The sequence below is a fragment of the Rhincodon typus genome, chromosome 13 (assembly GCF_021869965.1).
Source record: "Rhincodon typus isolate 14 chromosome 13, sRhiTyp1.1, whole genome shotgun sequence".
Taxonomy (NCBI): Eukaryota; Metazoa; Chordata; class Chondrichthyes; order Orectolobiformes; family Rhincodontidae; genus Rhincodon; species Rhincodon typus.
In genome coordinates, this window is record NC_063344.1 from 15,144,283 (window position 1) to 15,216,371 (window position 72,089).

Consider the following 72,089-nt stretch of genomic DNA (forward strand, 5'->3'; position numbering starts at 1 on the left):
ATCTGGGTCTACTGGATTAGCAGTCCTGCAATAATACCACCAGGCTATTGACTCCTCAAATACTGGCAATTTTTTTTCTAAACTTATATAGGCTATCTGGTTGGCATGAACGAGGTGGACCAAAGGGTCTGTTCCCGTGCTGTATATTTGTATGACTACGAACTATTTGATTTTATTTCTGACAGTACCTATTTCTTTTTCAGTAATAGATGAGGCAACTCCATGGACACATCATGAATGCTATAATGTGAATCTGAATTTGTTGAAATGTTTTGCTTCTGTAAACAGCAAACCTATTCCAAGCACTTTCAAGTGTCTTTAAACTGGATATGAAGCAGTCACAATCTGTAAAATTACTTTTAAAAGTACTGTCCTAATAAATGTAATACGAATAGCATTTGCCCTGTAAACCAGACTGAATGCTGTACTTTTGCTCTGTGGGATTATTAATATTTCTTCTCCATTCTATGCATGTTCCTAATTAGGTTCCTAAAGCTGTTTGCTCTGAAAGCTGCCATCGAGGAACAAGGAAAGCCGGAAGAAAAGGACAACCTATTTGCTGTTTTGATTGCATACAATGTGCACAAGGAGAAATAAGTAACACGACTGGTAAGAAAGCATCAATACCTATACCAAAGGCATGAAGCATAAATTTGATTTCTGAATTGCAGCGAGGGTTTTACGATTCTTCCTATAATGACCAAGTCCTTCTTTTTTAGATTCCGTTCATTGTACAAAATGTCCATTGGAATTTAAATCTAATGAAAGACAGGATCAGTGCATCCCAAAGGAAATCGAGTTTCTTTCCTTTTTCGAGACAATGGGAATCATTCTCGTGGCCCTGTCGTTGTTGGGAGCTGGCACCACTGTTGGTGTGTTCACAATATTCTATGTCTATAGACAAACTCCGATAGTTAAAGCTAATAACTCTGAGTTAAGCTTCCTTCTTCTTTTTGCCTTGACACTTTGCTTTCTGTGTGCAATTACATTCATTGGTGAACCTTTAGTTTGGTCTTGTATGCTCTGCCACGTAGCGTTTGGTATTAGTTTTGTTCTTTGCATATCTTGTGTCTTAAGTAAAACAATAGTCGTGGTGATGGCATTCAAAGCAACGTTTCCTAACAAGAATATGATGAAGTGGTTTGGACCAAGACAACAACGGCTGATGGTTTACATCCTTACCCTGGTACAATGTGCAATATGTACTGCCTGGTTAATTCTATTGCCACCTTATCCTTTGAAAAACACTCGTCACTTTAATGAGATCATCGTTTTTGAATGCAATGTAGGATCGCCGTTCGCCTTTTATTGTGTACTCGGTTATATTGGATTTCTGTCTTGCGTATGTTTTGTGGTAGCTTTTTTAGCTCGCCAACTTCCAGATAACTTCAATGAAGCTAAACACATAACGTTTAGCATGCTTATCTTTTGTGCAGTTTGGATAACTTTCATTCCAGCTTACATAAGTTCGCCAGGGAAATATACTGTGGCAGTTGAAGTATTTGCTATTTTGGCCTCCAGTTTTGGTCTGCTTATTTGCATTTTTGCCCCAAAATGTTATATTATTCTTCTGAAGAAAGAAAAGAATACAAAGAGGAATATGATAGGCCCAGTGACTTCAAAAAAAACCTTGAAAACTTTCGTCAGTAAGGACCAGATATTTTAGTACGTATTACTTTCTGCTAATGATGGTGAATGACAATTCCATTCAGAGAGCTGTAAAAAAAGAGTTTTACCAGCACCTATTTTACACAATCAAATCAAGTCACAATAATCAGCAGGAACAGGAATTTTATATTTGATGTTTTGGACCATTTTATACATCTCCCTTGACTTTCATTTCATGGGAATTGAACATCATAAGTGCTCCATATTTATTTAAATCAAAGTTATCACTAGTTCCTTTCTCGTTCCTTGGCTTCCTTCATTGTGTGGAGTTTCAATTTGAAAATTGCATAACCTAACAAAAAAAAATCAGTGCTGAAACTTAGCGTCATGACTCACATCAATTTACTCACATTACTCACATCAATTTCGCAAAACACATGCCAAACAATGTGCTACTTCAACATTGAGGGGATTTGTGGAGAGAAGGTGGGGTGATGGCAGTGCTTGGAATAGAGGATGGTTTGGAATCTTTGAGTTCATCGTTTTGGTGGCAGTATGGAAAATAGGTCATTGGCCTGTTTCAAAATAGGTTTTATATTCTTCTTCCGAGGGAGTATACAATTAATTTTCTTTTTCCTTTTTTTTGTGGTGACATTGTTTTCATATAAACTCACTTAAACAGCAGGCCTTGCATGCTTATTTAATTAATATAAAATATGCTTTCGCTAAAATATATTGCATGTCTTCTCTCAATGATTTGCCGTAATTTACAGTCGTAAGTTCCACATTTCCGTCATCTAATTTACCAAGTCATTCCTGAAATTATTATTTTTTATATAGACTGTTATACACTGCACATATGTTTTTCTACCTTGATTGAAACCACCAGAGATTAGAAGTTTGTGTTTCAACACACTTTTTTAATTATTCCTGCACTTTCGCAAAAATATGTCCATAAATCTGCATTCTTTCGTTTCTAAATAAAGGTGATAGAAGTGTTGGTGTTTATTGAGGCAAAATTACAGAAAGAATTATTTAACATGAGATAATTAAGCATTTCACCAGGAATAAAAATCTTCTATGGAGTAAATGAAAGTGCTTGATTGAGAAACCTTATTTATCAAACTTAGTTCCTTTGATCTGAATTCTGAGTGGGAGAAGTCAACAATCCTGGATGAGAAGACATTTATAGAATATTTTATATCACAATCTTGGAGGAGGTGAGTGGCCCAGGAGAAGAATTCAACAGTCCTTGATGATTGCCAAACCTGGGATCAAGGGGTGTTACGCTGCAAGGGCATACTCCTCTTTCATATGATCCATAAGCAAAGAAATAAATTTACGTCTTACATGTAGCAGTCATTGTCTCCTTTCAGCTGTCGGTTTCTGAGGCAGCAGAGGAAACCCTGAAACCAATGGTACGCAGATAAATTGTAGGGAATAAGCTTTATCACAATATTTGAGTTTCAATCCACCTCCTGGGCAGTTTGGTTGCCACACATTTCCAACACCAAATTTTGTTTGATGAATTTACCAGAATTCATTTAGAATGAAACATCAGGGCAGATAAAGGGAAGTTATTGGATGTGATGTATGTGGATTTTCAAACAGCATTGATTACGGGGACATATCATATGTTACTGCACAAGATATGAGATCATTTCGTTTGGAGTGATGGTAACCTGAATATAAGATTGGCTAATTCACAGGAAACCAAGAGTCATAACAGACAGGTCATCTCCAGCTTAGAAAATTGTAACTAAAGGGATGCAGCAGTGAATATGATATAGCTATTTACAGTATTTCCACCTAACTTGTTTGATGGGATGGAGTGTGCTGCAAGCAAATTTGCTGATGATAGCAGGACAGGAAAGCATTATTTGAGGGGTAACGTGTCTGGGCAAAATATCTGCAAAGGAATCTAATTAGGTCAGATGAGATTGGCAAAATGTCAAATGGAGTCTGTTGTGGAATAATTTAATCTCAATAACTTCAGTAAGAAGGCTAGGAAAACAAAGCATCATTTCATTGAGAATGTCTACTAAATTTTATGGTATAGAGAACTTGGTTATGACTTATAATGACTCACAAAAGATAGCATGCTGTCGTAGCAAGCCATTAGTAATCAAAATAAAATGCTGGGTTTTTTTTTGCAATTGGAATGGAGTAAAAAAGTACAGGAGTTTTATAACAGGAAGAACTGCCAATGCTGGAGTCAGAGATAACACAGTGTGGGGCTGGAGGAACACAGCACCAGGCAGCATCAGAGGAGTAGGAAAGCTGACGTTTTGCATCGGGGCCCTTCTTTAGAAATGGAGAGGGGGAAGGGAGATCTGAAATAAATAGGGAGAGGAGGAGTGGGGCTGGGGAAAGTAGGTGGGATGGTGATAGGTGAGTACAGGTAGACAGTGGTGGGGACTGGTCAGTGAGGTGGGAGGAGCGGATAGATGGGAGAGAAGATGGATAGGTCAAGGAGGCAGAGATGAGAGGGAGATAGGTAGGAGAGAAGATGGACGGGTCAAAGGGGCAGGGATGAGAGGGGCTGGGGAAGGTAGGTGGATGCATCTATACAGCACATTAGTCAACTAGTGCCGAGACAGTTCTGAGCTCCTTATTCCTGTGAAACTGATTTGCAATCAACTGCAACTTAACAACTTTTAATGGCTATCTTCTTTTTTTTCCAAGACTGTTCTTCACATTTTTTCATCCAGCAAATTTTAATGTATCTTTGTGTTCTGTCTGGACTCAGCACCAATCCTCACTGCCACTTTCACCCAAAGATAGCCAACAGCTTGAATTCCAGAAATGTGTTAAGAGTGCTACCCCTTGAATGAGGCATCATTTGACGGAGGGCAGCCTTAAGAAATGCAAATAAATTTGAAACCAATGGAAAAACGGTCCATTATGCTACACTTAGCACAAGTTTCTTGGAGGCAAAACATAGTAGCATCGGTGCCTCAAAGCACTGATCACAGTCCAACAATTTTCAACGACATTAACAACGAAATTTCCCCATCAGCAGAACAGAAGTGGAATGATCACAGTTTTCAGTCCGATTTTCAACAGCTAATTAATTGGTGCAGTTTATGCCCGTGTGCAGAAAAAACGTGGACAGTTTTCAGGCTTGGGATGAGCAGGGGAACAGATTTAAGGTAAGGGGTGAAAAGTTGCAAGGAAATGTGAAAAAAAAACATTTTTATCCAGACGGTAGTGAGATTCTGGAATTCTCTGCCAGTAAGGGTAATAGAGGCAGAAAGTCTTCTAATATTCAAGAAATATTCATATTTGCAATACCAAAGCATACAAGGTTGTGGACCACATGCTGGAAAATAGGATTAGAAATTCTGGTGCTTGTTTTTATCTGTTGTGGGTGTGATGGGCTGAATAGCATTTTTCCTTGCTGTTGTTCTCTCCATCTCTTTCACCATATATACACTGCAGCTATAAGAGCATATCAAAAGCTAGGAATACTGCAGGAAGTAACTGATCTCCTGACTCTCTAAGATGTTTTACCATCAACAAGGTACAAGTCAGGAGTGTGATTGAATTCTCACCACTTCTCAAGATGAGTGAAGCCCCAACAACACTCAAGAAACATGACATCATTCAGGACAAAGCAGCCGACTTGATTCACACTGCTTCCACAAACATTCATTCCCTCCTCTATGAACGGACAGAAACAGCACTATGTACGATCTTCAAGCTGTACTGCATAAATTCACCAAGGCTCATTTAATAGCAAATTGTCGCCCTGCTGTAGGAAAGATGTTGTAAATTGTGAAAGGGTTCACAAAAAAATTACAAAGATGTTGCCAGAGTTGGAGGGTTTGAATTCTAGGGAGAGGCTGCATAGGCTGTGGTTATTTTTCATGGAGCATTAGAGGCTGAGGGGTGATGTTGTTAGCGTTTATAAAATCATGAACAGCATGAATAGTGTGAACAGCCAACGTACTTTTCCCAGGGTAGGGCATCCAAAGCTAGAGGGCATAGGTTTAAGGTGAGAGGGGAAAGATTTCAAAGGGAATTAAGGGACAAATTTTTCACATAGACAGTGATACACGTATGGAATAAACTGCCAGACATTGGTCTGGTGCAATTACATTTGAAAGGCATCTGGATGGATATATGAATAGGAAGGGTTTAGAGGGATATGGGCCAAATGCTTGCAAATGGGACTAGATTAATTGAGGATATCTAGTCGCATGAAATGGACTGAAGGGTTTGTTTCCCTGCTGTAAATCTGTATAAATCTATGACTCAATGACATCTGGCACAAACACAGTCACAATGGGCTGAATGATTTATTACAACAATATCACTTTATGGCTCTATTATGAAATGATCATGCAAGAATGACGCAACAGGTTTTCTGGACTTTACGCTGTCAGCTGTGACTCAAAAGCTTGTGAGTTTACATTCAAGTCCAGATTATTTAACACTTTTTCGGACTGCAATTTCAGTGCACCATATTTCCAATGAAACACTGTTGTTTCACCAATTAAACCACAAGGTCCTATTGTAGCCCTTGAAGAAATGTGTAGGGATGTGGGGTGGTTGCAGTGGGAGGTGCTTCAGTCTCCTATGCATCAACTCTTGCTGGCAGGAACTCCCAACTGTCCACACTGCGATCCCCTGCCACTGGACCTTGATACTATGATTCCACTGAAGCCTCCCAGCCATCCAGTTAAGTGTCTAAGTTGCAGAAAATATGATGGGCCAGTATGAAAGCCCCATGGCCTCCTTCAAATTCTGATGTGGGATAATGCCTATTCAAGGTCTCATCAATCTGATCAGGTACTCACCCTATCGGGGTGTCTTGCAGGTTTCTGGGGGGAGTTAATTTTCGTGCACTCAATAAGTAATTGATGGACTGAATATCAGGAACAGGGAGTCTACAGAGATGCACACCCCTCCACTCTCCCACCCCATCCTCCTCCTTCACACTTGGTGTTGATCTTAACTCTTCTCTCCCCCACTATCTCTACATTCCAGACCATCACTCATATATTTAAACACATGGCAATCCTGGCTCTGTGCTGGGTGTAATATTGGCATCAGCCACTCAGCCCTGGTGGGCTTCTGTTTGATGAAGAACTACCCGCCTACCTCTGTTTCGCTGACAGCTCTCTGCTGGAGAGAGGGATCTGTTTCCTGTTCTGCTTTTATCGTGGGAGAGGTCATTTTGGTGACTGCGAGTTAATATGCAGTCTTTCCCAAAACGAACCAATCTCCAGCATCTTTGTAGCAGTCAGGTTAAAAGCACCATTGCGTCCATGAAATACAGCCCTAACTGTGGGGTAGTCTTCCTCACATGTGGATAAAATACCGTCTTGATAAAACATATCATGTTTGCTTTCAGTGTTGTCCGCTGTTCAATTTAATGCATTGGTCAGTTTTTTATTATTATTTGTGTTTGTTTACTGTTTATATGTTTGCTTTTTTTTTGGAAAACATGCTTTTGGCTGTGAGCCATTTGTAATTAAGTCATTCAGCCCATTGAGTCTGCGCTCCCATTCAACAGATCATGGCTGATTTTATAATCCTCAACTCACATTTCTGCCTTTCCTCCAAAGCCTTTGATTCTCTCATTGTTGAGAAATATATTTATCTTAGTCTTGAATATGATAAATGACCCAGCCTCAACAGCCTTCTATGGTTAAAAAAAAATGAAAAATCCACATATTCAAAACATTCTGAGAAGAAATTTATCCTCTTGTCTGTCTTAAATGTGCGATCCCTTATTTTGAGAATATTTCCTCTGGGCCTAAAATGTCCCACAAAGGGAAGCAACCTTCTGCAGCACTCTGTTAAATCTCTAAGAATCTTATATGTTTCATTAATGCTTCTTGTTCTCCTCTTAAATCCCAATGAGTTTTGTTTTTATTATTGTTGATTTGCGGAATGTGGGCTTCGCTGGCTGGCCAGTCAGTATTTATTGACCATCCCTAGTCGCCTTGAACTGACTGGCCTGCTAGGCCATTTCAGAGGGCAGTTGTGAATCAACCATATTGCTGTGGATCTGCATTCACATGGGCTAGACCAGGTGAGGAAGGCAGATTTCCTTTCCTGAAGGAAGAACATGATTGAGCAAGATGGCTTTTTCTGATGATCAGTGATAGTTTGATAGTCAACAGTTGATTGTTTGATTCCAGATTTTTAAAGAATTGCATCCGTATTTCCACAATCTTCCAGTTCTGATGAAGTGTCACTGGACCCGAAACATTAACTCTGATTTTTACTTCATAGCTGCTGCTAGACCTGCTGAGCTTTTCCAGCAATTTCTATTTTTATTCCTGATTTACAGCATCTGCAGTTCTTTTGGTTTACCCAGAAACTTAGCTGAGTTTCTGGATGAATAGCTTATAATTAAACCATTAGGCCAACCCCTCTATAGCCCTAATCTGTTGAACTTGTTCTCAGATGAAAGCCTTTCATACCTCATATCACCTGATGAGCCTTCTCTGGAATGCCTACAATGTTACTCCACGTTTCCTACGAAAAGGGGCAGAAAACTATTCACAGAATTCCAGCTGTCATCTGATTAATGTTTTGTATATATTTTGTTAAATTCTCTCTACATTTGTTTTCCATTCCCTTTGAAATAAAAGTCAACATTCCCTTTGCCAGCTGTACTACCCAATGAACTTGGATTCTAGCTTTTTTGTGATTCATGAACAAGAATTCCCACTGCTTCTGTTTTGTAGTCTTCTGCAATCTTCTCCCATTTAAAAATAGACAGCTCCCGAATTCTTCCTGCCAATTTGCATATAGCTACATTTCCCTATATAACATTCATCTGCAAAATTTTTGCCCAATCACTTCACCTGTCCATATCCCTCTGCACACTCTGTGTCATCTTCACCATTTGCTGTTCCACGTATATTTTTCTGTCATCCACAAACTTGGCTTTAGTAATTCACTTTCCTCATACAAATCATTAATACATTGCAAACAATTCTGGCCTGAGTAATGATCCCTTTTACACACCAAGAGTCACAGGTTGCCATCCTGAAAATGCCCACTTTTTCAGAATCTCTCTTAAATTTGCTCTCAAATCCTCTATCCTTGCTGATATCACCAGCATTATGGGCTCTTATTTCATTAAGTAGTCTAATGTATGATGCCTCAGCAAATACCTTCTGAAAATCCAAATGTATTACACTCACTGCTTCCCTTTATGAGTCCTTCTTATTATCTTTTCAGATATTTTTTGTCAAGTTATCAGGCATGATTTCAATTTCATGCAGCCACATTGACTCTACTTGATCATATGACACATTTATAAATGCTCTGATGATTTGATTACTGGGCTAGATATATGAGAATATAATTTGCAATTTGGCAATTTGAGTTCACAGCTTTTTACAGGGATAACTATAGAATCATAAAATGACAGAATTTTACGGGATGGAAAGAGGCCATTTGGCCCATTGTGTCTGTACCAACTCCCAAAAGAGGTACGTAGCTAGTCCCATACTCCAGTCTCTGTAGCCCTCAAATTTCACCCCTTTCAAATACATATCCAGTTCTCAAGAACCTTCCTCCTCTGTTCCCCCGGGCAGTGTATTCCTGAGTCCAACAATGCTCTTAGCAAACAAGTTTTCCCCATTACACTCCTGTTCTCTTACAGTTATAGAGTCATGGAGATGTACAGCAGAGAAAAAACAAACCTTCGGTCCAATCCGTCCATAAGCCTAGATATCCTAAATTAATCTAGTCCCATTTACTAGCACTTGGCCAGCAACTCTCCAAGTCCTTTATATTCATATACCCGCCCAGATGCCTTACAAATGTTGTAACTATACCTGCCCCTACTACTTCCTCTGGCAGCTCATTCCATGCATGCACACACTCTGCATAAAAAAGTTGTCCCTTAGGTCTCTTTTAAATCTTTACCCTCTCACCTTAAACCTATGCCTTCTAGTTCTGGATTCCCCTAACATGGGGAAACTTCCTTGACTATTCATCCTATCCATGCTCCCCATGATTTTATAATCTTCCATAAGGTCACCCCTCAGCCTTTTCCTGACAATCTTGAAATTGTTAACCTTCCTTCTTTTATTTGTTCTTGGGATGAGGGCATTACTGACCAGTATTTGTATCCTTAATTCTTGTGAGCTAAATATACCTGCAATTTCACCTCAGAACGCAGGTGTGAACCACTTTGCTGTGGGTCTGCATGGAGGCCACACAAGGTAAAAATGGTAGATTTACTCCCTTTAAGGGCATTGCTGGAACAAATGAGTACTTATGATGATCAGCAATGGTTTAACAGGGACAGTTCGACTGGTTTTAATTCCAGAGTTTGTGGAATTCGAGCCCATTGCTTTGGAACATTAGTCTGACTTCTAAGATGTATACAAATAGAGAAGTGTGAGTATAGTTGTTCAATGTGTCAATTTAAGATCATGTTTCTAGAGTTGGAGAAACGTTTGTATTGTATTATATGTAATAGAGAATGACAGGAGTGTTTCACAGATCTCAAGATTTGGTGAGCAGATCCCTCTTATCCTTCTGCTGTAAGTGTTGAAGATTTTGTTTCATTTTGAAATATTCACTTACATTCAGTATTTTTACAGTCATTTGGAAAAGTATCTAAAAATAACAAAACTAATTATGCTTTTTTTCTGTCAGTGTGTACTAGTTTATTTTATTGTTCTAATGTTGTATTTAGTTTGGAGATTGCTTGTTTTCCATTAAATTGGAAAAACTGATGTTAACTTCCCAAGTTAATCCAGTTATTTCTAATATAAAGGAATTCTTCTTAAGTGCAGAAATCTGGTTCTAAAGTGATAGCTAACTTGGGGACACAAATAAGAGTAAAATACTGCATACGTGTACCACTGAAATAAAAATCAAGTGCTGGAGAAATTCAGCAGCATCAGTCGAGAAGAAATAGAGTCAATTTTTAAAGTGCATGACCACTCATTTTGAACTCCAGTTTTTCCAGCATTCTCTCTGTTTGAAATTATCAATACAATTGCTTTACTCACTATGGAAAGAGAGAGACGGAGAGAGAGAGATGAAAGATTTTCAAAGCTTAATGAAACTGCAATAAGCTTCAATGTTAAGGTGAAACAGAAGTTTTGCGAAATCCAAACTGCTGTAGTTCCCACTATATACTTCTGAAGTGAAGTTATTCCTGCTATGGTGATGAATATCCATGAATGCCTATGACAGCATGACAACAAGTGACAAGAGCACAGTCGTTGTGGAGAAAAATACCTGTCTACGCATTACTGATATTCTCCATCATGTCATGCCAATTGGAATAGATTTCAAACAAATCTTTACATTTAAAAGCCATATATCCATGAGGCACTGTGGGCTACCAGTAGCAGTGGAATTGTATGTAACCACAGCTTCTAATTTCATGCCCTGGCAAATCTCCACTCTACCACTGCCACCAAGCCAGGCACTAACTCTGTTTCAAACAAGAATGTTTGAGGTCATGTTCGAAGCAGCAGCCAGGTATATCTAATTATGAAATGCTAACCTACAAACTATGACTTGCAAGCCAGTCAATAGAAGTAACATGCATTCAAACAAGCTAAGTGAGCCACAACCAATGGTTCACATACAAGATATTTAGCACTGTCACATAACCAGTGTACAATTAAACAACAAAAATATGGAGAAGAGTATTCCAATCCACAATGATGGAAAAATCCAGAACATCAGTGCAGAAGTCAGGTAAGTTGCAAGCTTCCTCAAACTGTCCAATTGTCACTTCACCAATGTAGTCTTTATCATGACTAAAGAGTTTGAAATTGTTGTTGATAGTGTCATCAACAGACATCTCCTCATTAATAATCTCGTCATGCTTAGTTTGGATTTCACCACAACCACTCAGCTTCTGACTTCATTAAAACCTTGTTCCAAGCATGGTCAGAAGAGCTAAACTGACCTTGATGACTAGGCAACAACCGTACAGGTGTGGTATCAATGAGCCCTGACAAAAATAAATCTATGTGAATCAGGAGGTTGAATCCCCATGGTTGAAGTCATATCTAGCACAAAGGAAGATGGTTGTGGTGTTGGATGTTAACCATCTTAATGCTAGGTGATCACTGCAGGAAACATATAAAGTAGTGTCTTAGGCCCAACCACCTTCATATACTTTATGATTGACTTTCTCTCCATCAGAAGTGGGAGTTTTCTCTGAACATTGTGCATTGCAGATCACCAACTCATCAGATACTCAAACAATTGAAATCCAAATGCATCAAGTCCTGAACTACATGAAGTCTGTGCTGATAAATCTCAAGTAACATTGGTGCCATATAAGTGCAAGAAAACAACAGTCTCCAAGAGGAAATAATTCATTTAGCTCTCTGTGACAGTCATTGCTGAAAATCCTGATTCAAAACAATGACCAGAAACCAGAATTTGCCAGACATCTAAGTATTGTGACAACACGAGCAGGTCAGAGGCTTTGAATTCAGCTGGAAGTAACTCACCACCGCTGTAAAACAGCTGTCCACTATCTACAAGTCACAAATCATTTCTGTGATGTCACATTCTCCACTTTCCTGGATATTTATAATTCCAGGAACACTCCACTTCTTAACACTATCCAGGACAAAGCAGCCTGCTTGAACTCAATTGACAAGAATAGAGCAGGAACCATATAGGGTATTTTCTGGCAACTGAAGTATCAATCTGCAAGTGGGAACAGCGTTGCAATGCATTATAGTGGGTTGGATAAAGTGAAGATTTCAGCCCTGGCTGTTTTTGAAACAACATTGCTGACTTATTTTATAATAGAGAGAGACAGTAAAAGCAGGAAGGGTGAGAACTGCAGTCAGCAGGGGTTGATTCTATGTAGGAACATACCAAATAATTTCTCATCTATCACATTCACCACTCGGCCCAGATCACAGATCAGCAGCCAACCTGACTGGTACCCCACCCACCACTTTCAACATGCACTTTGTTCACCAATGATGCACAATAGCCACAGAAAACACCTTCTACAAGATACACCTTGGCATCATTGCTCCTTTGACAACATCTCCTAGTCTCTACAGTCCACAAGGGCAAGAATGGCAGATGCATGGAAATACCAGCACACACATATTTCCTTTCATTAGTGCTGACTGGTTGGCCAATCAATTCTGATTATCAGATGTGTTGTGAGCATAAAAGGAACTATGGCTGGATTTAACGTATTTCCTTAGCATGCAGCCCCTGCCTAAGCGGATCTGAAGCCTTTAGCAAGTTGAAATGTGTTTTTTCTGTCGTGCATTGGTGGTGTCCCAACATCTAATACAAGGGCCTTACTTCAAGTTTCATCTGCTCCACAGGTTTATAATAACATCTCTAGATGACTAGAGAGCTAAGTGAGCACTTTATCAGTTCAACTAATGATCTTGATTTGGTTATTAGGTTATTATATTAGTTATTAGGGTGCACTCAGAGTTCTTCAGCAATTGCTAACTGATAACCAAATCACAAATTATCTTACAGATAGTAGGAACTGCAGATGCTGGAGAATCTGAGATAACAAGGTGTAGAGCTGGATGAACACAGCAGGCCAAGCAGCATCAGAGAAGCAGGTCATTGGTCACTGAAGCTAAAACATGATATTGAGCTGTGTCAAGGAAATATTTAAACGCTGAAAGCTGCATACTGTCAGTGAAACATGGCACTCACAAAGCCACTACATTGTAGCAGAATTAATGTTTCAGATATTTTGTCCTTCTAAATAATTTGAAATACAGCAAACAGTAGTCAAATCCAGAAATGGCAGCTTTGGCACATTTGTGAATTTGCGTGATGCACAATGAACGATGATCTGACCAGAATTAACATTGTCCCGTGCAATATGGGATACCTAAAATTAGATCATAAAACTCTTGCTAGGAAATGCATGTGCTAGGCCTCTGTTTGCTCCAGATATTGCGGTGCTTCTTCAAAGTTTATACTGGAAGACCATTTCAGAATTTCTAACAATGCATTGACCTGAAAGATGTTCCTCTGCCCATAGATACTCGCTGGTATTCCACAGGTTTCCAGCGCTTTCACGCTGTAATTGGATTAATGGTACACAGGTGGTTACGTTTGCAATTATTTCCTTCATCTGTCTCACGTTGACTGAAATGGTGATGTGTTAATTTGTTGATGTTCAACAGAGACTGAAACCGATTGGACACACATGAACGGAATATTCACGAAAATAGCAAAAACTTATAAACATCAGTCACCCTACTATCAGGCGAGTACAGTTACTTACTCTGTCAAAGAGGCATTATTGGTTCCTTTTAGTGGTAAATTCGGCTGTTGCCCTGACATGGCCCTGTAATGAGCAGTCTTGCGAACGTTGGGCTAAGTTTGACTTACTGGGCTTTTCGAAGGATGGAGGTATCACGTGGGTGAATTTTTTCTGCTACATTTTTATTACTTTGAGCATCGGCACCTCTCGTTCAGCAATCATCCGGCGCCGGCAAAATGCCTCAGGGTTGTTGTTGCTATTGCTCCATTTAGTTCAGTAATTTTGAAAACATTTATCCTCATGCTGCTTCACATGTTCATACGATCACACTATGAATTAATTCGTGAAGTTAAGAAAAAAAATGTTCGTTAACTTTATTTATGCAGTCTCGCGCCAAAGGACTTAATAACAAATCAGGTACTATTGAAATGTAGTCATCGTTGTAACATTAGTAAAACAGCTATCATTGTAGTCACCACACGTTCCCACAATCTCTCTTGGTGCCAAAACTCAGAAATCGCTTTTAGCATTTTCGAATGAGGGATAATTATTTGTCAAGGCAGTGTGAGAGCTTTCCTCATCATCTTCGAAATACTTCTACTGCACCTAAGAAGGAAGGCTGGGAATACCCTTACGTCGTATTTGAAATTGGGCGCGTTATGTCTTTGTATAATGACATTTATGCCTTTGTGCTCAAGGCTCTGCGTTGGGGCATAGATCTACCAACTTTCAGTTTAGAGACAGTGGTGTCACTGTTGAATTCTCGTCTATAATAGCTACGCGGTGGTCCCCGCTGACATAACTGTGATCGTTATTTTCTGTGTCCTTTTAAAGATCTTGTTTTTATCCTTTTACTGCACCTTTCAGTTCAGACCTTTCCGTTTTGCATTGGCGATGATTTTTGCAATCGATAAAATAAACAACGATACAGCTCTGCTTCCCGGCGTCACGTTGGGGAACCGCATATATGATTCTTGTAATTTGCAGTCATTGTTGTTAAAAACTGCTATGGCATTTCTCAACAAATCTGAGGCAAACGCGTCCTCTAACTGTAGAAGCTCCTCCACTATTTCTGCGATTGTCGCTGTTTCGGATCCACGAAGTCTTTAGCAATAGCATCTTCCATCAGTACCTTCAGAATCCCTATGATAGGAGATGGCATTAAAAAACTCGGTTGTGCAGTGTGAATTTGGATCGACAGTATATGATGTTATATGTGTCATTTAATCCATTGTCTATTCAAAATTTAGAACTTTTGTTGTTGATCGAAAAGAACCAAAGTTTTTAGTTACATCCCCAGTAACTTTATTTATGCAGTCTCGCGCCAAAGGACTTAATAACAAATCAGGTACTATTGAAATGTAGTCATCGTTGTAACATTGGTAAGACAGCATTCAGGATGATGAGAAAGTCCGATATAATTACTGTTGATTGCTCGTTGGCTTGGTGTAGCCAAAGCTTTATAACGATGCTATTATTCCTCTTCTTCGATGATACTGCATCGAAAGTCTCATTTCCGAGACTTGATGATGAATGCAAGGCGACAAGAGAAACAAAATGTTCAAAAATTATTTTAAAAAATTAGTAATTTTATCTCATTTTATTCTTTTCGAAGATGCTGCTAGGGCTGGCAAATTCAATATTTGTTTTCAGTGTCCAGTTACACTTCAGCTGAATAGTTTCCTAGATCATCTGCGAGCGAGGTTAAGACTGAATCACATTACATAGAACAAAAACAGAAATTGCTGGATAGTCTGCCAGTGCTGGTAGTATTTGTGGATAGAAATCAGACTGAAAATTTCGAGTCCAGTGACCTGTTGTCCAGAGCCCGGGAACACCGGGTCCAGTAATCAGCTCGTACAGAGAGGAGAAGGGTCAATTCTGGTAACCCCACAAATTATTAAATAAAAACCGAAAGAACTGTGGATGCTGTAAATCAGGAACAACACAAAGTTGCTGGAAAACTCAGCAGGTCTGGCAGCATCTGTGCAGGAAAAAAAAAGTTAACGTTTCGGGTGCGGTGACCCTTCCTCAGAACTGAGTTTTTATATTTTTCCCACAAACTGAACTAGGACCTACTTATACACCCACTAGAGTCCTCTGACACTTCCCCCAGTAGTCACAGGATTTTTTTTTTTTTTTTTTTTTTTGCTTTATTCATTAACGGGATGAGGACGTCGCTGGCTAGGCAGCATTTATTGTCCAGCCCTATTTGCCCAGGGGGCAGTTCAGAGTCAACCATGTAGATCTGGAGTCACATGTAGGTCAGACCAGGTAAAGACAGCCGTTTCCTTCCCTAAAGGACATTAGTCATACAACAGCTAATGCCCGATCAGGATAGCTGCTGCTTCTGACGAGGGCTGACACTGGCAGGGCGCTTCACTCGATGTCGTCACCACGTCTTTTACCGAGGGTATGCTTCTGCGATGGTTGGTCTCAGGAATTTTGGCCGGCTGCTTGGCCCGAGGGTCGTCTTTTTATTCTTTCTCTTATCTCTTTCAAGTCTGCTGTCTTCTTCCCTTTGGCTCAGGTTGATTCACTTAATCGCATATCTTTAACTCAGTGGCCCTAGCCCAAAGCATTCGGTAGCATCACCTCCATTGCTCCTTGCCTGAATAAGGCTTTTGCGTTACCTCATCTTTCTTACTGTTTGCAGAGCTTGGTTGGTAGTAAGTGGTTCTGAAGGCTCAGGCCATTCTCAGTTCACAAGCTGTTTTTGTGTGTTAGCAGTTTCACACTGAGCATTCCCAGCAGCATTTATAGGTTGGTATCCACTCACTCTCTCTCTGCAACTTCCTGCTAGCATCCCTGAGGCAGCAGCAATGACAGCAGCTTGTATCTCCTCTGTATACCTCTCCACAGCCTCTGGCTAACGTCTTGCCCCTTCTGATCCAAAGATACTTATCTTAGGATCGTTCTCTGTCTTTTTTTTCCCTATGGGCCACTCTAAGAATTGTCAGTTTTCCCCAATAGGTGTATCACATTTACAGTGTTATATCATTATAATATGTATAAAAACGTACATTTAAAAAGTGTGTATATAAACGTGCACATGGAAAAAAAAGTATATGAAAAACGTGTACATAACTTAAAGCACACACTGTTTCCCTGAAGTTCCTTCTGTTTCATTATCGCCTCCAATTACAATCTTCGTACAATTTCACTTTTCCATCTTCTAAGGCGACATACATTAACTATGACAATTACTAATGCACATAGAATCACTACCATAGCAGCATGTAACAGATTTCTGACCCATGCATGTATGTGAGCATTGGTTCCCCAATTCGAGAACTTATCCCACAACCCAAATCCCGCAACAACATCTTTGCTTTTTCAGCATGAGTTCTAATTAATTTAGTGCATTTTGTCCATTGATGAATCATTTCTTTTGTCTCTCCCACTATACATGTCCAATCTGTTGTCAGGTGCAGGATGAGTGGTGGTTCAATGGGAACAAACCTCCGTACCTTGGTCTGTATCGGTACGTTGGATCGTGGGGTTTTCTCCTATCACCACCCTGGTTAGTGGCTGGGGCAACACTTGTCTACCAAGCATCAAATCAGAGGTCACGTTATTAATAGCTACATTGTGTCCTTCCAGAGGGCATTGTCTCCATCCCTTGGTATCGTTCATGGTTGCTGTGGCTATGTAATACTTTTCCCCCACAAGGGCATGTTGTAGAAAAGACTAGTTATTAACAGGCAGAATGGATAATGAACAGTATTCATAGCTACTGAAATCGCAGTCTGTTAGTCTCTATCTTGTTTTCTCGTCAGGACAGGCCCAGTGATCCCCTCCTTGATGACATTTTGACAAATCTACCCCTTTCTCAGCACCATTCATTACAATAGCATGACATGGTGGGTTACTTAAACATATCCAAGTACCATGAAGTACATTATGAACTCTTTTTTAAAAGGTAGGTCAGATGAGTTCCATGTTGGGGAATATGAAACACTGTCTCAACATAATATTTCCCTTTATCATTGTCACAAGTACCCAACACCCTATTAGTTAAGGTCAAATTTCTGAGATGACACAGGGGTTCCTTTTCTCCAACCCACTTTATCAATTTTTTATCAGACAGCCAGTCTGCGACTTGGTGAGCATGCAGCTGTAACAAGTTAGTCCCGATCGTAGTCAACATCTAATTAGTGTATATGCCACACACCTCCAGCTTTATGGGCTTGTTCAGAAGTATTGGCCATAAGATCAATGATTAAATTTGTTATATCCTGTAAAGGGTTTATAAATTTAACTGCGTCCAGGGTCACTTATGACGCATCCTGGCCCATCTGGTTGGTCTGTATCTTGTCTAAGTAACCTTTCCCTGTAAAAACCTGCATTTTCTGCTGAAGGGATCATATCTGAATTTCTAATTCTGCTATATCCAAGGTGTTGACAGTTGCCACTTCTCATGCATATCCTGCCCCTGCCAACTCCAATAGTCCTCTTTTCTTTCTATTCTTATTGGAATTAAGCTCAATCCTACTCAATTGTTCGTCCACAAGGCGGACAAATAATTGTTTTGTGACGGTCAGGTACCATTCTGGAACAGTCATTCTAGTTAAATTAATGACTTCCTAGACATGCTGACATCCTGGTGCCAAAGTGAGAGATTGTCCTGTGTCCTCTAGCACCAGACCCACGCAAAGAACAAAGAAAATTACAGCACAGGAACAGGCCCTTCAGCCCTCCAAGCCTGCGCCAATCCAGATCCTCTATCTAAACCTATCATCTATTTTCCAAGGATCTGTATCCCTCTGCTCCCTACCCATTCATGTACCTGTCTAGATATATCTAAATGACGCTATCGTGCCTGCCTCTAACACCTCTGCTGGCAACGCGTTCCAGGCACCCGCCACCCTCTGCGTAAAGAACTTTCCACACATATCTCCCTTAAGCTTTTCCCCCCTCACCTTGAAATCGTGACCCCTCGTAATTGAGTCCCCCACTCTGGGAAAAAGCTTCTTGCTATCCACCCTGTCTATACCTGTCATGATTTTGTAGACCTCAATCAGGTCCCCCCTCAACCTCCGTCTTTCTAATGTAAATAATCCTAATCTACTCAACCTCTCTTCATAGCTAGCGCCCTCCATACCAGGAAACATCCTGGTGAACCTCCTCTGCACCCTCTCCAAAGCATCTACATCCTTTTGGTAATGTGGCGACCAGAACTGTACACAATATTCCAAATGTGGTCGAACCAAAGTCCTATACAACTGTAACATGACCTGCCAACTCTTGTACTCAATACCCCGTCTGATGAATGAAAGCATGCCCTATGCCTTCTTGACCACTCTACCGACCTGCGTTGCCACCTTCAGGGTACAATGGACCTGAACACCCAGATCTCTCTGTGCATCAATTTCCCCCAGCGCTTTTCCATCTACCATATAGTTCGCTCTTGAATTGGATCTTCCAAAATGCATCACCTCGCATTTGCCTGGATTGAACTTCATCTGCCATTTCTCTGCCCATCTCTCCAATCTATCTATATTCTGCTGCATTCTCCGACAGTCCCCTTCACTATCTGCTACTCCACCAATCTTAGTGTTATCTGCAAACTTGCTAATCAGACCATCTATACCTTCCTCCAGATCATTTCTATGTATCACAAACAACAGTGGTCCCAACACGGATCCCTGTGGAACACCACTGGTCACAGTTCTCCACTTTGAGAAACTCCCTTCCACTCTCTGTCTCCTGTCTCCTGTTGCCCAGCCAGTTCTCTATCCATCTAGCTAGTACACCCTGGACCTCATGCGACTTCACTTTCTCCATCAGCCTACCATGGGGAACCTTATCAAACGCCTTACTGAAGTCCATGTATATGACATCTACAGCCCTTCCCTCATCTATCATCCACACCTTCTATCCTGTGCTAAGCTTCTCCACACTGAGGTTCTGGTGTGGTTTTAATCACTGGGGGACGTGGTGTAATGAGCTTCTTATGGGTCCTAAAAATTGTGAAGGTTCCTGGCTCCCAACAAATGTCCCTGTCTACATTTCTCAAAGCCCATTTTTCTCTGTCCCCATCCTGGATGATGTCATTCCTTGTGCAATTGATGTTGATCCAACCAATTTTCTTGAATTGCCTTGTTTAGCCACCTCAGTTAATATATCTTTTGTATGCGTCACTACCCCAGTCTATATTCACATAGGTGCGATCCTAGTGAACCATAATATTACTTCCAGCATCATTCCCCAATGGTTGCTGAATAAATTGACCTATAAATTGACTAGTAATTTGTCCTTCTGGTATTACCACCAGTGTCATCCAGAACTCTGTTGCATGAGAATTGTGTCCCTGTTCCTTCTGGTATACCCAATATCTTTCCCGTGCTTGCCAACCCATCCTATCCCGTATAATATTGATTTGAGGCCCCTCTGCTTCCTTTATTAGTTCATATTATCTTGCGCTGCAGAACAGAGTCATTCTTCATCCCGGGATATTCTTCCAGTATTGACGCTGATCGAGGCACATTCACTCGTCGTGATGACTCCGATGCCAGCTCAAACCACGGTTTCAAGCATGATCAGCCCAACAGCGATAAAATGTATTACTCCCCTCATCCTAGGTTAGACCTGTACCATACAAGTGTAATTTCTGCTCTTATTTACAGTTTCTTTATTATCACTACTATAAGCCTTAGATCTCCATTCTCTGAGCCAGATCGTCTGTCCCCTGTTCCCAACGTTTTTCGGATTCTAACCATCTGTTTCGCCTGACCCAATTTCTTCCTCTACCCAGTTTCTTTCATCATTTTCCTTGGCTATCCTTTATACACGGATGGACAATATCAGGGTCACATTCCAGTTATCTGTTCAGATATCTGTAACTGGCCCTGTTCTTGCTCTCTCTGACCTTGGAACTCGGAACATCATTAGCATGAGCATCACATGCCAATTGTGGCTAGCTTGTTTCTCTCCTATTAACTTTAGCTGATTAAAAACCGAAAGAACTACGGCTGCTGTAAATCGGGAGCAAAAATTTAACTTTCTGGAAAAGCTTAGCATGTCTGGCAGCATTTGTAAAGAAAAAAAAATCAAAGTTTATATGTTTCGAGTCTGGTGCCCCTTCCTCAGAACTCCGTAGCAGTTGTGAGGAAGGCTCACCGGAGCCAAAACGCTAACTCTGACTTTGTTTTACAAAATAGAGCATAGAACGTAGAACAGTACAATATCGTGGGCCGAAGGCACGATGTTGTACCGACTTATTATCCTACTCTGCATACTACCCTGCATACCTTACATTTTACTATCGTCCATGAGCCTGTCCAAGAGTAGCTTAAATGACCCTAATGTATCTGACTCCACTAACACCACTGGCAGCGTATTCCATGCACCCACCACTCTCTGTGTATAGAACCTACCTCTGACATCTCCCCTATATCTATCTTGAATCACCTTAAAATTATGCCCCCTTGTAATAGTCATTTCCGCCCTGAGAAAAAGTCTCCCGCTACCCACTCTATCTATGCCTCTCATCATCTTGCACACCTCTGTCAAGTCACCTCTCATCCTTCTTCACTCCAATGAGAAAAGCCCTAGCTCTCTCAAACTTTCCTCATAAGTCCTGCCCTCCAGTCCAGGCAGCATTGTGGTAAATCTCCTCTGCAACCTCTCTAAAGTTTCCACATCCTTTCTATAACGAGGCAACCAGAACTGAGCACAACATTCCAAGTGTGATCTAACCAGGGTTTCATAGAGCTCCAGAATAACCTTGCAGCTCTTAAACTCAATTCCCCTGCTAATGAAAGAACAACACACCATACACCTTCTTAACAACCCTGTTAACTTGGGTGGCAACTTTGAGGGATCTATGGATGTAGGCCCCAAGACCCCTCTGTTCCTCCACACTGCCAAGAATCCTGTCATTAACCCTGTATTCTGCATTCATATTCCACCTTCCAAAATGAATCACTGCACGCTTTACCAGGCTGAATATCATCTGCCACTTCTTTGCCCAGCTCTGCATCCTGTCAATGTCGTGTTGCAACCTACAACAGCCATCCACATTATCCACAACTCCACCAACCTTTGTGTCATTGGCAAACTTATGAACCACCCTTCCGTTTCCTCGTCCAAGTCATTTATGAAGATCACAAAGAGCAGAGATCCCAGAACAGATCCCTGCAGAACAGCACTGGTCACTGAACTCCAGGCTAAGTACTCTCCATCTACAACCACCCTCTGTCTTCTATTGGACAACCAATTCTGTATCTAGACAGGCAGACTTCCCTGGAACCCATGCCTCCTTACTTTCCGAATGACCCTACCATGGGGAAGCTTGTTAAATGGCTTGCTAAAAATCCATATACACCACATCCACTGGTCTATCTTCTTCAGTGTGTTTTGTCACATCCTCAAAGAATTCGATAAGGCTTATGAGGCATGACCTGCCCCTCTCAAAGCCATGCTGACTATTTCAAATCAAACTGTGCTTTTCCAAACAGTCATAAATATTATCTCTCCGAATCCTTTCCAATAATTCTCCCACCCCAGAAGTAAGGCTGACTGGTCTGTAATTTCCAGGATTATCCCTATTCCCTTCCTTGAACAAAGGAATAACATTTGCCAGTATCCAATTATCTGGTATGACTTCAGTGGACAGTGAGGATGCAAGGATCATTGCCAAAGGCACAGCTATCTGTTCCCTTGCTTCCCATAGAAAGTTTGGAGTCTATCCCATCTGGCCCAGAGGACTTATCTATCCTCATGTTTTTCCAAATTTCTAGCACATCTTCCTTCCTAACATCAACCTGTTTCACACTGTCCTGAGAAACTACAAGGTCACTCTCACTGGTGATTACTGAAGCAAAGTATTGATTAAGGACCTCCCCTACCTCCTCTCACTCCATGCAAAAGTTCCCTCCACTATCCCTGATCAGCCCTACCCTTACTCTAGCCATCCTCTTGTTCCTCACCTAAGCATCGAATTCTTGGGGTTTTCCTTAATCCTACCTGCCAAGGCTTTTTCATACCCCTTTCTAGCTCTCCAAAGTCCATTCTTCAGATCCTTCCTGGCTACCTTGTAACCCTCTAGAACCCTGTCCTATTCTTGCTTCCTCAACCTTAAGTAAGCTTCCTTCTTCCTCTTGACTATTCTACATCCATGGACACACTCAGTTAAAGCTAATAACTCTGAATTAAGCTTCCATCTTCATTTTGCCCTAAAACTTTGTTTTCTGTCTTCAGTCACACTCATCAGTGAACCTTTAGTTTGGTCTTGTATGCTCTGCATGTAGTATTTGGAATTAGTTTTGTTCTTTACATATCTTGTGTATGAGTAAAACTATTGTTGTGGTGATGGCATCCAAAGCAATGTTTCCTAGCAATAATATGATGGAGTGGTTTGGAACAAGACAACTATCCTTAAGCTGGTCTAATGTGGAATACGTACTACCTGGTTAATTGTAGTTGCACCATATCCTTTGAAAAAAATACTAGTCAGTTTAATGAGATAATCATTTTGAATGCAATGTTGGATCTTCATTCACATTCTATTGTGTACTCGGCTATATTGGATTTCTGGCCTGCATGTTTTGTGGTAGGTTTTCTCCCACAACAACGTCTATATGACGTCCTGATGAAGGATCCTGAATGGAAATGTTGGCTCTCTTGTTCCTCTGACGCTGCCTGACCTGCTGCGTTCCATCAGCTCTACACTTTTGACTTCTGACTGCACCATCTGCAGTTCTTGCCATTTCTTACCTTCCAGATAACTTCAATGAAGCAAAACACATAATGTTTAGTATGCTTATCTTTTGCGTAGCTTGGCTAACTTTCATTTCAGTTTACATAACTTCACCAGGGAAATATGCAGTGGGGTTTGAAGTATTTGTTATTTTGGCCTCCATCTTTAGTCTGCTTATTTGCAATTTTTGCCCCAAATGTTCTATTATTCTTCTGAAGAAAGAAAACAACACAAATAGCAACATGATGGGCTCAGTGTTTTTCAAAATCAGCCTTAAAATCATTCATAAATGAGGCCCAGATATTTTAGTAGGTATTTATTTTGTCATAAAGATAGTGATTGGGAATTCCATGTGACCAGTCGTAAAGCCGAATGACTTACCAGCATCCAATTTACCCAATCAAACTAAGTCGCAAAAACCAGCACGAATTACAGTTTTGAAGATGCATCGATAAGTTTGACCATGTTATACATCTTTGCTGATTTTCATTTAATCAGAATTGAAAGTCATGTATTATCTAAAAATGGACCAAAGTCGTTTTGAGTTTCCTCACCACGACTGGAATTTCTATAGTGTGTGGAGTTTCGATTTGAAACTTGTTTTATCTATTAATAAAATGTCAGTACTGAAACTTGGCCTATTCAAATGTCCAAAATGGATTGCTCACATCAATTTCACAGAACACATTAATAAAAATGCCGTCTCTGTGCTAAGTTGAAATTGAGGGGGTCGCTGGTGGAAGGGGTGGGGTGATGGTGGTGGTGGGAAGAGGAAAGGTTTTGGAATCATTGAGATCACCACTCTGGAGATAATATGGAAGAGTGAATATTCGGTTTGATTCAGAATTATTCTATGAATAATTTGCTTCTCCCATTCTTAGTGGAGACATGTTTGTATCACGTACTCACTAACAGCAGGTGTTTTACCCTTATTTAATTAATATGAACCACATGTTTTACCTGAATACGTGTGGGCATTTTCCTCACTGAGCTGCTGTAATTCACTGCTGTATTGTAACTTAGGCACATCCACCAAGTCATTTCTAAAATGGTTGTTCTTTACATAGACTATCACGAATTGCACGTATAGTTTTCTACCTTGATTGAAACCAAGCGAGATTAAAAATTGGTGGTTTAACACATTTATCCATTATTCGTGCGCAATAGCTGCAATATGTCCATGAATATGAATCTTTTTCTTTCTAAATAAAGATGCCCGAAGTGTTGGTGTTCATCATGGGCAAAAGTAAATAAACAAGATGATTAAATATTTGATTAGAAATGAAATCTTTAATGGCGAATGTAGGTGATTAATTTGGAAATCTTACTCAGTTCCTTTGAGCTGAAATGTGAATGCGGGAGAAGTCACCAAACATGGATGAGGTGACATCTCACCACTTTGGGTGTGGTTAATGGTCCAGCAGGAGAGTTCAACAGTGCCTAGAGGATTACCAATGCTGGGATGGAGGGACGTTGCCTTGGGAACTGGGCTATGGGATGGTAATATTACTTTGGGAGATGTTCCTGTGCCTTATGATCCATCAGCATGGAAATACATTTACCTCTTCCATGTAGCAGTCATTGCTTCTGTTTAGCTGTCATTCTTCTAGGCAGCAGAGGAAAACCTGCCATCAATGTCTGCAGTTGGTAGACAGATAAATTGTAGTGACTGAACTTTATTGCAATATTTGAATTTCAATTCACCTTCAGGGCAGTTTGATTATCAGACGTTTTCAATCCCCAAATATATTTGACTAATTGATTAGATGTCTTTAAGAATGGAATACTCAGGCTATAAAAGGGGGAACTGGTTGGTGTGGTGCATGTGGATTTATAAAATACCTTAAATAAGGTGATCTATATAAGATTACTGCACAAGATATGAGCTCATTGTGGTTGGAGTGATATATTAACATGAATATAAGATTGCCTGATTAACAGGAGCCATGACAGATAGATCATCTCCAGTTTAGAAAATTGTATTGAAGAGGATGCAGCAGTGTTGTTCCTACATCGATTTATAATATGTACTAATAGCTAGTTTGAAGGGATACAGTGTTGCTGGCAAATTTGATGATAGGAAAACTATGCCACAGCTGTTGTTTTCAGATTGACTATGAATAGCATTAACATCGAATTTCATGTGGATTTTGACAGCAAGATTTATGAATGACATCCTGCATTTGGTTGAGCAGTGGAGACTAGTGTGATGGTGTTCTTGTGAAATTGATATGCAACCAACCGCTGCTTAACAATTTATAAGAGCTAGCTTCTTTTTTATGGCTCTGCTTCCTGCTATTGGATCCAGTAAATTTTAATGTGTCTTTGTGTTCTGTCTGGACTCAACACAAGCCCTCATTGCTACCTTAGTCAAAACAAGGCCAACAATTTGAATTCGCGAAATGAGTTGAGTACCACCCCTTCAGGGAGACAGCATTTAATAGAGGGCGGCCTTAAGAAACCCAAATAAAATTGAAACCATTGAAAACCTGTCCATTGGCGAGTACTATACTTGGCACAAAGTTGGTGGAAGCAAAATATATTATCACTCTTTCCTCAGAGCACTGATCTCAATCCAACATTCTTCAGCAATATTAACAATGAAATTTCTTCAACAGATGATCAGAAGTGGAATGATGGCACAGTGTTCAGCCCAATTTTCAACTACTTAGATAATGGAGCAGTTAATGTTCAAGTGCAGAAATGCCATAGATAGTTTTCAGGCTTGTGATGGTTAAGTGGCAATTAACATGTAAGTCACACAAGTATCAAACGATGACCACTTTCAACAAAACAGAACTCAATCATCACCCCTTACATTTAATTTATTGTTACTGCTACTAAATTCTCCACTTTCAACATCCTACATGATACCTTTGGCCTGGAGAAGCCATAGAAACATTACACTTGCAGAGGTTGGATGTTCTCAGTGGAAGAACTCATATTCAGGAGGCTGATGAACTATGCTTACTTTGCTGGGCAGTACAACTTCCAACAGCACCTCAACAACATCTAGGAAGCCGCTGACTTGATTAAAACATGAATCTCATTAAACCTGAACTTCAATGTCAGTTATGCACAATGGCAGCAGTGTGTAGCATCTAAAAGATAGTTTGGATCAACTTTTAAAGGTGCCTCCTCCCAAACCCAGGACCTCTGCCATCTAGAAGAATAATGACAGCAGGTGCTTATGAATTTCCAACGTTTTAAGCTCCCCTCCAATCTTCAAACCACCTTAACAGAGAATGGTTATCACAAACAAGAAGGCCATTAAGCCTGCTGAATCTGCACCAGCCTGTTACAGGACCAATTAACTTTTCTACTCCTTCACTCTTTCTGCCTAACTACGCACATATTAATCTTCAAGTGCTTATCTAATCCGGTTGCAAGCCACAAGTGTACATGCCAACATGACGATATTAGCTCAAGCATTCCAGATTCTACCCATTCACTGCATAAAACAAATACTTTCCTGTTGCACCTTTCAGTATTTTGGAAACACATTGTTGTTCCTTTATTGTTGATAGTTCACAAACTTTGAAGTTTATTTCACAGTGCAGGACATCTGTGACTACAATATAACGAACACAATACTTTAAGAGAGTGATTCACTACCCACTTCTCAAGTATATTTTGGGATGGCAAACCAATAATGGCATTGCCAATGGTGCTCACGTAGCATAAATTAATAAAATATATATCCAAATACTGCACCAATTATATTATTGCATTTCAAATTAATCTGAGAATAATACATCATATAAGAAGGATATTTGGTTGAAATTTTTAAACACATTTCTGTGCTTCTTTCTGATAACCATGAAATTTTACTTCACTTCAGGTACTTAATCAATTCTACTGTGTATTTTATTGTTGGAACTGCTTCAACTACCACTTCAGGCATTGATTTCCAGATCATACAATCCCTTTCTTCAAAATAAACACTTCAGTTGTTTTAATGTCTGTCTTCGGTTATGTCCTCTAAATATGGAATCTTCAGTCGCTGGAAATATTTTCTCCCAATGTATGTAGTCAAATCTCTTTATTTTGATTTCCTGCCATAAATCTGACTTAGCCTTTTCTGCTGAAGAGAGGAATCTCCATATTCAGTCTTGTCTCCACATTGTTAAGTCTAACATTCTTGTTCAAGCAAATTTCCTCTGCATCCATATTAAGGCTGGAAGACTCACTTGAATGTGTGATTTTTTTTCTAGTTAACTCCACTTTTTAAAAACAAATTGTACAAGTCAACATTCTCTTTGAAATATAATGTTTAGAGCACACTCAGTCAGAGTTGCTTTGTGGAAAACTTTAATTCTGCTCAGTGAATGTGGTAGGGTTTAAAAGGTAATGTGGGATAGTTCAGAAGTTACTGAAAAACTGTTCATAGCAGAAAGACATAAATGGAAAGTCAGCAAATGTGAGAAAGGGAGAGCTGTACATTCCATTCATACCAGTGAGGTAATTAAATGTAATGTCAGGAAGGTCGCTGGATGACACATGTTGGAGACTGAGTGAGAAGCCAGAAACAGTTGGAATAGGACTGGCAGCTTAATGTTCCAGTGTACAGATGCTATAGGAAGGATAGAATGGTGGGGGAAGTGGGGGCGATCAACAGAGGATGGGAGTGGTGTTTTTGATTGGGGATAACATTATGGCTGTATTTAGGGAGGATATTCCTGGGAATATGTCCAGGGAAGTTATTTGGGTGGAACTGAGTAATAAGAAAGAGATAATCAACTTACTGGGATCCACTAGCCAGTAGTTAGATGGAAATTGAGAAACAAATTGGTAAGGAGACCTCAGTTATCAGTAAGAATAATAGGGTAGTTATGTTAGGGGATTTTAACTTTCCATAGACAGGGGTTACCATAATGTTAAGCGCTTGGATGGAGATGAATTTGTTAAGTGTATACAAGAAAAATTTCTAATTCAGTATATGGGTGTACCTACTAAAGGATGTGCTAAACTTGGCCTACTCTTTGGAAACAAGGCCAGGCATGTATTAGTGGGGGAGCACTTTGGGGCCAGTGACCATAATTCTATTAGTTTTAAAATAGTGATGGAAAAGAATTGACCAGATCTAAAAGTTAAAGTTCTTAATTGGAGGAAGGCCAATTTTGACAGTGTTAGACAAGAACTTTCAAAAGTTAATTGGGGACAGATGTTAGCAGGTAAAGGGATGGCTGGGAATTGGGAATCATTCAAAAATGAGATAATGACAGTTCTGAGGCAGTATGTTCCTGTTAGAGTGAAAAGCAAGCTTGGTGGTAGCAGGGAATGCTGGATGATTAGAGAAATTGAGGTTTTAATCAAGGAGAAGAAGGAAGCATATGTCAGGTATAGGCAGCAAAGATCGAGTGAATCCTTAGAAGACTATAAATGCAGTAGGAATATACTTAAGAGGGAAATCAGGAGGACAAAAAGGGGACGTGAAGATAGTTTTGGCAAATAGATTTAAGGAGAATCCAAGGATTTTATAAGTACATTAAGGACAAATCGGGAACTAGAGGAGAATAGGGCCTCTTAAAGGTCAGCAAAACCACCTATGTATGGAACCACAGGAGATGGGGGAAATACTAAATGAGTGCTTAGCATCAGTGTTTACTATGGAGAAGGATATGGAAGATAAAGAACATGGGGAAATAAATAGCACCATCTTTAAACCTGTCTATATTACAGAGGAAGCAGTGCTAGATATCTTAAAATGCATAAAGTTGGATTAACCCACACGACCTGATCAAGTGTACTTTAGAACTTTGTGGGAAGCTAGGGAAGAAATTGCTGCACTTCTTGCTGAGATATTTGTATCATTGATAGCCACAGTTAAGGTGCTGGAAGACTACAGGTTGACTCGTGTGGTGCGATTCTTAAAGAAAGGTGGTAAGGTAAAGCCAATGAACTGTAGACCAGTGAGCCTGACATTGGAGGTGGGTGAATTCTTGGAGGAAATCCTGATAGACAGGATTTACATGCGTTTGGAAAGACAAAGACAGATTAGGGATAGTCAACATGGCTTTGCGCGTGGAGAATCGTGTCTCACTAACTTGATTGAGTTTTTTTTGAATAAGTAACAAAGAGGATTGATGAGGTCAAGGTGGTGGACATGATCTATGAATGCCTTACTGAAGTCTATAATGAGGTTCCTCATCGTAGATTAGTTAACAAGGTGAAATCACTAAGGCAGAGGGTGGTGGTAGAGGGTTGCTTTTCAGACTGGAGAACTGTGACCAATGTGTGCCACAAGGATCAGTGCTGGGTCTACTGTTTTTCGTCATTTATATAAATGATTTAGAATGTGAACATAGGCATAGTTAGTGAGTTTGCAGATGAAACCAAAATTTGAGGTGTAGTAGACAGCAAAGAAGGTTATCTCAGAGTATGGTGGGATCTTGATCAGATGGGCCAATGGGCCGAGCAATGGCAGATGGAGTTTAATTCAGATAAATGTAAGGAGTTGTATTTTGGAAAGGCAAATCAGGGCAAGACTTATACAATTAATGGTAAGATCCTGGGGAATTTTACTGAACAAAGAGACCTTGGATTGCAGGTTCATATTTTCTCGAAAGTGGAATTGCAAGTAGGAAGGATAGTGAAGTGCTTTCCTTTATTGGGCAGTGCATTGAGTATAGGAGTTGGGAGGTCATGTTGCAGCTGTGCAGAACATTGATTACTGCTTGTAATTCTGGTCACCCTGCTATAGGAAGAATGTTGTGAAACTTGACAGGGTTCAGAAAATATTTACAATGATGTTTCCAGGGTTGGAGGATTTGAGCTATAGGGAGAGGCTGAATAGCCTGGGGTTATTTTCCCTGGAGTGTCGGAGGCTGAGAGGTGATCTTATAGAGGTTTGCAAAATCATGAGGGGCAAGGATAGGGTAAATAGGCAAGATCTTTTCCCATGAGTGAGGAGTCCAAAACTAGAGGGTATAGGTTTAGGGTGAGAGGGGAAAGATATAAAAGTGACCTAAGGGACAAATTTTTTTATGTAGATGGCCGTGCGTGTGTGGAATCCATAGAGTATGGAAGCAGGCCATTCAGCCCACTGAGTCCACATTGACCCTCCAAAGAACATTCCACCCAGACCCATTCATCTACCTATTCCTGTGACTCTGCATCTCCCATGGCCAATTCACCCAACGACCACATGTTTGGACTGTGGGAGGAAACTAGAGCACCCAGAGGAAACCCACACAGAGATGTGGAGAATGTACAAACTCCACACAGATTTGCCCGAAGTTGGAATCAAACTGGGGTGTCCAGTACTGTGAGGCAGCAGCGCTGACCACCGAACCAGTGTGCCACGGATCATCAGATGCAGGAGCATCCACCGCAGCAACATGACCATCCCACAGCCCAGTTCCAAAAGTAACATCCCTCCATCCCAGGATACGCAATCCTCCAAGCACCGGTCAACTCTCCTCCTGGACTAATCACCTCCCCCAAGATCGTGACATAAAACAGGTCTACAGATATCTTCTCAACCAGGATTGTTGAGTTCTCACAGACTCAGAATTCTAAGGAACTGCGTGAGTTAGAAAAGTACGACTTCCAAACTAACACCTCGATTCGTCATTAAAGATTTTATTCCTCATCAAATATTTAATCATCTTACGTTTATTATTGGTTTCTTTGATTTTGACCACAGCGAACCCTAACAATTCTGAGATCTTTATTTTGAACAAAAAGAATTCATATCCATGGACATATTGACGATAATGTGCAGGAATAATAGATAAATGTGTTAGAAACACCAATTTGTAATCTCTATTGGTTTCAATCATGGTAGAAAACTAAGCATGCGGTACATGGTAGTCTATATAAAGAACAACTATTTCAGGAATGACTTGGTAAATTCGGTGTTGAGTATGCTAACCTATAATGCGGCAGTGAATTACAGCATCTCGGTAAGAAAATACACAAATATGTTTAGGTGAAACATATGGTTCATATTAATTAAATAAGCATAAAACGTCTGCTGGTTAGCGAGTGCATAATATAGGTACCTCACCATTAAAAACAGGAGAAGCAAATTATTCGTGAATTCCTTTGGAATATGATTATTAAACTATTTACAGCAGTTTTCTTTCCAGTGCTGACAACTTTTACTGTTTTTTTTTCATCTATATTAAACAAATCAGTTCCTCTATTATCTCCTCAATTGCAGGAATGGATCCACGAACATATTTGTACTCAACTATTTACAAAGGTTCCTTGCTAAATAGCATTCCTTTTTATGCCTAAGGGCTAAATTGATAATGCAATGTGCATGGCAACTCGGGAAGATGAAACCCATGCAGGCTTTCAGTTGATTTTTTCCTGCTTTTGCAGCCCGATTGCTACGCCGTTGCTTGAAACTCAGTGCAATTGCTATTGATAAGATGTACAATTGAATTTCACAATTGCTGCGAATGTATCATTTGAGCTGAACTATAAAAAAAGAACTGCGGATGCTGGTGATCTGAAACAAACAGAAACAGAAATTGCTAGAGAGACTCAGCAGGTCTGGCAATATCTGAGGAGATAAAGCAGCGTTAATGCTCCGACTCCAGTGACTTCTTCAGAACGGTCAGTTCAATTCTGAAGATGTCACTGGAGTCGGAACGTGAATTCTCGTTTCTCCCCAAAGATGGCGCCGGACCTGTTGAGTTTCACTAGCACTTTCTGTTTTAATTTGTGCTCATGTTTCTGCTGCAGAGACATTGAAACCATACATGAAATACGTGTACGCGAATTCCTCCGACTAATCCTTCTAGTCACCCTTTAATTGAAAAAGGGCATTTCATTTTCGAAGAACTTTGTCGATGTTAGCAGGTCCCATATCACTTTATGGTCAATGAAGTGTTTTTTTTTCTTGAGCATGCAGTCTCTGTTACAATATACCAATATATGTAATTCGTTAACTGCTAAATCCCAGCTCAGGGGTCAAAAAGTTCTCCTTGTTCTTTTCCGGATTAATCACAGAATGGTGCAGAGGGAGATGGTTTCCTCTATGGTGCCTGAGACGACTATTGGAAAATTCTACTCAAGCAGCTCCAAAACCCAGCATCAGTCCACACCATATGGCTGTGTTTCTTTTTTCCCCAAAGGACGTCAGGAATTCCCTCTGAATAAGATTCCATTTGATCTCCATGTTTCTCTAGAGCTTAGGATATGTCAAGACCTGCCCGTGTGATATTTCTTTTGTGGGTTTTCAGACGATTGCTCAACATTTCCTTCACGTAGAATCAATTCCAATTGAAAGAAACCGGAAAAAAAAACGTGAGATGAAACGGTATTTAAAGGCATTTACTGGGAAATTCCAATTGCAGTGACTCTTGCCGATAAACGATGTTTTTCCTTTGGGCCCTGTTAACTCTGTTAGCACCTTTATGCGCGGACCAAATGCCAGCCTGTAAACAGTGGGAGAAATTCGACTTACTCAGTTTATTCAAAGCTGGAGACATTGTTTTGGGTGGAATTTTCAGCCTGCATTCAAACGTAGAATATCGAGAACTATCGTTTGCAACCGAACCCGAAACGGTAGAATGTAAAAGGTTAGTTCGATTTTGCAGTGAACAAAATCTCCTCAAATATTTACATGATGTTATGCTTTTTATGGTGGATGCACATTTGAATCTGTTTGTACACGGAATTATATCTCAAATTGCAATCAAAAACATTGTCCTACTGCTGTAATGACCATTATGTAAATATGGGTTTAAAGAGTTGAAAGAATTTTTTTGTGCGCCTGCTGAAAGTCTATTGCTGTTGCTTTTGTCTCTTTCGTATTTTATTAAGAAATATTGTAGAACTCAAATAATCGTACAATTGCATCTGTCTAAATCATAAATGGTCAAACGCTAATGTGATTTCATTCCTGTTCTACTGTCATTATATTTTTTTTTGTAGATTTGATTTCAGGGAATTTCGCTTTGTGCAAGCTATGATGTTCGCAATTGAAGAAATAAACAGGAACCCTACGCTGCTCCCGAACCTGACACTGGGTTACCAGATTTACGATTCTTGTGGCATGCCGTCCTTGTCTATTAAAGCAGCCTTGAAGATTTTGGATGGGCAAAAGGATGATGTTTCAGATGATTACTGTAGGAATGTAAATGCTATTGTTGCTGATTCTGGATCCTCACAGTCCACCGCAGTTTCAAGGTTACTAAGCCCTTTCAGAATTCCCATGGTAAGTAAACTACATCGAATATTACGACAGCACAACATCAGGAAATTCCTATAGCATTGGGTTGTGAGGTTTTTACCGTAGATAAAGATACCTTTCAGTTCCTCGTGTTCGCACCCGTTATCAAATATCCATCTATTCTCATCCCATTTTTCGTCAGCTGGCCCGTAGTCTTACATAGCATAGTTTTTCAAGTGTTCTTCTAAATAGTTCTTAAACGTCTCAAGGGTTCCTACCTGTACCACCCTTTTAGGCAGTGAGTTCCTGATACCAGAAAAAAAAATCCTCAATTTTACTCTAACCCTCCTGCTACTTACCTTAAAACTATGAACCCTGGTTAATAAGCCCTCTACTCAGGGAAAACGTTTCTCCCTATCTACAAAACTTTGGCCCCTCAGAACTTTGTACAGCTCAATCAGGTCCTCTCTCAGCCTTTTCTGCTCTGTGGAAAACAACCCTGTCCGATCTAAACTCTCTTCATAGCTCTATCATTCTTCCCCAGTCGTCATGCTAGTGAGTTTCTTCTGCACGCTTTCGAATGCATTTGCATCCTTGTTATTTTACGCTGAACAATACTACATACAATATTTCAGCCGTGGTCTATCATTATACAGCTCTATATACAAATCCGTTTATTTTTGTTTTCTATTGTTTGACTAATAAGCTGTGATGAAGTTGCTTAAACTTACATTACTTTAATCTGATTGGAAATTCACACCAAAATCAACCCAGAAAACAGTGAAGATGAGAAATAAAAGGTAACTACATCACAGAAAAGAATGGGTGGTTGGCATTATGATTTCATTCACACTTTTGCCATTTTTGCAGTACATAATAAAATGAACATATACTTTCATCACTATTGGTTATCATTAACCATTGGCTCTCGACCAGTTATTTGAAAATGATGTGCTTTTGAATAAGCAAGAAAGGTTAAAGATAGGAATATGTTATTGTTCGACCGTCTTATTAAGATTGTATCCTAGAGTTTTGAAACTGCTCTCGGCTGTTGTAGTTATCAAATACTCAATAACAATTGCTTCCAAATTTTGTTTGTACGATTTAGTACTTGTGTCCATTTGATATTGTGAAGGGTCTCAGTGTGTATTCACAGTTTATTATTTATTGTTAATGTTTTGATTAGTTTCATCTTTGTCGTAAATCTTCACTGTCAACAAATTTTGTCTGAAATGCTATAGAATTGCTTCAATCATGCCATGGATTCTTATGATTACAGCCCATGTTGATAGCTCAACACCACACACACATGCCACCAACCACAATCTTTGATTTTGTGAAGGACAAGGTATGTAGCAAATGTACACTCCAATTGATTGTTATTAAGATTAATTACCTGTCCCATTGTCTGAGATTTAATTGTGTTGTAAATGGACTGATTTCTGGGGTGGCAGGAGTGGCATATGAATGGCAACTGGATTGGCTATGAAAATTCTGACTGGAATTTCAAAGAATGAGGGATATCTCAGAGAAACTGGGAAAATTCTGGCAGGAATAGACAGGAAAAATGCAGGAAGGATGTTTCCAATGACTGGGGAGTCCGGAATCATTGCTGAGACAACGTAGGTCATTTAGGTCAGAGATAAGGAAAACTTTCTCCACCTGCAGAGTGGTGAGCCTGTGGAATTCTTTGCCACAGAAAGCAGTCAAGGGCAAAGTATTGAATGTTTCCAAGAAATAGATATTGAATGTTTCCAAGAGCTAGATTTAATTCTTAGGGCTAAAGGAATCAAAGACTAAGAGGAGAAAAGGGGAAACAGGGCACTGATTTGAATGATCAGCATGATTTTATTGAACGATGGAGCAGGCTCGAAGGATCGAATGGTTTATTCTTGCACCTATTTTCTTTGTTTCTAAATTACATACTCGCTGTTATATTCGAATGTAAAAATATTCCAACTCTCGACAATCTTTTAAGATCAGAGAAACTTTAAACATTAGCACATGCAGGAAGGACTAATAATAACATGGGTATTTGTTGACACCCACAAGTGAACATACCTCAGCATTTGCACCTTAGTTGTGATTTTTTTATGGTGACACTATGTCAGATTCGTTGAAACTTGTTCTCATTCCATGTTCATACACATTCACTTTCCCTGAGTAACATTCATGGCCCAGATTCCTTGTCCTGGCTATATTATCAGCTGAAATAACCGCAAAAAGCACGGTTCAGGAATAAAGTTGACTATAGCGATCCCCTAGATAGCATGAACAGACCAACGGATTTGATAACTGGCTCATCATATTTTTTGTTTTGCAATAATTGTTTTTACAATTCTGATTTTAAACAGGTCAGTTATTTTTCCACATGTGATTGTTTGAGCGACAAGAAAGAGCATCCATCATTTTTCAGAACAATACCCAGTGATTACTTTCAGGCAAAGGCATTGGCACAAATAGTGAATCATTTTGGATGGAATTGGATTGGAACAATCAAGAGTGACAATGACTATGGTAATTTTGGAATGCAAGCATTCACAGAAGCCGTGCAGCAGTTGAGAGTTTGCATTGCCTTTTCTGAGTCCTTTTACAGAACGTATCCGAGAGAAAAATTACTCAAAACTGTTAGAGTCGTGAAGGAAGCAAGCACAAAAGTTATTGTGGCGTTTGTTGCTGAACGTGACATGGAAATTTTGCTGAAGGAGATTGCAAGACAAAACATCACAGGCATTCAATGGATAGGAAGTGAAGCCTGGATTTCCACACCAATCCTTCCATCGGAAGAAAGCCGAAGGTTTCTTAATGGAGCATTAGGAATCTCAATCCCTCAAGCAAATATCCCCGGTTTTCAGGCATTTTTGTTTCAAGCGCACCCTTCTTCAGACGAAGGAAATAGTTTACTCAAAGAATTTTGGGAAACAACTTTCAATTGTCGTCTAAGCTCTGCAAAGAATCAGGCAAATGGAACAGAAGAAACTTCTGAATGTACAGGCAGAGAGAATTTAAAAACCATTAAAAATACCTATACTGACGCATCTCAGTTGAGAGTTACATATAACGTGTACAAGGCAACGTACGCTATAGCGCATGCTCTGCACAATATGCTCAGATGTGACTCGTTGGAAAAAGCGTCCCGGAAGAACACATGTGACAATCCGTTCGATTTTCAATCACAACAGGTACTGAAATTACATTGCAGTTGATAAAAAAAACAAATCTGATGATTTTCCAATTATATTTATGGCAGGACAAAAAATAACAAAAAACTGTACACATTTGGTTTCTTTTGTTTTCTCTTAAAGCTATTGCACTACTTGAAAGCGGTCAACTTCACCACGAAGACTGGAGAAACTGTGCACTTCAACGAAAATGGGGATCCCGTTGCAAAGTACGACATTGTAAATTGGCAAAGCGCAGGGGGTGGTACTGATATAGTTACGGTGGGATATTATGATGGATCTGCGCCTCCAGGCCAAGAATTCACCATTAACGAAGAAGCAGTTATTTGGAGTAAAGGACGAAGAAAGGTAGTCGAAAATTTATTGTCTTGATATCTTTCTTTCAGATTGTTCAGATAGATAAACAAGTTCTTTAAAAAATACTATTGATGAGGCAGGGAAGTCCATGTAAATGCAGCTCCTTGTCCAATTACTATTCACGTACCCACTGTTTACAATGGTTGTTATGGGAGGGAAGGCCAGAATTGAGTAAGACATCAGCCATTAGTACGAGGAACATGATTAAAATGCTCATGCTGATCATGAAGAACCTTGAATTACCGATCTTGTGATGTTTTTAAATAGCACTATGGCTGTTGGAAAACTTAATTTCAGTTAGTTAAATAAGTCTAGAATGAAATTTCGATATATTCTTTGTAAAAAAAAAATTAAATGATTCCATACCGTTCTGTAGGGGAGAAAACATGCTGCCTGGCTTGACTCCAGATCTACAGCAATGTGTCTGAGTCATGACTATTCTATGAAATGGTCTGGATAGCCATTCAGTTGCCACCAGTAACTTTGCAAAGATAAATACTGTGTTTGCCAGCAATGCCTACACTCTGTGAATGAACAAATACCAAAGACTTGTTTCAATTCACACAAGAATCTTCCTAATGCAGACCAAATCAAAGCAGAATACTGTGGATGTTGTAAATCTGAAATAAACCCATACATTGCTGGAAAACTCAACATCTCTAGAGAGAGGAATTGAGTTGATGTGAGTCTTCTTCAGAAGAAACATCAACACTTGTTTCTCTCTCCACAGAATCTGCCAGACCTACTGGGTTTTTCCAGCATTTTCTATATTTGTTTCCAATATAGGTCACCTGGTAGTTCTCTTACATGATCCATTGATATATCATTAAACTATATATTCCCATCCAGCTTTTTGGTTCATACACCACAAACCTAAATCAAACTTTGATCCCACAGAAATTTGTGACTTTTGTGACATTAGCTTGCCCTTCTCATCGCTAGACCAAGCTTGGGATCTTGAAAAGTTCTAAATATGTATTCATCTCATTTACATAAGGTACCACAGGCAATTTGCTCTGAAAGTTGTACTGCTGGAACAAGGAAAGCTGCCAGAAAACAACAACCTATTTGTTGCTTTGATTGTGTCGAGTGTGCTGAAGGTGAGATCAGTAATATTACAGGTATGTAAGCATATACACACACATATACATAATTAACTATTCATGTAGTCTAACCTATTTATATTTGTTTTAATTTCTACAATTTTTTTCATATATTTTAACTTTTTAAAAAATAGATTCAATTGCATGCCTGAAATGTCCTTGGGATTATTGGCCAAATGAACAGCGAAACCAATGCATACCGAAGATAATTGAATTTCTTTCTGTTGAGGAGGTCATGGGAATTGTTTTAGTGACACTGGCATTAATTGGAACCAGCTTCACAGTGACTGTAATTGTAATTTTCTGTATTCACATCAACACTCCTCTTGTTAAAGCCAATAACTCAGAATTAAGCTTTCTGCTCCTTTTTGCTTTAGTGCTCTGCTTTCTCTGCTCAATAATGTTCATTGGAAAACCTTCAAACTGGTCTTGCATGCTACGCCATACAGTGTTTGGTATAAGTTTTGTGCTCTGCATTTCTTGTGTTTTGGGCAAAACCCTGGTTGTAATGGTGGCCTTTAAGGCAACCTTTCCTAACAATAAGATGATGAAGTGGTTTGGGCCAGTACAACAACGCCTGGCCATTTTCATCCTTACATTTGTACAATGCGTAATATGCACGACCTGGGTAATTATATCACCACCCTATCCATTGAAAAATATTAATTATTTTAAAGATATTATTATTTTGGAATGTGATGTTGGGTCTGTGACCGCTTTTTATTTGGTACTTGGTTATATTGGATTTTTGTCTTGTGTTTGTTTTGTGGTTGCCTTTCTAGCCCGTAGACTGCCAGATAATTTCAACGAAGCTAAATTTATTACTTTTAGCATGCTTGTATTCTGTGCAGTTTGGATAACATTCATTCCTGCTTATGTGAGTTCCCCTGGCAAATACATGGTGGCTACAGAAGTGTTTGCCATTTTGGCATCCAGCTTTGGCCTACTTTTCTGCATTTTTGTTCCTAAATGTTACATTATCCTACTGCGACCAGAGAATAATACAAAGAAACATTTGATGTGTAAAGTCACTTGAAATAAAAGATACTTCTTATTTTTCCTCTATGTTACAGCTGTGTGATAGTTTCGCCATTTTATCAGAGCAGTAACAGTTAAAATGATTAATTTGTGAGATCTGGTTTCATGTCATTGGCTTGTATCTCAAATATTACAGAAAATTGACTTGCAGCATAGGATTTAGGAGCAGGATTACGCTATTCGACCTTTCTAGCATGCTCCATCATTCAACAGTATCGTTGATGATCTGGTTCTGGTTGTAACCCTGTTTTCCTATGTGCACTGCCCTCCTGTAACCCATTGCATAAGAAGTGATCTAACTGAGATGTTTAAAATGATGAAAAGGAGGTGAATGTACACATATAGGTTAACAATTTCCTCCAGTGGAAACATCCAGGATTGGACATAGCTTTAAAATGTTGACAAAGCAATGCAGGTATCAAGGCTGGAGGCATTTTTCCATGCAAAAATTGAGAGAAATCTGCAAATTTCTCATCCAAAATACATTGAAACCAATATGTAAAATCTATGATTGATCAATGTTGTGAGGTCACATTAAAAAGGCAAGAACTTGACTGAAGGTACGGGTTAACAATAATCTAACTGAATGAGACACAGTCTCAATGGGGTGAATGACTTACTCCTGTACCTGTGTTCTTCTGTGATTTTTTTCAATATTAAATTTATGATTGCACAAAATATGACTTCATTTTCTTTGGCTTTCTTTGAATATTATGAACATCCAGTATTTGAACAATAAGCATTCAAGAAGTCCTACATGGTTAGTCACTTAAAAATGTGAATATCCATTGCATGACTTGAATCATGTGCACCAGTGTATTAGCATTGCATTAATCTAACTTTTCTGCTGCTGCAGATCTTATATACACTAACATTCATAAGAATATACTTATGAAAAATCAAATTTGAACTAGGACCTTGTCTGTAAATTTTCTGGAAGATCTTATTTTGCAAATGCTTCATGTGCTTCAATCAAATTACTTTATTACTAAGACATTAATTTGATTGCAATTGAAATTACACGTTGAAAATACCTGTCTTCTCTGTCTGTGGAAAAATATTTGGTAAAGTACAACATTGCCCATAGTTGATCAATGAAATCCACCCCATGCTCCACATCTTACAGGTCTTTGATTGTAAAAAGTTAATTTACCTTTTTTAGAATTATAACTTCCCATCACTTTCAGTGTTTAATTTTCTCATTGTCGTACAACGCTGCGGAAAGATATAAGAAAAATGAGAATAGTTGATCATTATTATGATTTTTATGTTTAATGTGAAATGACAAAGAGAGATTTAAAAAGTTATCATTAATGTAAAAATGACATGGGACACCACAAATAGAAACCAGCGACATGGATCCAAAAGAAAAGTAGGGAGTTGGAAATAAAAGCAGAAAATGCAATGTGTAACTTTGCTAACTTGGATGTTTCAACAATTTCTGTGGCATGGTGGCTCAGCGGTTAGCACTAGTGTCTCACAGCACCAGTGCTCCAGGTTTAAATCTATCATTGCACAGTTATCTGTGTGGAGTTTACATATTTTCCCCATGATTTGTGTGGGTTTTCTCCTGCAGTGGTCATGCTAAATTGCCTGCCACGTCCAGGAATGTGCAAGCTAGGTGGGTTAGGCATGGGAAATGCGAGATTACATGGAAGGGTGGGTTTAGGATGCTCTTAAAGGGGCCTGTGTTGATTCGAAGAACCACATGACCCACTTCCACACTGTAAGGATTCTATGAATATTATTTTATTTTATTTACGTCTTATTATTTTATTTACATTTTTTAATTGCATTACTATAGTCCTACCAGACAATAGGGCTGCTCTCTCATTAGAGAGAGACAATTTGTGGTGATTTAACCTGAAGGTCACCATACCTCAAGCAATGGAAGAGTTTGAGAAGGAGAGTCCATCATGATAACCTCAAATGATGATGGGAATTGAAACCATTCTTGTTGCAAAGCACTGCAATGCCAAATCAACTGTTCAGCCAACTGAGCTAAATGAATAAGACCATAAAAGGGGTGGATATGAGGTACAACTAAAGTGTCACAGGAGATTTGAGCACATTGATGGCCCAAAGATCAAAAAGTGGGTTGATTTATTCCACTGATATCAGGTCATTACAAACAGAAAGGGAAATTAAAGATAAACCCAGAACCCTTTACTCCATATACATAGAATAAAGTCTTGTTGTGACACTGAGCTCAGGAATCCTTTGTTAACTTGAGATCCACCTTTCTATCTAACCTCCTTCCACCAATGACACCATTCTTTTTTCCTCAGCAGCAAATCAATAAAGTGTTCCAGCTGTCATCAATCACTTTCATCACATCTGGTGGACGACAAGTGAACTGTTTTGCTCCATATATAAATACAATATAATAAGACAGACCTCCCCACCCCTATCCGCCTTCCGTAGGGATCGCTCACCACTCCCTTGTCTGCTCCACACTCCGCACTAGCCCCACCACCCCGGCACCTTTTCCTGCAACTGCAGGAAGTGCTACACTTCCCCCCTCCCTTCCATCCAAGGACCCAAAAAAACCTTCCACATCAGACAAATGTTTACCGGCACATCCATCAATGTGGTCTATTGTATCCGCTGTTCCCGATGTGGCCTCCTCTACATCAGTGAGACCAAGTGGAGACTTGGAGACCGCTTTGTACAGCACCTGCATGACAAACGACAACACCTTCCAGTCGCAAACCACTTCAACTTCCCCTCCCACCCCCTGGATGACATGTCCATCCTGGATTCCTCCAGTGTCACAACGACGCCATCCAAAAACTGGAAGAGCAGCACTTTATATTCCACCTTGGGAGCCTACAACCCCATGGTCTCAATGTGGACTTTACTAGTTTTAATATCTCCCCACCCCCGGCCTCACCCCATGACCAACACTCCCTCTCATCGCTGCCTCCTTGATCTATCCGTCTTCTCTCCCATCTATCTGCTCTTCCAACCTCACTGACCAATTCCCACCACTGCCTACCTGCACTCACCTATCACCATCCCACCTACCTTCCCAGCCCCACCCCTCCTCTCTCTATTTATTTTAAAACTCCCTTCCCCCTCCCCCATTTCTGAAGAAGGGTCCTGACCCGAAACGTCAGCTTTCCTGCTCCTCTGCTGCCTGGCCTGCTGTGTTCCTCCAGCTCCACACTGTGTTATCTCTGACTCCAGCATCGGCAGTTCTTACTGTCCCTACAAAGAATAACATGATGGGTTCGGTGGCTTCCAAAGAAAAACTGAAAACATTCATAAAAGAGACACTGATATTTTAGAAGGTAATCACTTTTCGTAAAGATAGTGAATGGCAATTCCACATGGAGTGCCCTAAATCCGAATGTTTTACCAGCACCCATTTTACACAATTGAACAAAGTCACAATGATCAGCAGGAAGAGGGATTTTGAGCTCGACCTGGTATTTTGGACCATTTTTTATACATTTTCCCCAATTTTCACTTAATCAGAATTGAAAATTATGTATGAATAAATATGGATCGCAATTACTTTTATTTTCCTCACCGTACCTTGAATTTCATCTTGTGTGGTTTTTTTTTGATTTGGAACTTGCTTTATTGATTTTTTTTTAAAGTCAGTTCTGAAACTTCGCCTATTCAAGTGTGCAACAAAGATCACTCACATCGATTTCACAAAACACGTTACTAAAAATGTCGTCACTGTTCTAATTTGACATTGAGGGGTCAGTGGTGGAAGGATGGGGTGATGTTGTTGGGAATAGGTTGTGTTTGGAATCTTCGAGTTGACCATTTAGCAGCACAATGGAAAAGTAGATATTCAGCCTGTTTCAGGATTTTTATTCATCTACAAAGCGAGGATATGAATAATTTGTTTATTCCTTTCTTGATCGTGACATCTCTGCAATACATACTGGCTAACCTACAGGCATTGTGTACTTATTTAATTAATACGAACCATATGTTTTAGCTAAAATATGTTGTGTGTCTTCTCATTGTGGTGCTGTAATTCACTGATACGTTATAGGTTGGACATTTTGAAGATGTAATTTACCAAGTCATTCCTAAAGTTCTAGCATAATTTGCTACTTTGATTGAAATGAGTTGATATTACAAATTGGTGTTTTAGCACATTTATCCATTGTCCATGCACATTAGCTACAAAATGTCCATGGATATGAATACCTTTCTTTCTAAATAAAGGTGACAGAAGTGTTGGTGTGCATTGTGGGCAAAATTATAGATTCCATTGTTAAAGTTAATTAAATAATGGTCTTAAATAAAATCTTTCGTGGAGTGGTTGGAGGTGCTTGATTTGGAAGTCTTACTTATCTATCTTACTCATTTCCTTTGAACTAAAGTCTGACTGTCATGTTGCCTGCTGGCGCAACTGCTTTGCACCTGTATCTATTCCATATCATGGGTATCCATGTGGGTTGCCATTTGTGAGCTACAAGTATGCAAATCTGTTATTGTTAATGAGTTATCTTTACAGATCTAAGTAAGCAATTGATTTGCTTGTGACAAAAACAAAGTTGCTGGAAAAGCTCAGCAGGTCTGGCAGCATCTGTGGTGGAGTAAACAGAGTTAACGTTTCGGGTCCGGTGACCCTTCCTCAGACCCCAGTTCTGAGGAAGGGTCACTGGACCTGAAACGTTAACACTGTTTTCTCCTCCACAGATGCTGCCAGACCTGCTGAGCTTTTCCAGCAACTTTGTTTTTGTTCCTGATTTACAGCATCCACAGTTCTTTTGGTTTTGATTTGCTTGTGACCTCCATTCCAGGTCCAGTAACAATCCTATGGCTACCGACCACCAGGACCATCTCCATCTAAGCCCTCTTTCTGGCTGGCTCCTCTTGTCTATTATTACGATAACTCTCTCTATTGCATTGCTGTCTGAAGGAGGACATCTACGGTGGTGTTGTGATTACTGGTCTGGATACTGGAGAACATAAAATTTAGCAATTTGTGACTGTGTGAGACTGTGAATTCAATGGTAAAATTACAGAATGATATAATCATAGAATTTTACAGCACAGAGGAAGGCAATTCCACCCATTTTGTCTGTACAGACTCCCAGGATTCTAGCCAGCCAGTCCCATTCTCCAGTTCCATCTTTGTAACACTTGAAATTCACCTCTTTCAAATATATATGTCCAGTTTTCTAGGAATCTGCATCCTCCACTGTCCCAGGCAGTGCATTCCAAATCCTAAAAAACTCTCTGAGGAAGGAAGCTTCTCCTCATCGCACTCCTAACTGTCTTGCTTGCAATCGTGAAATTATGACGCTTTCTTATTTTATTTCTCTTGGGATGTGGGCATTCCTGGCCAGTATTTATTGCCAATCTCTAATTCCCTCTGAGTGGAATGTACTTGCTAAACCATCTCAGAGGGCAGCTGGGAACCACTTTGCTCACGATCTGGAGTTGCATATATGCCGTAAAGGGTAAAGATGTAAATTCCCTTCCCAGCCGAGTACTTACAATGATCAGCAATAGTTTAACGATAAACAGCGTACAGGCATTTAATTCAAGATGTTTTTTAATTTGAATTCAATTTAATGTGTTACCAGAGTTGGAGAAACATCTGTATTTTATTATATATTAAAGCATTTGACAGGGGTGTTTGACAGCTCAAACGATTTTGCTAGCAATCCCTCTGGTCTCAGGGTTAAATGTTTTGGTAGTGATTGGAATCTGGTTGACCTCACAAACTACAAGGTTCTTGATTTGAGTTGTTCACCTGGGCCAATCAGGAGAGCAGAAGTTGCTGGAAAAGCTTAGCAGATCTGGCAGCATCTGTGAAGCAAAATCAGTGTTAACATTTTGAGTCCAGTGCCCCACCCTCAGCAGTCATGATAGCTAGGGAAATGTCAGTGTATATGCAGAAGATACATTGGGGGGAAGTGGTAAGGATAAAACGATAGGTGGGGATACAGCCCAAAGAAAGAGGAGAGCAGTTGGACAGACAAAGGGGTTGATAACAATCTGGCTAGGAGAGTGAATAGCTGTTAATGGGGTTATAATTCACTCAGAGATAGTGAGAACTGCCGATGCTACTGGAGGAACAGCACTTCATATTCCGCCTTGGAAGCCTACAACCCAATGGTTTCAATGTGGTATTTACTAGCTTCAAGATCTCCCACCCCCGACCTTATCCGAAGACCAACCTCCCCTCTCATCCCTGCCTCATTAACCTGTCCGTCTTCTCTCCCACCTATCCGCTCCTCCCACCTCACTGACCAATCCCCACTACTACCTACCTACACTCACCTTTACTAGCTTCATCCCCGCCTTCTTGACCTGTCCATCATCTTTCCAACCTATCCGCTCCACTATCTACCTCCTATCACCGCCCCTCTCTCTCTTTTCATTTCCAAGCCCCCTTCCCCTCCCCCATTTCTGAAGAAGGGTCCCGCCCCGAAATGTCAGCTTTCCTGCTCCTCTGATGCTGCCTGGTCTGCTGCATTCCTCAAGCTTCACACTGTGTTAGCTGCTAATGGGGACTGCTGGTGACTAACAATAGATAGTGTGTAATGACAGACTGTGTGATAACAAGGCCTGGTGTATAGTGTAGGATGCTAGGACTTGGGAGACTTCAGGCCTCATAATTATTGAGTTCTGAGGAAGGGTCACTGGACCCGAAACATTAACTCTGTTTTCTCCTTCACAGATGCTGCCAGACCTGCTAAGCTTTTCCAGCAACTTTGTTTTTGTTCCTCATAATTATTGAATTTGGTATTGAGTCCGGAGGGCTGCAGGGTCCCAAAATGGAATGTGAGGAGTTGTCCTTCCAGCTTGTGCTGAGCTTCTCTGCAACGCTGCAGCAAGCCTGAGACAGAGATGTTGGCCAGGGAACAGGTCAGCGTGTTGAAGGATCATATAATGGGAAACTCTGGGTCTTTACTTCAGACAGAACACAGATGTTCTGCAAAGCGGTCACCCAGTCTATGCTTCATTTCCTCAGTATAGAGGAGACCACACTGTGAGCAGCGAATGGAGTAGACTAAATTATGTGAAATGCAGTTAATGTGTTGCTTCACCTGGAAGATATATTTGGGCCCTTGGATACTGGGGAGGGAGGAGATAAATGGGCAGATGTTGCACCTTCAGCACTTACAGGCAAAGGTGCCATGGGGCCATGACATGGTGTTGGGAGTGAAGTAAGTGTTGAGCAGGGTGTCCCAGAGGCAGAAGTCCCTGTGGAAGGCGGTGAAGGGAGAGATGGGGAATATGTTTCTGGTGGCATCTCACTTGAGGAAATGGCATCTGATGATCTTCTGGACCTGAATTCTGGTGGGATGGTAGCTAAGGATGAGGGAAATCCTATTGTTGTTGCAGGAGGGAAGAGTGGGGGTGATGGCAGAAGTGCAGGAGGTGGGTTGGACCCGGTTGAGGACCCTGTCAACAATGGTGCTGGGGAATCTTCATTTGAGGAAGAAGTTGGACATTTTGGAGGGTCCCTTGTCAAAGTTGGCCACCTTTGAACATATGTGACAGAGATGGGGGAACTGAGAGTTTGGAATGGGGGAAGGGAAGGGAGGAGTCAGAGATAGACCAGATGAAAGTGAGTGCAGGGTGGAAATTGGAATCAAAATTGGTGAACTTTTCCAATTCTGGACAAGACAGGGAAGCAGCACCAATGATAATCATCGATATTTCAGAGAAAGGTAGAGATGAAAATAGGACTGGAACAAGGAATGTTCCATGTATCCCACGAAGAGACAAGTATAACTGGGGCCCATATGGGTACCTATGGCCACCCCTCTGACCTGAAGAAATTGAGAGGCACAAAAAGACATGTTGAACGTGTGGACAAGCTCAGCCAAACAGAGGAGGATGCTGGTGGGTGGGGATGGTTCAGACCTTTTCTCCAGGAAGAAGCAGAAAGCCCTGTGAACTTCCTGGTGGTGTATGGACATGTAAAGGGATAGCATGTCCATGGTAAAGAAAAGGCGGCTGGAGCCTGCAAACTGAAAATTCTGAAACTGGCGTAAAACATCAGAGGAATCATGGATCTACATGGGCCGAGACTGGACCAGGGAAGAAAAGACTGAGTCAAGGCAGGAAGAGATGAGTTTGTGGGCAGGATTAGGATGAAACGATGGGTCTGCTTGGGCAGGTCTGTTTGAGGATATTTAGATGGAGGTAGAAGTGATCTGTGCAGTGCTGGACGACTATCGGCTTAGAGGCAGTTGAAAGGGGGGTGGGGGAAGATGCCCATACGAAATGAGGTCAGTTACCATAGTTGATACAATGGTCTGATGTGTCATGGTGGGGCCATGGTCCAGGGCAAGATAAGAGGAGGTGTCTGAGAGCCGGCACTCAGCCTTTGAAAAGTACAGGTCAGTACACCAGACTACAGCAGCACCACCCTTATCTGTAGACTTAATAACAAAGTTAAGGTTGGATCTAAGCGCACGGAGTGTAGTCAGTTTGAAGAGAGATATATTGGATTGGGTGAGGGGGCATAGAAATTGAGGCAACCAATGTCACATTGGCCATTCTCAATGAACAGATTGAGTGCAGGTAAAAGGCCAGAGGGAAGGGGCCAGGTGGAGGGACAGTGTTGGAGCTGGGTGAAAAGGTCCATGGGACGGGGAGAGGACTCTTGTCCAAAGAAACGGGCACAGAGGCAAAGACAGTGGAAGAAGAGTTCAACGGCATGTCATGCCCAAAATTTGTTAAGGTGGGGACGGAGAGGGATAAAGCTGAGACCTCTGCTGAATACAAAAACATTAAGCTTCAGTGAGCAGAAGCTTAGGTTGGATGGTGATTACCTGACAGGAGGTGGGGTTGGGGGAGGGGTTGGATTCAGAGGGAAGTGGAGGGGAGGAAGGTTCCAAAGGGCCATTGGTATCTGAGTTATTGCATCGTGCGTGCTTTGATGACTGAAAGGAAAACAAAAAAAATCTGGTTAGCCTGGTGAATGAACCAGAGGATGAAATGGAACTGTGGAGTAGTGCAGCCCTAAGCCAGCGTGATGCAATGCTATTGGAGACAGAGGTCAAGAGTACGCATGTAAAGCTGCATGGCACTGAGTCTGGATCGCAGGATGCGGCGAGAGCAGCCCTCCATGGAATGTTGAACATCAAGGAGATACCTGTTATCCTGGGAGGATTCAAAGCAAGTGGGATGAAACTTCAGTTGGAATCCAATTGGCTTGAGTCTGAGCCGGAGGCATTCACTGAAGAATATGATATGGCTATGGAGTTTTAGCAAATACCTTGTCAAACATCAGGATTGACAGTGAAATTAATGTCAGTGGACAAGAAGAAAGATTGGAGCAGAAAATCCATCGGAAAGAGGAGCAGAGCCTCTTCAAGGTGGGAATGCCTAGAAGAGATGTGGCAGTCAGTTAAATACTAAATAAAAACTGATGCTGAAAATCAGGAAGGAAAACAGAAGTTGCTGGAAAAGCTCATTGATTTCACTTCCAATTTTGACCCTGCCCTCACTTTTACCTGGTCTATCTCTGACTCCTCCTTTCCCTCTTGAGACATCTGCTTCCATTTCTGGGGATAGACTGGCCACTAATATCTACTATAAACCCACTGACTCCCACAGCTACCTGGACTATACATCCTCACAACCCGCTTCCTGTAAAGACACTATCCCATTCTCTCAGTTCCTCCATCTCCATCGCATATGTTTAGATGAGGCCAACTTCGACAAGGGAGCCTCCGAAATGTCCATCTTCTTCCTCAACTGAGGGTTCCCCAACACCGTTGTTGACAGAGCCCTCAACCGGGTCTGACCCATCTCTTGCATTTCCACCATCACCCCCTCTCTTCCCTCCCACAATTATAGGGTTTCCCTTGTCCTTACTTACCATCCCACCCGCATCCACATCAAGAAGATCATTAGGTACCACTTCTGCCACCTCCAGAAACATATTCCCCTCCCCCCTTGTCCACCTTCTGCAGGGATTGTTGCCTCCGGGACACCCTGATCGACTCTTGATTCACTCCCCACACCACCCCACAGCCCCATGGCACTTTCCCCTGCAACTGCCGTTCTCACACCCCAGTATCCAAGGGCTCAAACATGCATTCCAGGTGAAACAGCACTTCACACAATTTAGCATTCACTGCTCACAATGTGGTCCCCCCTACATCGAGGAAGCAAAACGTAGACTGGGTGAACATTTTGCAGAGCATCTATGTTCTGCATGCAAGAAAGACCCTGAGCTTCCCATTGCTTGCAACTTCAACCCACTGCCCTGTTCCCTGGCCAACATCTCTGACTCAGGCTTGCTGCAGCGTTCCAGTGAAGCTCAGCGCAAGCTGGAAGAACAACACCTCAGTTTCCATTTGGGGATCCTGCAGCCCTCTGGACTCAATATCAAGTTCAATAGTTTTGGGGCCTGAAGTTTCCCATGTCCTAGCACCCTATCCCACACACCAGGCCTTGTTATCACATAAAAACCGAAAGAACTGCAGATGCTGTAAATCAGGAAAAAAAACAAAGTTTCTGGAAAAGCTCAGCAGGTCTGGCAGCATCTGTGAAGGAGAAAACAGAGTTAACATTTCGGGTCCGGTGACCCTTCCTCAGAAGTTCTTCACAGACGCTGCCAGATCTGCTGAGCTTTTCCAGAAAATTTGTTTTTGGTCTCGTTATCACACTATCTATTGTTAGTCACTAACAGTCCCCATTAACAGGTATTCACTCTCCTAGCCAGATCATTATCAACTCTATTGCCTGTCCAAATGCTGTTCTCTCTCTTTGGGTCCTAGCCCCACCTATCATTTTCTCCTTACTCCGTTCACCCTATCTTCTGCATATAAAGGGACATTTTCCTAGCTACCATCAGCTCTGAGGAAGGGTCACCAGACCTGAAATGCTAACTCTGATTTTTCAACACAGATGCTGCCAGATCTGCTAAGCTTTCCAGCAACTTGTGTTTTAGTTCCTCATTTATAGCAACCACAGTTCTTTTGTTTTTTTTTCCGCTCCAAATCAGGGAATCCCTGGTTGAATAATATAACTAGGAGAGGGGGTCATTACTATTTCTCTTCCATGGCTATGTTCGAGTCTGGGTGTTCCTGGAAAAGGAACATGCCGTGTCCACCAACACTCTCGATGTATTTAAGGAGAGGTAGGCACTGCAGGGGTTAGAGTGCTTTATTTCCCCTTCCAATTCTACTTTGATTTAGTTCATACCCACCCCCTAAATTTTTCTTTCATTTAAGCATTGCCCCAACCGGGGCTTTGCTTGTCACTTGTTCCTTGCCTACATGAATGTTTTCCTGGTGGTGGAGTATTAATAAAATTATTTACATAATTGGTATTTTTCACTATGCCCTGCACCTACACATACATGACATGGGTGCTGGGGAGAACAAATACTATTACTGTACGTCAGTAGTGTAGAAGATATTTAAAAAAGAAAGCAATATAACCAGGAGAGAGGGTCATTATGGCTGACTGCCTGCCCCTATTCCATGGTTACATTTGAGCACAGGTGTCCCTGGAAAAGGAGCACATGGTGTCCACCAACATTCTCAATGTCTTTAGGGAGAGGTGGTCACTGCGGGGAGTGGAGTTCTTCATTTCCCCCTCCAAGTCTATTTTGACTTGATCGCTACCCTCCCCTTCATTTTTTCACATAAGCATTGCTCATTTAGAGCTTTGCTTGTTACTGGTTCACTGGCCACATGGGTGTTTCTCCCAGTGATGCAAGTGTCACATAAAGTTATCTTGCTCTTTGTGGTTTTACTGACTCCAGCAGTTACATAACAGATGGGTGCTTTGGGGGGAAAAGAAGCACTATGGCTGTAAGGCAGATGAAAAGGGAAAAGAAACAGGGATTTTTTTTTTCCTTTAGACACCAACACTACTGCCTTACAGCTCTTTGGCCACTTGCCTGATATACAGTGACCTTGCCACATTAGCGGATGTGCAGGTGAACATGTGGAAGGTTTTATAGGGGCCTGGGATGGAGGTGAGGGGAGAGGCATAGGGGCAAGTGTAGCACCTCCTACCATTGCAGGGAAAGGTTCTGGGGGTGGTGGGGCTAGTGGGGAGGCAGGTGTAGCACCTCCTGCGGTTGCAGGGAAAGGTGTCAGGGGTGGTGGGCTAGAGGGGAGACGCTACACCTCCCCCCTCACCTGCATACCAGGCCCCAGAAAAACTTTCCACACTAAACAGATGTTCACCTGCACATCTGCTAATGTGGTCTATTGTGTCCGCTGTTCCCGATGTGGCCTCCTCTACAGCGGGGAGACCAAGTGAAGGCTAGGAGGCCACTTTGTGGAGCACCTATGCTTGGTTCGCAACAAATGACAACACCTCCCAGTTGCGAACCACTTCAACTCCCCCTCCCACTCCCTGGATGACATGTCCATGCTGGGCTTCCTCCAGTGTCACAATGATGCCATCCAGAAACTGGAGAAACAGCACCTTCTATTCCGCCTGGGAAGCCTACAACCCAATGGCCTCAATGTGGACTTTACTAGCTTCAAAATCTCCCCACCCCCAACCTCATCCCAAGACCAGCCCCCTCTCTCATCCCCGCCTCCTTGACCTATCTGCCTTCTCTCCGCCTATCCTCTCCTCCCCCCCTCACTGACCAACTCCGACCCCCACTTCCTACCTACACTCACCTTTACTAGATTCATCCCTGCCTCCTGGACCTGTCCGTTTTCTCTCCCACTTATCTGCCCTTCCATCCTCACTGACCAACCCCCATTCCAACTTCCTAACTACCTTCACCTTTACTAGTTTCATCCCCACCTCCTTGACCTGTCCATCTTCTCTCCCACCTATCCGCTCCACTATCCACCTTATATCACCGACCCCCTCTCTATTTATTTCAGAGCCCCCTTCCCCTCCCCCATTTCTGAAGAAGGGTCCAGACCTGAAACATCAGCTTTCCTTCTCCTTTGATGCTATCTGGCCTGCTGTGTTCCTCCAGCTCCACACCTTGTTGTCTCAGACTCCAGCATTGGCAGTTCCTACTATCTCGGAGTGCAATATGTACTACCTGGTTAATTGTATTTCCACCTTGTCCTTCGAGAAACATGAGTCATTGTGATGAGATAATCATGTTTGAATGCACTATCAGATCTTTGTTTGTCTTCTACTCTGTCCTCGGTTATATTGGATTTTTGTCCCGCATGTGTTTTATGGTAGCTTTTCTCGCTTGACGACTTCCAGATAATTTCAATGAAGCTGAACACATAACGTTTAAGATGCTTATCTTTTGCACAGTTTGGATTACTTTCATTCCAGTTTACATAAGTTTGCCAGGGAAATATGCTGTGGAGGTTGAAGTATTTGCTATTTTGGTCTCAAGCTTTGGTCTGATTATTTGTATTTTTGCTCCAAAATGTTGTATTATTCTTCTGCAGAAAGAAAACAATACAAAGAGGAACATGATGGGTTCAGTGGCTTCCAAAATTGCTTTAAACATGTCCATAAATGAGGCCCGGATATTATAATAGGTAATTATTTTATTGTAAGGATAATGAATGATAATTCCATGTGGAGAGACGTAAACTGTTTTACCAGCACCCATTTGACACAATCGAACAAAACCACAGTGACCTGCAGTAAGTTAAATTTTGAAGGTGGGCTGATAGTATTGACATCTCCCAGAATTTCATTTAATGAGAATTGAAAATCATGTCTGACCTATGTTTATTTCAATGAAGATCAAAGTCACTTTTAGTTTCCTCGTCGTGCCTTGAATTTCTTCATTACGTGCAGTTTTGACTTGAAACTAGCTTTTTCTATCAATAAAATGCACTTCTGAAACTTGGTCTATTCAAGTGTTCAAACTGGATCGCTCACATTGCTTTCACAAAACACATTAATAAAAATGCCATCTGCTAAGTTGACATTGAGTAGACGCTGGTGGGAGGGTGGGCTATTGGTGGCAGTGGGAAGAGGAAAAGTTTTGAAATCTTTGAGATCGCTATTTTGGTGGTAATGTGGAAAACTCTATGTTCAGCTTGTTTCAGAAATAGTTTTATATTCATATTCCAAATTAGCTCACGAATAATTTTCGTGGTGACATATCTGTAATATGCACTCGCTAAACACCAGGCTAGTTATGCTTATTTAATTAAATGAACCACATGTTTTACCTGAACATACTTATGTATTTTCTCATGGAGATACTATAGTTCACTGCTGTACTGTAGATTAGGCACATTCAACACCTAATTTGACAACTCATTTCTGAAACACGTGTTTTTTTTGTGTGTAGGCTATCATGTACTGCACGCACAGTTTTCTACCTTGATTGAAATCAACAGAGATTACAAATTGGTATTTTCGGCACATTTATCCATTATTTGTGCACATTAGCTACAATATGTCCATGGACAGAAATCATTTTCTTCCTAAATAAAGATGTCAGAAATGTTCATGTCCAGCATGGGCAAAATTACAGGAACTATTATTAAACACAAGATGATTAAATATTTAATCAGGAATAATACCTTTAATGGTGAAGGGAGGTGCTTTATTTGGAAGTCATACTTATTTAACCTACTCAGTTCCTTTGAACTGAATTCTGAGTGTGAGAAAAGTCAACAATCCTGGATGAGGAGATACCTGTAGACTTCTTTTATATCATGCTCATGAGGGATGTGAGTGGTCCAGGAAGAGAGTTGAATGGTGCTTGGAAGATTGCCTATCCTGAGTTGGAGGGATGTCTCTTTGGGAACTGGGCTGTGGGATGGTAATGTTGCTGCGAAGATGGTCCTGCATCTTATGCTCCATCAGCATAGAAATAAATTTACCTGTTCCATGTAGCAGTCATTGCCTCCCTTTATCTGTCAGTTTCCTCAGCAGCAAAGGAAAGCCTCCCAGCCATTGCTGGAGTGAGTAGGCAGATAAACTTTAGTGACTAAACCTAATTATAATATTTGAATTTCAGTCCACCTCCAGGATAGTTTTGTGGTCAGACCTTTGCAACACTAAATTATATTTGATTATTTATTAGATGCCTTTAAGAATGAAACAAGCAGGCTGTAACAAGTGGAACTAGATGATGAGATGTCTGTGGATTTCCAAAGAAAGCACTACGTAGGGTGATATATATATAAAGGTTATTGCATAAGATGTGAGCTTGTTATGTTTGGAGTGAGATATTAACATGAATATAGGATTGGCTAACAACAGGAGTGATGATAATTGGGTCATCTCCAGATCAAAAAGTGGTAACTAGTACGATGCATCAGTGAAGGACCTACAGCTATTTTTAATATATATTAATAGTTTATTTGGAGGGATAGAGTGTGTTGCAGACATATTTGCTAATGATCGAAAATGGGAAAATATTTTTGAGGCGTCAAATGTTTTGACAAAATATGTACAAAGGGATATATGTAGGTTAAGTGAATGGACAATAATGTCAAATAGAGTCTGTTCTGCAGTAGTTTAATATCAATTGCTTTAGTAGGATAGATAGAAAGTAACAAATCATTGCAAAAATAATATGGTTCCCACTTTAGGAGGAGTTGAGGAAGAATTTCTTCTCTCAGAGGGCTGGCTATTTTTAGAATTCTCTTTCCCAGAGAGCAGCAGAAGTTGGCTCATCAAATATTTTCAAGTACAAATTCGAATGATTTTCAATATGTGAATGAGTCAAGGATTAAGAGCAGAAAGAGGGAAGTGCTGTCGAGGTTACAGTCAGATCATCTATTATCTTACTGAATGATGAAGTAGGATCAAGGTGGTCTAGTTGAAGGGAAGTCAATAGTGCTGTCAATAGAGTTGAAGGGAAGATAGTCAGCAACGAGGCGTGGAACTTCCTAAAATGGAGGCTAGGCTGAAGAGTCTGCAGATGAGTGTTGTACCTTGCACTTCCAGTTCAGTACCTAGTTTGAAGATCACGGGAAAACTATGCCACAGCAATTGTTTTCAAGTCGGTCATCCATAGCAGTCGCATTGAATTTCATATGGAATTTGACAGCAAGGTTTACGGAGGACATCCTTATTTTGTTGAGCAGAGGTGATTTGTGTGTGTTGGTGTTCTTGTGAAATTGATGTATGACCAACTGCTACTTAACAACCTATAATGGCTAGCCTCTCTTTTTCATGTCTCCCCTTGCCATTATTGGATCCAGCAAAATGCAATGTATCCTTGTGTTCTGTCTGAACTTGACACAAGCCCTCATTGCTACTTTAGTCCAAAGATGGCCAACAATTTGAATTCTAGAAATGAGTTAAAAATGCCACGCCTTGAGGGAGGAAGCATTTTATAGAGGCCTTAAGAAATCCAAATAAAATTGAAACCATGGAAAACCTGTCCGTTGGCTAGAGTGATACTTAAAAAGTTCTTGAGGTGAAACATATTATCATTAGTTGCTCGGAGCACTGATCTCAGTACAATAATCTTCAGCCGCTTAACAATGAAATTTCTTCATCAGAAGATCAGAAGTGGAACAGTGGCATTGTGTTCAGTCCCATTTTCAACTACTTTGATAATGGAGCAGTTCATACCCATATGCAGAAAAGCCATAACGAGTTTTAGGCTTGGGATAGTTAAGCAGAAATTAACGTGCAAATCACACCAGTACCAAACAATGACCCCCTTCGACAAAACAGAACTCAGTCATCACCCTCACCTTTTAATTATGTTAATTAAGATGCTGAATAATCTGATTGGAAGAACTCACTTCCTGGTTTCCCTGCATCTTTTTCACCGGCTGTGGGACAAATTCAGAAGGCTGATGAGATATGCTCACTTTTCTGGGCAGTCCAATGCCAACAGCAGCTTAACAACATCTAGGACCAAAGCAGCTGACTTGATCAAAACGTGAATCACGTTTAACCAGAAATTCAATTTCAGTGGCAGTAGTGTGTACTGTCTACAAGATGCTCTGGAGCAACTTGCAAAGTTGCATCCTTCCAAATGCAGGACCTCTAACATCTACTAGAGTAATGACAGCCGATGCTTGTGAATACCACTGTCTGAAAGCAGCCCTCCCAACTTCAAAGCATCTTAACAGAAAATGGTAACCACAAAGAAGGAGGCCATTCAGCCTGCTGAATCTGAACCAGCACATTCCAGGAGCAAATTCACTTTCTTACTTCTTCACAGTTCCCCCTATCCAAACACACATTAATCTTGAAATGCTTATTTAACTTTCTTTGGAAGCCATAAATATATTTTCCACCATTACCATATTAACTAGAGCATTCCAGATGCTAACCGCTCTCTGCATAAGACATAGACTTTCCTGATGCACCATTCAGTATTTTGGAAATATATTATTGTTCTTTTACTGTTGATAGTTCAAAAACTTAGACATTTGTCTCACAGTGGATAAGGAGCACAGTACTTTAAAACAGTGATTCACTACCGACTTCTAATGTATAATTTGGGATGGTGAAGTAACAATGGCCACATGCCAAACATCAATAAATGATAGATCCAAACACTGCATCAATTATATTATTGCATTTCCATTTAATCATAGAATAATACAGCACAGGAGAAGGCAATTTGAATGAATGCACCCTACCAGTCTTTTTAAGCCCATTTCCATGATCTTTTCTGAAAACCATGAAATTTTCTCCACTTTAAGTACTTGTCTAATCCTATTGTGAAATTTATTGTTGAAACTGCTTCCACTATCACTTCAGGCATGCCCAGATCCATCTGAATGCTAGCGTTCCTAAGGGTTCTGCCATTTACAGTACAATTTACACCTAAATTTAATGCTCCAAAATGCATCACCTCACATTTTAGAACTTCAGTTTCTCCAGCATTCCCTCTGTTTTAAACTGGCAACACAGCTGTTTTCCTCACAATCCAATTCCATAAAAGTTTTCTAGAAGTTAATGAACAAATTGTGAAACTTTCCTGTTGAGTTGAAACAGCAGTTTGAAATTCTGGGAAATCTAATCTGCTGTAGTTCCAAATATGTGCTCCTGAAGTGAAGTCATTGTTGTTATGGTGTTAAAAATCCATGAATTCACATGACAGTATCAGAAGGAGTGAGAGCTGTAGGGTCCTTGTGGAGACAAATACCAGTCTACACATTGAGGTTATCCTTCATCATGTCATACGAATTGGCATAGATTTCAAAAAGATCTTACATTTAAAAGCCATGCATTCATGAGGCACCATGGATTATGAGCAAAAGTAGAATTATAGTTCGCCACAGTTTGTAATCTCATGGCCTGGCATTTCTCCATTCTACCACTGCCACAGAGTAAAGCACCAGCCAAATACAAAGATGAATATACTATGCCATGTCAGAAGCAGCAACCAGGTATGTCTAAAAATTAGGTGTCAACCTAAATGCTCACATTTGCATGCCTTACAGTAGCATGCAATTGAAAGAACTAAGTGAGCTACAACCACTGGATCTGATAAAAAAAAAAGATATTTAGTCGTGCCACATAATCAGTGGACAATTAACAATTAAAGGATGGAGAAGACTCTACAAATATTCCATCCACAATGATGAAAGAATCCAACGCATCAATGTTCAATTGTCATTCCATTAGTGTCTTTCTCATCAGCAAAGGGGTGAAAAGTGTTGTCGATAGTGTTATCAACTGACTTTACTCAGCAATAGTCACCTCACGGATACTCAGTTTGGATTTTACCACAGCCACCCAACTCCTGACTTTGTTAAAACTTTGATCCAAACACAGGCATGAGAGCTGAGCTCCAGAGGTGAGGTGAATGTCTTGATGTCAAGGCAGCAGCTGATCACACGTGGCATCCAGGAAACCTAACAAAATTAGAATCAATGGGAGGAAAAGTCTTCATGTTTGAAGTCTTATGCCGTACAAAGGAAGATGATTGTGGTGTTGGAATTAATAATCACAATGCCAGGATATCACTGCAGAAATCAGTCCTAAGCCCAACCATCTTCATCTACTTTACCTCCATCAGAAGTCCAGAAGTGTCAGTGTTTTCTCATGAGTGAACAATGCATGCATCATTCACAACATGTTATACATTGAAACAGCTCAAGCTGAAATTCAGCAAGTCATGGACAACATAAAAGCTTGGACTGATAAGTCTCAGTAATATTTGTGCCACAACATGTGTCTCGAACTTGAAATAATCCAATTAGACTCATTCATATTTAATGGCTTTACCTTTGCTGAATATACCTTCTACTACCTGAGGCACATCGTCGACCAGAAACTGAAATGAGGCTGGCATGTAAGTACTGTGACCACATGAACAGGTCAGAGGCTAGGAATTCTGCACTACGTAACTCATCTCCTCTGTAAAAAAGCTGTCCGCTATGTAAAAATCACAAATCGGGAGTGTAATGTTGTTTTCTCCACTTCCCTGGATGATTCCCCGTTTTTACTCTATCCAGGACAAAGCAGCCTGCTTGAACTGAGTTGATAAGAATAGAGCTGGAAGCATTTGGGGATATTTTCTGCAGCCGAAGTACTTATTTACAAGTTAGAACAAGAGTTGCAATGAATTACTGTGGGTTAGAAACAATGAAGATTTACGCCCTGTTATGTTTTTGATGCAAAAATACTTCAGTTAACAGCTAAACATTGGTCACTTTTATAGTGCAATGATACTGTAGCTTTAAGGGATGTGTTTTGTCCTGTTATCTTTTAGACAAACATGGGTGGACAGGTCGTGAGCAGTGTGAGAAAATAAACAGCTTACGAGGTCTTTTTCTTAAAGTTGGAATTATACAAGCAGCCTGAGTGAGTGTGGTCAAGCTCTCACAGATCCAGGTTTTTTAATTGGCTTTCCGAGTTATTGCTAGGGTCTTTGCAGGGTTGGAAGGCAGTGAATCTCTCCCAGCTGCGACATTGTCTCTCCGATTCATCTTTTGATGTTCTTTCCTCCTGGATTGGAGAAATGCATATCAGACAACTTGTTTCTGAATTCACCGATTTACCAAGGGTGTGTTTGTGTGATGTTACCATACTGGAATAGATCATCTTTAGTTGTAAAAAATCTAACATTCTGTTAAGTTTTCCAATCGCATTAACTTAATCCAAGTTTCTCTCCTTTTCAAGACAACAAGGTGCAGGGCTGGATGAACACAGCAGGCCAAGCAGCATCACAGGAGCAGAGAGGCTGATGTTTCGGGTCTAGACCCTTCATCAGAAAAGGGGGAGGGGAAGGGGGTTCTGAAATAAATAGGGAGAGAGTGGGAGGCGGATAGAAGATGGATAGAGGAGAGGATAGGTGGAGAGGAAACAAACAGGTCGAAGAGGTGGGGATGGGGCCAGTAAAGGTGAGTGTAGGTGGGGAGTTAAGGAGGGGATAGGTCAGTCCAGGGAGGACGGACAGGTCAAGGGGGCGGGATGAGGTTAGTCGGTAGGAGATGGAGGTGCGGCTTGAGGTGGGAGGAGGGGATAGGTGGGAGGAAGAGCAGGTTAGGGAGGCAGGGACGAGCTGGGCTGGTATTGGGATGCGGTAGGGGGAGGGGAGATTTTGAAGCTTGTGAAATCTCTCCTTTTGTTGTATTTTAACTATCGTGCTTGAATAAATTGTTTGGCTTAATATCGAGTAGTTTGATCTATCGAATCGCATCTACAGCACAGGTCCTAGCATTTATCTTTGAAATAAGAAAAGGTGAGGGTCTAGGTTACTTTCTTAAGATACTTTGAAGGGGTCTGATCTGATAGGTAACAATAGAAACTGAGCAAGAGGAGAAAAGGTTAGAACTGAAGACAGCAGGATTTGAATCTCAGCAGGGACATCCCAAATGATTCCTCATTCAGCACCTCATCCACTCAGCCCTGACCATAGTTCAGTAGCCCTAATGCAGAGTAGCACTAGACAGCACAATTTACAACATGCACAGTAATGCCATTGCTCTTTCGACAGCATCTCACAATGTCGACAGTCTGAGGAGGGCAAGGACAGCAGAGGCATTGAAATACCTACAAGTTTCCTTTCTTTGGTGCTGATTAGTTGACCGATCATTTCTGACTGATGGTTTGCCAGCATAATGGGAACTATGGTATTTCAATTGAAGAGAGGTACAAGGCACAAATTTATTTCTGTTGCTTACAGCCTCTCAAAAGGGTCATATGAAGGTTTAGGCGAGCAACAATAAATGGCTCTTGTGGTATATTGGCATGTCCCTACCTCTGAGCCAGAAGGCCTGTGTTCAATTCCCACCTACCCTGGAGGACAGTTGCAACATCTCTCGATAGGTTGATAAGAAAATATCTAAGTGATGACCTAAGCAGCCCAACTGGTGATCTTATATTAGTTATTAGTGTGCACTCAGGATTGATGGTAGCCAGGAAAATGTTGGTTTATATGCAGAAAATAGGGTGGGGGAAGGGGTAAGGAGCAAACGATAGTTAGGAATGGAGCGCATAAAGAGAGAAGAATAGATGGGCTGGCAAATGAGTCCATAACAATCTGGCTGGGAGGTTGCATAGTCGTTAGTGGAGACCATTAGTGGTTAACAATAAGTAGTGTGTGTTGGCAGACTATGTGACCACAAGACCCGGTGTGTGTGGTAGAGGGCTAGGACATGGGGGAGTTCAGGTTCTACAATTATTGAATTTGATATTGAGTCCAGACTTCTGCAGGGTCCCCAAGCAGAAAATGAGGTGTTGTTCTTCCAGCTTTGATGGAGCACTAAGGCAGTCCTGAGACAGAGATGTTGGCCAGGGAACAGGGTGTGTTAAAGTGGCAGGAAACAGGAATCTCAGGGTCTTTTTTGCAGGCAGGGCATAGATGCTCTTGGAAAGTGGCACTCAGCCTATGCTTTGTTTCCCCAATGTAGAGGTGACCACATTGTGATCAGCAGATGCAGTGGACTAGATTGTGAAAAGTACAAACAAATTGCTTCTTAACCTCGAATGTATATTTGGACCTTTAGATACTGAGGAGGGAAGATGTAAGATGGCACGTGTTACTCCTTTGGTGCTTGCAGGGGAAGGTGATGTAGGGCTGTGGCAGCATGATGGAAGAGTTGACCAGGCTGTCCCAGAGGAAAAGGACCCTGCAGAAAGCAGAAAAGGGAGGGGAGGGCAATATGTGTCTGGTGGTGGCATCTTGTTGGAGGTGGCAGAAATCGCAGTTGATGAGCTTCTGGATGTGGATGCAGGTGGGACGCTAGATGAGGACAGGGTAACACTATTGCTGTTGTGGGAGGGAAAAGAGGGAGTGAGGGTTTACCTTTGCTGAATATACCTTCTACTACCTGAGGCACATTGTCGACCAGAAACTGAAATGAGGATGGCATGTAAGTACTGTGACCACATGAGCAGGTCAGAGGCTAGGAATTCTGCACTACGTAACTCATCTCCTCTGTAAAAAAGCTGTCCGCTATGTAAAAATCACAAATCGGGAGTGTAATGTTGTTTTCTCCACTTCCCGGGATGATTCCCTGTTTTTACTCTATCCAGGACAAAGCAGCCTGCTTGAATTGAGTTGATAAGAATAGAGCTGGAAGTGCAGGAGATGTGTCAGACATGGTTGAGGTCCCTGCCAACAACAATGCTGGGGAACCTTCAGTTGAGGAGGCAGGTGGACATTGCAGAGGTGCCATTGTCAAAGTTGGCATCATCTGAGCATATGCTTTGGAGACAAATGAACTGAGGGAATGGAATAAGGTCTTTACAGGGAACAGGTTGCAAGGATATATATTCCATGTACCTGTGCGAGTTGGTGAGTTTAGAGCGGATATTACTGGCCAGTCTCTGCCCAGCAATGGAAACAGAGATGTCAAGGAAGGGAAGGGAGAAGTCAGAGTTAGATCAAGTGAAAGTGAGGATGGGATGGAAATTGGAAGCAAATTCGATTAACTTTTCCAATTCCAGATGAGAAGGAAGCAGCAGTGATGACATCATCAATATATCAGAGAAAGATTTGTGGGTGGGGGCCAGAATAGGACTGGACCAAGGAATATTCCATGTAACCCATGAAGAGGCAGCCATAACTGGGGCCCATGTAAGTACTGGGATAACAAGGTGTAGAGCTGGATGAACACCCACGTCCACCCCTTTGATCTGAATAAAAGAGAGAGGAGTTAAAAGAGAAGTTGTTGAGGGTAAAGACGAGCTTGGCCAAGCGGAGGAGGTTGGTGCTGGGTGGGGACATTTCAGGCTTTTGCTCCAGGAAAAAGTGGAGAGCCCTGATACCATACTTGTGGGGATGGATGTATAAAGGGATTGCATTTTCATTGTAAAGAGGAAGTGGTTTGAGGCTGCAAACTGGAAAATCCAAAACTGGCATAAAGTGTCAGAGGAATCACGGATGTACGTGGGAAGGGACTGACCAGGGGATAAATTACTGAGTGAAGATCAGTTCTGTGGGGCAGGAGCAAGCTGAGGCAATGGGTCTGCACAGACAACCCTGTTTTTGGATTTTCAGAAGAAGATAGAAATGAGCTGTGCAGGGCTGGGAGACTATCATCTTGGAAGAGGTGGAAGGGAAGGAGGAGAGAACGCCAGATGAAATGAGCTCAGTACTGCAGTTGTTATAATGGCCTGATGTGCCATGTTGGGGTCATGGTCCAAGAAAAGAAAGGAAGAGGTATCAGAGAGCAAGTGCTCAGCGTTTGCAACGTAGAGGTCAGTATGGCAGACTACAACAGTACCACCATTATTAACAAGCATAATAACAAAGTCAGGGCTGGATCTAATTGCATGGAGTCCAGTCAGTTTGGAGCAAGATAGGTTGGATTGGGTGAGAGGGCAAAAAAATTGAGGCGACCACTGCCACCTCGATACTTCTCAATGAATAAGTCAAGTGCAGGTAAAATGCCAGACGACGGGGATTCAAGTGGAGTGAGATTGTTGCAGCTGTGAGAAGGGCTCTGTGGGACGGGGAGAGGACTCTTGTCAAAGAAGTGGGCACAAAGGTGATGACAATGGAAGAAGAGTTCACTGACATGTCATGCCCGAAATTCATTAATGTGGGGACGCAAAGGGATAAAACTGAGACCCTGACTGAGTACAGAACTTCAGCCTCGGAGAGTGGAAGGTTAGGAGGGATGGTGAATAGTGTGCGTGTTTGAGCACTTTTCAAACACAGAAGGGTGGCCTTTGGCACATTTGTGAGTTTTTGTGGTGCACAACAGCAATGATCTGACCATAATTAACAAGGTCCCACACAATATGAGGACACCTAAATTTGAATGATGATACGATTTTGTTGGTAGCAAATCCGTTTCCTGGACCTCCACTCTAAATTTCCTATTAGAATACTACTTCAGAAGTTCTGAGGATCCATCGACCTCAAAGATTAACGGTGCTTCCTGTGCACGGATGCTGCCTGGTTTTCTGTATGTTTAGAGCGCTTTCTCACTACAATTGGATTGATGGCAGACAAATGGCAATGTTTGCAATTATTTCCTTCAAGAATGTTATGTTGACTAAATTGGTGACGTGTTTTCTCAAAGGACCAGCCAAATATATTGTTGATGTTCAACAGAGATTCAAATCGATTGGACGCACATTAACGCAATTTTCACAGAAATAGCTCGAGCTTTTAAAACACAGTCACCCTACTGTCAGCCGAGGAGAGTTACTTACCCTGTCAAAGATGCATTATTGGTTCTTTTTAGTGATAATTTATTTTGTTGCCTTGGCATGGTCTAATAATGGGCAGGCTTGCAAACGTTGGAATAGGTTTGATTTACTGGACGTGTCGAAGGATGGAGGTATCAAGCTGGGATGAGTTATCCCATTGCATTATCGTGTCGAGCATCCAGAACTCTCATTCAGGAAACCGAGCCGGCAAAATACCTGAGACTGGTGGGTGCTATTAAATGCTCCATTTTGGAATCAAGAATAATTATCGGTAAAAGTTGTGTGAAAGCACTCTTGATTTTCTTCGAAATACTTCCACTGGATCTAGGAAAAGTCGGGGCTCCCTTGAAGTTTTATTTGAAATCGGGCACGTAGACAGGTTTTTGTTAATGTCAATTAATATTTATGCTCAAGGCTCTGCTTTGGGACATAGATTAATCAGCTGTCAGCTTAGAGATGACGGTGGTACCACTGAAGTATTGCTCATGATAGCGACGCTAAGGTTCCCTCTAGTATAATTGTATCGTTGTTTTCTGTGCTTTGAAAAATCGTGCTCCTCCGTGTTCTCTGAGATTCCATCCTTTCCGTTTTTGCATTGGCGATAATTTTTGCAATGAAGGAAATAAACAACGACACAGCTCTGTTTCTCGGGGTCACTCCGGGGAACCGCATACGCAATTCGTGTAATTTGCCTCAGTTGTTAAAAGCAGATCTGGAGTTTCTAATCAGTCCGGAGGCAAAAGCGTTCTCTGACAACTGTAAAAAAAAACTCCTCCATTGTTTCTGTGATTGTTGCTGATTCTAGATCTACGCAGTCTTTGGTAATAGCACTTTCCTACGGTAAGGTATGGTTTTTATTAACTCGGTTTTGCAGAGTGAACAAATTTGAGTCAACTGTATGCGATGTAATGTCATATGTGTCATTTAATCAATCGATGCAAAATTCGGAACCCGTTTTTGATGATCTGAAACAGACCAGAATCTTTATTTACATTCCTATTTGAATGTTCATTCAGGATGGTCAGATTGTCCAGTACAATCACTGTCGATTGATGTTTGGTTCCGCATAGTCACAGCTTTATAACAAGGTTATTTTTATTTTTCCTCGAGGATGTTTCTTTGAGAGTTTCATTTCAGAAACCTGGTTTTCAAAAGAAGTAAAATATAACAAAGGAAAGTTTCAAACATGATTACAAATTATTGGCAAATTTAGTTTATTTTTATTCTTTCAAAAGATGCGGGCTGTGCTGGGGAGAAAAAGTCAATATTTATTTCCAGTCACCAGTAACCCTGGAGGTGAATGGTTCCCTGGATCATCTGTCAGTGAGGTCAAATGTAAATCATATTGCATGGAGTTACATGAAGGCCTGAAGTGACACAGCTTTTAGTCACCATTACTGGGACTATCTTTATAATCCAGATGTATTCCTTGAATTTAATTCCCACTGTTTGCCATGGTGACATCAGTACTGCACCACCTTCATCCTTTCGTTGGAATGAGATTGCCCACGTGCTAAATGAACCATTGCTTAAATAATTAAACTAATGATTTTAACAGAGTTTTACTTGATTTTATATCAACCTGTCCAGTGACGCTATCTCAATCTCTGGGCAAGGTGAGATGGATTTTGATCCACAGTTTGGGATGCTACCTCTCTACCATAAGGGCCCGACGGCGTTTTACTTTAGTGCACCTGCTTGTCAATATGTTGATGGGTTCCTATCATGAAGTATACAATCTTTATTTGTGAGTGATCAATCCAGCCATGACGAAACTTTCTTAAATGTAAAATCGCTCGCTTTTCAAAAGATTGCGCGGTATGATGCATTGGTCGCGTCACATTTTAACTGAGACCTTAATACATTTATTGGAAACAGCTCATCGGATAAATGTGCACCGTGGTCAAGGGTTTTTATTTTAAAATCGTGTACTCTCGACATTGAGCGACGATTTTAAATAAGAGCAGATAACATTGAAAATACTGGGCAGGTCAAGCACATCTCCGGAGAGAGAAACTGTATTTAAGGTTTAGCTCGACAGCCTTCCATTATTAAATTCAATGTCTGCCCACGAAAAAGAAATGGATACCACTTGAGCCAATCCCTAAAGTTGATAACTGATTCTGGGAACAGTCACATTCAGCCTTGTAGCAGTTTCGCAGATGATGCCCTCAGTAGCTTCAAAAATGAGCGAATGTCATCTTGAATTCAGCACCGTGAAGCCATACTCCGCAAGACAGCTTTTCCTCTGTAGAAGGGCAGAAAAAAACATTCCCTAAGTGGCAGAAATGGAGAAAATGTAACTAACATTTCGTTAAATGAACTTGTTGCGTTATCAACTCTCCTGTAAACACCAAAGACCAAAGGGATAACCGACTTAGCTATACCCTGGGTTTTGAAATTAAGGAGTCGTAAAACTGAAACGTAAACACCATTTTGTATGATTGGCACATGTAGAAAAGCCTGCCCAGCAGGAAACAACACGATAAACAGAGCAGTGCACGATGCAACTCAAACATTCTGTTCTCCATTGAAGTAAGTCTAATTTAAACTATGAAATGTTCCAGCATCGGCTCATTGTGGCATGCGTAATTCATGGCTGAGATACAGTGAGCTTAATGTTGGTTCCAGAAGCCGGATGAAATTCTTCAATGTTCTACCTCCCAAACTTCAATTTTAAAAAAATCACATAATAGTGAAAATGTTGAAAAATATAAGGGGTGGATGAAGACTTAAGTTTGGGCAATGATGTAAAGAGAATCATGTAGAATTAGTCATATATCCTATTCTTTGCTTCGGGTTTCCCTCCTTTCCCTTCAATGGGAAGGGCCAAAAGGCGAAGGCGTCTTTGGTCTCTCAATAAGATTGTGCACAAAGATGGAATTATCCCCAATAACCTGCAGAAAGAGAGAGAAGGCGACGTTCCTCATGCTAAACTGTGAGGACAGGACATTTTAGGTAGGGGCAGCTAGGACAAGGTGAAGCAAGAAAGAGCAATGTGTAGAATGAACACTGAGAGAAAATATTTGAATGGAGTGTTTTGAAATTATTAAATACGTAGCGTATTATGCATTAAAGACGGGCCACTCCTGCAATCACGACATGAGTTAGAATATTTCCTCTTCTCAACCGATATCTATGTGTTGAAATCATGAACACCGTACATTAAATGGAAAAGCATATGTTTCTGCTTTATTTTGACAGTTTAGCTATTTTTCTACCTGTGAATGCCTGAGCAATAGAAAGGAACGTCCATCAATTTTTCGAACAATACCGAATGATTGCGATCAGGCATTAGCACAGTTGGTGAAACATTTCGGATGGACGTGGATCGGACAGTTAAGAGCGACGATGGCTATGGAAACTTTCGAATGCAAGCATTTGAAGTGGAAGTTCAAAGCTTAGGCGTTTGTATTGCTTTTCCGAGTCGTTTCATAAAGCATAAAACATACTAAAAACCATTGACACCATTAAAACCTTTTCTAAAAAAGCTGGTGTTGCTTCTTCTGGGAGAATCAAATGTGGGTGTTCTTCTTAAAGAAATGATAAGACAAAATGTCAGCGGCATACAATGGATTGGAAGCGAATCGTGGGTTTCTAAGATACTTCTTCCTTCGGAGGAAAGTAAAACGATTGATACTGGCACAATTGAAGATGCAATTCGAAAAGTTACTATCCCAGGATTGAGGGAGTTCCTAATGAATGTTCATCCGTCTTCATTGTATCCAGGGAACTTCTTGGTGAAAAAGTTTTGGGAAAGTTGTCTTGCCCGCACTCTAAGTGGTAGAATCAAAACAGATCCTCAAAAAATAAAATTGAGTCGGAGCTAAAGGAATGAACAGAGAGAGAACATTTACAGAATGTCTGAAACGACCTTACTGATGTGTTACATTGCAGAGTCAATTACACGTGGACAAGGTAACTTATGCTATTGTTCATGTACTTCATAATATGGTGTCATGTAAAACTGGGGAAGGACCTTTCTCCAATCGGAGTTGTGCAAATCGTTCAAATTTTCAATCATGGTAGGTGAGGAACATTTAACGTGGTTCAATGACCACATTTACATGTATATCCACTGTGGCAGAATTCACGGTTGAATATTTACAAATAATGTAAACATGGTCCTATTCTGTTTTATTTAAAGTTATTATATTACATGAGGACACTGAATTTTTTAACCAAGGTTGGAGAAAAGGGTTATTTTGACCAAAATGGAGACCCCGTGCAACATATGACATTATACACTGGCAGCCAAATGCCCTCGGTGCCATTGAGATTGTGAATGTTGGGCACTATGATAGGTCAGTTCTTTCTGGAGAAGAATTTTCAACAACAAAAGAGACAACTGTTTGGAGTGGCGGGCAGACGTCGGTAAGATTTGTAGAGAACAGTTCCTTTTAGGCAGGGTCTGATTTTAAATGTCAACTTCATTTCTCTCAAACGGAAAAGCAAACTGGTGGTTGCATCAAATAGGTGGCCCAAATACTGTGGCTCATTTCCTGATGTGGAATAAAATTGCAACATATCAGGAATTGTAAATTCCTATTCACCAAGTATAAGATCACTTCATGTGATCAAACCAGAATGAAAGATCTGAGAAAGGATTTATTTGCCCCCACTACAATAGGAGAATGCATTTAAAATGTCATAAAAGAAAGACAGTGCAGTTTAAGAATAAGAGTTACAAATGTCATGATATTTTGAATGTTGCTGAGTGAACAAATGAACGTATGAACAAACACATAAAAATTTAAACATACTTAAAATTCATTGAACAAGTTTGAATAAAAAATATGTTCAGAGGACAATGGACCCATCAGTTTGATGTCAAGGGACATTATAGTTCATATTCAGCTTGGTTACAAGCACATTTCTGCTACACATATGCCAAGCAATGACTTTCGCCAATGAGACAGGATTTATGATTTCCACATTACATTGAGTGGTATCAGAATCAATGAATTCTCTACTATCAAGAACCTAGGGGGTTACCATTGACCAGAAACATAACTGGACTAGTCCTATAAGTTCTGTGGCTACCAGAACAGGTCAGAGGCTAGGGCATCTACGGCAGATAACTCACTTCTGAACTCTCCAAAACCTGACTACCACTTACAGGGCCCAGGACTGTGATGAAATACTCTCAAATGCCTGAATGTGTACTCATTATTTCCTGGATGGGTGCATCACCAACAACTTCCAAGAAGCTTGAGACCATCTGAGAAAAAAGCAACCCACTTAATTGGCACCGCATCCACAAACTTTCACTGCGCTGACTGTGACACTGAGTAGCAGCATCTGAAAGATAGAGTGCAGAAATCCAACAATGCTCCTATGACTGCACTTTCCAATCCCACGAGCACATCCATCCAGAAGAACATTGGAAGCAAATACGTAGGAACACCACCACCTGCATGTTCCCACAGTAGCCACTCCACATCCTGACTTCAAAACATGTGTCAGTTCCTTCAGTGTCGCTGGGTCAATCAAAGTCCTGTAACTTATTCCCTTATGACATTATGGGCCTGACTACAGCAAATGGTTTGTAACAATTCAAGATGGCAGTACAAACGCAACGGGCATAAATGATGACCTGGTTGCGAGACCCATGTCGCGTGAACAAATTAATAAAATCATTGTTACTTCTGATTCCCATTTTCATTATAGTCATTAAACAGTATAACTACAAAATACATTCGATTTTATTTACTACGTCACCTATTTCCTTTTTAAATAATAGGCAAAGCAACTCGAAGGACACATTACAGGAAAGATGTGGAAGCATTGGCAAAGGCGCAGAGGAGATTTACCAGGATGTTGCCTGGAATGGAGGGAAGGTCTTATGAGGAAAGGTTGAGAGAGCTAGGACTTTTCTCTTTAGAACAACGAAGGATGAGAGGTGACTTGATAGAGGTGTACAAAATGATCAGAGGTACAGATAGAGTGGATAGCCAGAGACTTTTTCCTAGGGTGGAGGTAGCTATTACGAGGGGGCATTGCTTTATAGTGAGTGGAGGCAGATATAGGGGAGACATCAGAGGTATGTTCTTTACTCAGAGAGTGTAGGTATGTGGAATACATTGCCGGAGAGGGTAGTGGAGTCGGCCTCTTTAGGGGCATTTAAGCGGCTATTAGATAGGCATATGGATGATAATATGAGGTAGGGGTGGAGGTTAGAAAGACCTTAGGTTTAGGGTAAAAGTTCAGCACAACATTGTGGGCCGAAGGGCCTGTACTGTGCTGTACAGTTCTATGTTCTATGGTCTATCATGAAAGCTGTAATGTGAATGTAAATTCACTAAAAACGTTTATTCTGTCAATGCAAACTATCCCAAGCACTTTAAGCAGCTTTAAAATGGATATGATGAGGTAACGAACTGTCAGGTCCCTTTAAAAAGGACAGTTCTAACCGAGGTAATACAAATAGCTGTTGCTCTGTACACCAGACTGAATATTACACACTTGCCACATGGAATTGCAAGCAAATCTCCACCATTGTATTCACCTTCGTAATCAAGTTCCTAAAGCTGCTTATTCTGAAAGCTGCCATCAAAGAACGAGGAAAGCATGAATAAAAGGACAACCCATTTGTTACTTTGATTGCATATAATGTGCACAAGGTAAAATTAGTAACATGACTGGAAGAAAACATCATGACCTATGCCAAAGGCATGGCAATATAACAATGACGTCAGCATTGTAGGAAAGGGGTTAGGATTCCTTTTATAACAAATAAGTCTTGTGTTGCTTTTTTAACATTCAGTTCGTGGCATTACATGTCCATTGGAGTTCAAATCTAATGAAATACAGGACCAGTGCGTCTCAAAGGAAATCGAGTTTGTTTCGTTTTTTGAGACAACAGGAAACATTCTTATACCACTGGCATTGTTTGGAACCTGCACCAATGTTGACGTGTTCGCAATATTCTATGTCTATAGACATACTCCAATTGTTAAAGCTAATAACTCTGAATTAAGCTTCCTTCTTTTTTTCTGCCCTAACACTTTTTTTTCTGTCTTCAAATACGTTCACCAATGAACCTTTAGATTGGTTTTTGTATGCTCTGTCACGTAGCATTTGGTATCAGTTTTGTTCTTTGTATATTTTGTGTATTGAGTAAAACCATTGTCCTAGTGATGGCATTCAAAGCAGTGTTTCCTTGCAATAATATGATGAAGTGTTTTGGACCAAAACAACAACAGCTGATGGTTGACATCCTTCCGCTGGTGGAATGTGCAATATGTACTATGTGGTTAATTTTACTTCCTCCTTAGCCTTTGAAAAACACTAGTCATTCAAATGAGATAAACACATTGGAACGCAACATAGGATCTTCATTGGCCTTTACTGTGTATTCGGTTATATTGGATTTCTGTTGTGTGTGTTGTGGTAGATTTTCTAACTCAACAACTTCCAGGTAACTTCAATGAAGCTAAGCACTTAACATTGGATATGCTTATCTTTTGCGCAGTTCGGATAAATTTCATTCTACCTTACATACATTCACCAGGGAAATACACTCCAGCCATTCAATTATTTGCTATTTTGGCCTCCAGCTTTAGTCTGCTTATTTGCATTTTTGCTCCAAAATGTTATATTATTCTGTTGACGAAAGAAAACAATATAAAGAGGAACATTGCGGAAGTCAGTGACTTCCAAATAAATCTTTGAAAAACTTCATCAACGAGGCGCTGATACTTTAATAGGTAATTATTTAGTCCTACAGATAGTGAATGGGAATTCCATGTGGAGAACTGTGAAACCGATTCTTTTTTCCAGCAGCCATTTTACATAATCGAATGAAGTCACAATGACCAACAGGAAGAGCAATTTTGAAGTTGGGTTGTTAATTTGGAGCATTTTATGATCTCCCCCGATTTCCATTTAATTCCATTTGTTTAAATATGGACCAAAGTCACCTTTATTTCCTTCCCGTTCTTTGAATTTCTAATTGCGTGGTTTCGTTTTGAACATTGCTTTATCAATCAAAAGAAATCAGTGCTGAAACTTCGCACACTGAAATTTGAAAAATCGATTCCTCGCATTGATTTCACAAAATACATTGATAAAAATACGCTGATTCGATATTGAGGGGTTCTATGGAGGGAGGTGGGGTAATGGTAGTAGTGGGAAAAGGGGAGGGCTTGGAATCTTCGTGTTCACTGTTTTGGAGGCAATGTAGAAAAGTAGATCAAATGGCTTGTTTCAGGATGAGAGATAGTAGGAACTGCCGATGCTGGAGTCTGAGATAACAAGGTGAGATAAAAAGAAATATTTTCTGAAGAAGGGTCCACATCCGAAACGTTAG

At 40.8% G+C, this 72,089-nt stretch overlaps 2 protein-coding genes across 5 annotated transcripts in view; both read left to right on the forward strand.

The window, feature by feature from the left end:
• Positions 1-1,666, forward strand: part of LOC109927640 (extracellular calcium-sensing receptor-like) — a 10,673-nt gene extending 9,007 nt beyond the window's left edge. Inside the window, exons 5-6 of the mRNA XM_020527631.2 lie at positions 486-609; positions 720-1,666. Of these exons, the coding sequence (XP_020383220.2) occupies positions 486-609; positions 720-1,666 (1,071 nt within the window). The remainder of the gene's footprint in view (positions 1-485; positions 610-719) is intronic.
• Positions 1,667-13,847: 12,181 nt separating this feature from the next.
• On the forward strand, positions 13,848-39,984 carry LOC109927644 (extracellular calcium-sensing receptor-like). Of its 4 annotated transcripts, none has more exons than XM_048604715.1 (7): positions 13,848-13,978; positions 33,417-33,699; positions 34,934-35,002; positions 36,009-36,836; positions 36,960-37,184; positions 38,191-38,293; positions 38,431-39,984. In XM_048604715.1, the coding sequence occupies exons 2-7, from the start codon at positions 33,451-33,453 to the stop codon at positions 39,330-39,332; spliced, it is 2,376 nt and encodes a 791-aa protein (XP_048460672.1). In that variant the 5' UTR covers positions 13,848-13,978; positions 33,417-33,450; the 3' UTR covers positions 39,333-39,984. The 4 variants fall into 4 exon arrangements, with proteins under 4 accessions (XP_048460672.1, XP_048460671.1, XP_048460673.1 ...); XM_048604714.1 differs by having other exon boundaries at positions 38,191-38,314; positions 38,431-39,983; XM_048604716.1 differs by lacking the exon at positions 34,934-35,002 and having other exon boundaries at positions 38,191-38,314; positions 38,431-39,983.
• Positions 39,985-72,089: the final 32,105 nt, after the last annotated feature.

Bases quoted from the DNA above. Each gene is read 5' to 3' on its own strand.
- LOC109927644 (XM_048604714.1), top strand. From the start codon at position 33,451: ATGATGTTCGCAATTGAAGAAATAAACAGGAACCCTACGCTGCTCCCG. The intron at 33,700-34,933 runs GTAAGTAAACTA...TTATGATTACAG, and splicing joins GCCCTTTCAGAATTCCCATG to CCCATGTTGATAGCTCAACA. The intron at 38,315-38,430 runs GTATGTAAGCAT...TTTAAAAAATAG, and splicing joins TGAGATCAGTAATATTACAG to ATTCAATTGCATGCCTGAAA.